The 65,471-nt window shown below is 37.4% G+C and overlaps 6 protein-coding genes across 8 annotated transcripts; 4 read left to right on the top strand and 2 right to left on the bottom strand.

Annotated features, from left to right (window-relative positions):
* The first annotated feature begins 2,460 nt into the window (after positions 1–2,460).
* LOC106138962 (uncharacterized) lies at positions 2,461–7,548 on the top strand. The gene is made up of 3 exons (XM_013340276.2): positions 2,461–2,970; positions 3,844–4,010; positions 4,536–7,548. The coding sequence occupies exons 1-3, from the start codon at positions 2,712–2,714 to the stop codon at positions 5,016–5,018; spliced, it is 909 nt and encodes a 302-aa protein (XP_013195730.2). The 5' UTR covers positions 2,461–2,711; the 3' UTR covers positions 5,019–7,548.
* Positions 7,549–14,318: 6,770 nt separating this feature from the next.
* LOC106138965 (UPF0669 protein C6orf120 homolog) lies at positions 14,319–16,116 on the top strand. The gene is made up of 4 exons (XM_013340280.2): positions 14,319–14,645; positions 14,734–14,825; positions 15,008–15,145; positions 15,837–16,116. Exons 1-4 carry the CDS (start codon positions 14,332–14,334, stop codon positions 15,947–15,949), a joined length of 657 nt encoding a protein of 218 aa, XP_013195734.2. The 5' UTR covers positions 14,319–14,331; the 3' UTR covers positions 15,950–16,116.
* A 2,700-nt stretch (positions 16,117–18,816) lies between these two features.
* LOC106138964 (thioredoxin-related transmembrane protein 2 homolog) lies at positions 18,817–23,009 on the bottom strand. The gene is made up of 4 exons (XM_060953323.1): positions 22,636–23,009; positions 22,060–22,323; positions 21,733–21,867; positions 18,817–20,756 (listed from the first exon to the last, which is right to left on the bottom strand). The coding sequence occupies exons 1-4, from the start codon at positions 22,926–22,928 to the stop codon at positions 20,651–20,653; spliced, it is 798 nt and encodes a 265-aa protein (XP_060809306.1). The 5' UTR covers positions 22,929–23,009; the 3' UTR covers positions 18,817–20,650.
* A 368-nt stretch (positions 23,010–23,377) lies between these two features.
* Positions 23,378–33,315, bottom strand: LOC106138966 (zinc finger protein 311). Of its 3 annotated transcripts, none has more exons than XM_013340283.2 (2): positions 32,986–33,307; positions 23,378–24,641 (listed from the first exon to the last, which is right to left on the bottom strand). In XM_013340283.2, exons 1-2 carry the CDS (start codon positions 33,169–33,171, stop codon positions 23,424–23,426), a joined length of 1,404 nt encoding a protein of 467 aa, XP_013195737.2. In that variant the 5' UTR covers positions 33,172–33,307; the 3' UTR covers positions 23,378–23,423. The 3 variants fall into 3 exon arrangements, with proteins under 3 accessions (XP_013195737.2, XP_013195736.1, XP_060809253.1); XM_013340282.2 differs by lacking the exon at positions 23,378–24,641 and adding an exon at positions 25,797–27,415 and having other exon boundaries at positions 32,986–33,315; XM_060953270.1 differs by lacking the exon at positions 23,378–24,641 and adding an exon at positions 30,792–32,319 and having other exon boundaries at positions 32,986–33,315.
* A 362-nt stretch (positions 33,316–33,677) lies between these two features.
* LOC106138970 (T-complex protein 1 subunit eta) lies at positions 33,678–50,166 on the top strand. Its single transcript, XM_013340291.2, has 14 exons — positions 33,678–33,788; positions 34,980–35,078; positions 35,339–35,434; positions 36,565–36,630; positions 38,465–38,540; positions 39,669–39,780; positions 40,759–40,892; positions 41,709–41,884; positions 43,213–43,367; positions 44,153–44,322; positions 46,112–46,246; positions 46,588–46,776; positions 48,068–48,192; positions 48,652–50,166. Exons 1-14 carry the CDS (start codon positions 33,786–33,788, stop codon positions 48,745–48,747), a joined length of 1,632 nt encoding a protein of 543 aa, XP_013195745.2. The 5' UTR covers positions 33,678–33,785; the 3' UTR covers positions 48,748–50,166.
* A 1,245-nt stretch (positions 50,167–51,411) lies between these two features.
* LOC106138942 (uncharacterized) lies at positions 51,412–58,287 on the top strand. The gene is made up of 6 exons (XM_060953093.1): positions 51,412–51,705; positions 52,124–52,231; positions 52,894–53,193; positions 55,983–56,103; positions 56,990–57,163; positions 57,453–58,287. Exons 1-6 carry the CDS (start codon positions 51,412–51,414, stop codon positions 58,265–58,267), a joined length of 1,812 nt encoding a protein of 603 aa, XP_060809076.1. The 3' UTR covers positions 58,268–58,287.
* Positions 58,288–65,471: the final 7,184 nt, after the last annotated feature.

Below are 65,471 nucleotides of genomic sequence, written 5' to 3'. Positions count from 1 at the left end.
AAGTCAATAAGTTCGCGAACCGTCAGAAGAAGACTCGGGGAAGCAGGCCTAAAAGGGTGCAAAGCCAGGAAGAAGCCTTGGCTGTCAGAAACTAATTAAAAGAAGCGCCTAGAATGGGCTTTACAGTACCAACATTTCACAGAGGAAGATTGGGTTAATGTGGTGTGGTCTGATGAATCTAACTTTAAGGTGAGTCAATTCTAGTAGTTTTCTTATAATTAAGAACGTTTCCTTTTTAGTTCCACTCTAATATTACAAATTATAATTAATTTCCTAATAGGTATTGTTTTTTCCTCAACCAGGTTTTTGTAACACCGGCTGTGACCTTTGTGAGGCGACGTATGGGCGAAGAATATCATGCAGATTGCGTTGTACATATTGGCAAGCACGGCAGAAGTAGCATTATGATCTGGGGTTGCATGACTGCCGATGGCGTTGGTGAAATGTTTGTTTGTGAAGGTCGTATGAACAGTGAAAAGTACATCCAAGTACTCGAAACTGCTCTTATGCCATCGCTAATAAGCATTTACGGTGACACCAACCTAGACGGCGTCATTTTTCAGCAAGACAACGCACCGTGTCATAAGTCAGGGACTGTGATGCGTTGGTTTGTTGAAAATAATATTGAGGTGCTGGATTGGCCGATGCAGTCTCTAGACCTCAACCCAATTGAGCATCTTTGGGGTATTCTAAAGCAGAGGATCAAGGAGCATAGTATTTCATCAAAAAGTGCATTAAAAATGCATTAGTTTAAGAATGGATCAGTATTTCTAGGAATGAGTGTTCAAAGTTAGTACGCAGCGTGCCGGCTCAAATCAGTGCAGTAATAAAATCTAAAGGTGAACCTACTAGATTTTAAGCTTTTCTTGTTTATATTAACCTAATTTTTAAGAAATAAATAAATATAGAAAATAAAAGTAGTTTTACTTCATTATTTTAATAAAAGTTGGGGGTGCCTAATACTTTTGGCCAAGGCTGTATATGTATGTACCTAGAGCCAACTAAAAATAAATTAAGATTCGCTGAGTGACAGGTTATTAGCCCATCGAGTAAAAGGAGAATTCTCAGTTTATAATAATTTCCTTTGATTTGACTTAGTGAAAAGAGGAGTATGTTTATAGTGTCAGACTAGTATCAATTCAACAAGGAAGCACAAGGTGTACTCATTTTATTAAATAAGTTACATAATAAACTATTATTTTATTTCAACCAAACCAAAATCAAACAAAGCTTTTTATAATAAGTGTGCTATTCAACAGAAAAAGAATTTTTCAATTTGAACCAGTAGTTCCTGAGATTAGCGCGTTCAAACAAACAAACTCTTCGGCTTTATAATCTTTACTAATAATATCAAGGAGCGAATAAATAATGGAATATGTAAAAAAAAACGGGGAAAATTATTCATCCTTGAGGGTTTCATTGATGCCCAAAGTAACTATTCTACGCGAACGAAGTCGCGGGCACAGCTAGTACATACATATTACGTAGTATGCCAGTAGTCGTAATTTTTATATTACACAAAACACTTTTCAATTATTATTGCGGTTCGCACGTATCTACGATAAATAATTACGTAAAATTCAGCTGTGCAACCATAACACCTCTGATAAGAAAAACAACTTTTACGCCAAAAGGTTTCTGTTTAACCCCCGACGAAAAGAAGGGGTCTTATAAGCTCGACTAGAGTGCGGATTCCGGCACCAATAGAAAAAAAGAAAAGGACCACTCTATCTCTTTCCCCTGGATGTCGTAAAAGGCGACGCCAAGACAACTGTACCTTAACTAGTTTTGCAATAAACGTGTGTCATTTATAACGGTGTACCTACGCTAATGAGTGTTACACAGTACCTATTTTTCTAAACATATTAACACCTTAAAATAAAACAATAAATTATCTTTAACAATAAAGATCTAAATACTTAATCTTATCAATAATAATAATTATCAAAAATGTTAGCTATGTTCCAAAGTTGATAGGTACACTTTAACAAAACATACTAAACTACTAATATGTACTCTAAGTTCTTCGACATAAAACACAATTTCATTTTAAGATTAGATAGAGACATCTTGTGTCATCATCCACAAATCACTTCATAGAATCTTAGTTACTAGTTTACACAAGCTATGATAGATAGTGCTGTTCTATTTTCATAATAATAGATTAGATTAATACAAAGCTATTTAATTAATTAAATATATTCGAATATATTGATAATAAAAAATATTAGTAATATTTACTCTGCTACCTAATAATTATAACACCGCCGCGCCGCGCCGGTTAGTTTTGATCGAATATCGTATCGGGGACACAAACTGACACGGCAGGCAATGCGCTGTTGCGTCCCTTCATCTACTTTCTCTTTCACTCATAAATACGATGGCATGGGTTAGACAAAGATACAAAGTTAAGCTATTATACACCAACACAAGATCGGCAACGTCGCAAATTTTCGCCCAATGTTATATTCGCGTTACGCGTGGTCCGAGGGCGTTGTTCGTTTAAAATAGCAGGAAAACTAGTCAGTACGCTTAATTTTGTCAACGAGCTAATGTGTATCGCTTTGTAAGTCGCGCTTTTCTGTTATCGGGTGTTATGTTTATAGCTTCGCTGTTTTGTATTATTGTGTATTTTACGTTGGTGGTGTAAATGTACGTAAATTTTGTGAAATAATATCGAACTTACATTTATATTATTTAAAACTAACATAATGCCGCCTAAAAATAGTAAATATTGGGACTATTTTGATAAATCCAAAGATATAGAGAATAAAATTGCAGAATGCCTTTATTGTCAAAAAAACATTTCTTACAAAACTACAATTAGTAATTTAAAACAACATTTGAAAGTTAAACACAAACGGGCATATGCTGATTTTATGGCGCGGAGCTTAGAGCTGGACGGCTCTAACGCTCAGTTGGAGAAGTCAGCTACTAGAGAATCAACAGCAGGAGCCGTAACATCATCAGGTAAGGTGAAACAATTCAACTAACGAAAAGATGCGAGGATTGCCAGGGCTTTGTTATAATTACTACGTCAAGAATAAGAAATTAAAAAATATTTTTATTATTTTTAACGCTTGGCTACTTAAGTATAAATAATTTTCAGTTTTTTTAATTAAAAATGTTTGTAAGATCTGTCAATAGAGTTTTCAAGTTTGTAGGACATCCAAATAGGTTCATTTAGTAAAAAATAAAAGTTTTCGCGAGGTCTTACCAAAGACTATACTTGTAGAAATTAATAATAAGTATGTAATCCTGCGAAGTGAAAAACGTATTCAAAAGCGCGGCACACAGAGAGAATGACATATGTCAGTTTGACGATAGAAAATCGTAATGAAAATGTTGCGTTCACAAATCCTTATACCTACCTACATAGTTAGTAGTTATATTCACGTCTACATCCGTTGCGGAGTACACAGAGCCAGCAGTGTTGAAAAGACTGAAAGGCCACATTTCAAAGTGGTGTGTGTTTCCAGCACTTTAGAATAGGATCACTCCATAATTTTCCCGTGGATGTCGTATAAGGCGACTAAGGGATAAATTTATAAACATGTGATTCTCTTTTAGGCGATGGGCTAGCAACCTGTCACTATTTGAATCTAAATTCTATATAATTAAGCCTATCAGCTGAACGTGGCCTATTAGTCTTCAAGACCGCTGGCTCTGTTTACCCGGCAAGGGAAATAGACATGATTATATGAATGAATTGGCCTACTCATCCATTGCTTCGGGCAAATATACACCCATTTTGACATTTAGACTACACTAGCCAGTTTTTTAATGGACGATAGACCTTAACTCTGTCTACGGCAAAATGAATACATTTCAATTTGTCCACAGATGCTGAATCCGATGACGACACGAAAGTTTTCGAGGTCAGTTCCTTCTTCGACCAGGAGAGTAGTGAATGGGCCATGTGTCGCATTTGTAAAGCCACCGTCTCCAACAGAGAACAAGCCCTGATGAAACATATTGAGAAGCACCCGAAATTATTGAAAGGCGTTCAGGTAGGTCATCATCATATCAGACGACTCTCTCAATGTCTTCCACTTGGGTTGTATTGGAGGCGATCTGCTTAAAAAAAAGCTCTGGTTACCGGCACTTCAAAACAGAATTACTGGATCTTTCCCATGGTTGTCGCAAAAGACGACTAAGGGATAGGCTTATAAACTTGGGGTGCTTTTTGAGACGATGGACTAGCAACCTGTCACTATTTGAATCTCAGTTCTATCATTAAACCAAACAGCTGAACGTTGCCTATCAGTCTTTTCAAGACTGTTGGCTCTGTCTACCCCGCAAAGGATATAGACGTGATTGTATGTGTATGTATGTTCCTCTTGTAGTCGATGGGCTAGCAACCTTCATTCTTCAGCAACAAGTCATATAGCTGAACGTAGCTTGTCTTTTCGAGACTGTGTGCTCTGTCTATCCCACAAAGTATCTAGACGGAACTATATGTATGTAAATAAAAACTTGTATCATTATTAATAGTGAACCCGTTATAGTTTAGTGATAATGGCTTTTTCTTACAGGATTTAGACGCTCAAAATGACGATGAGGAACAAGACACCTATACAGAAGTAGTGTACCTTGATGATTTTGATGTTAAAAGGGATAAGAAGGAGAAATTACAATGGCAAGCCGACAGTCCGAGGACCAGTACGAAACCGAGGAAGAAGAGGCGGAGACGAGTCAGTACTTCTTCAGAAGACGAGCCTGTGGAGAAGAAGAAAAAGGAGGGGAATAATAATAACAAACTCAAGATATTCGGGGAGTATATTATGAGTTTGATGGAGGAATTACCCCCAGACGTTTGCAAGAAATTGCAAATGAACATGATCAATATGGCGATAAACGCGAATCTTGAAAACAGCACTTGTGCCCGCTGCTCGAGTGACAAAACTTCGGAAGTGTCACCTCAGAACCTTCACAACAATACCGCTTCGGAAGTTATTATTGCTGAGAATGGTACCACGCGGGAAATTCTTATTACCGAATGCAATGACAATGCGTAGGGCCTCAGCTAGTGATGTGCCGTTCCCGGAAATATTGGAAACATCACGAATGTTTCTTTGTTTTTAAACATTGGGCAAATTTAGGAAATGTTAGGGAATTTTTCTAAATGGAAATAAAATTTAACACAAATATTTAATTTTTTTTCGGAACTTTCTAAATATTACCGATTTGATCTTATTGATCCCACACATACCCCCTTGAGGATGTCATTTTAGCTACATTTACTTTACTTTTATTTCGTTTCTGCCATACTATGTCCATACCAAACTTTAACTTACTGTTTTTTATACTTGCTCGAAGGCTTTTACCACTATATAAGCTTGAAGCAAGGCATATAAATTCTGTATTCACATTATTTTCAGCAGCCACACTTCTTTCTATATCTCCTTCATACTTACCAAACCTACACTTACATATAATAATTTACATACATAAGTATGACTATAAATAAAAATATAGTGAACATCCAGTCTGTACCTGCTATTCTTTCTGACACAAAAGAATCAGCTGAATCAGTTAACTGCTCAAACCATGCAGAAAAAATATGGCCCTTAACACAATTAATTTAATAATATTAAATGTAGGAATCATTTTCACGATATTGCAGTTAAAAGTGGCCAACATATTAGCACCTTGTGTTAAATTTAAGATCTGTTACAATGGGACTGACATCTTAAAGATAGAAGTCCCTTATTTAAATTTTCGGTCTCAGTGTTGCACGGTTACGTCTTTATTTATTTAAAACTTTATTGCACAACAAAGACATACAAAGGGCGGACTTAATACCGTTTTGCATTCTCTCTACACCAGCTGACCAAACAAAAAAACTTTCAAATTGGTGGTGCGGTAAGCACGTGCATAATGCAAAATACATACATTACAAATTGCATAAATACATACAAGATACATAAAATACATACGAAATGCATTATAAAGTCTTTTACTCATCAAACGAAAATAGTTAAAACTGCCCGAAACTGCCTACTGAGAACAGCTGCGAATCCCTCACGATATATTCAGGCAGGACAAAACAAATATATTAAGACGTGTTATAATGTACTTACTTATAATTGAACTGTGTCCCCGTACATAAATATAATTACGAATTTATCCCTTACGTGATAGACAGGTCCACAAGACAAGAATGGAAAACCGGTGGACATAATACCCAAGGCATTTTCTGTAAGTCGAACATTTGGACTTAATTGAGATGGATGTACGGGTGATGCGGATAACTGTAAATAAATAAATAAGTCTAAAATGAATATAAGGTTACTTAATACACTGACATAATATAGTTAACATACATAAGTGAATATTAATAAAAAAAATATCCTAATAATCCAAAGTTTATTAGAATTTCCTTCCATTACTTTTAAAATCTGCAAGACAATAATGACGAGTCCTAAAAAGAAAATTATCTATTTTCATGGTAGATAAAAACAAGTCAATCTCCAAGGTTTAATCTAGATTTCACGCGTTAGTAGTGAGCGGAGAAAAGCTAGTGGAAAATATTTATTCATTCAGTGTATACTATACACTAAATGAATGTATATTTCTAACCTCTCGTAATAAACAACTGTTCCAATATTCATCTCTCCTCTCAGGAGACTCCTGGAAGAGATTTCTATTGAAATAAGTAGCACCTTTGTACTATCCTTGTCCTTGTATTGGTATATAATTTTCTGTACATATAACAAATAGAAAACTTTGGGAAAGTTACAGAAACATTGGCGATATTCCTGTAAATTTACAATGGGTAATTTCCAATATTCCTAGCGGCACATCACTAGCATAGCCACACTCTGATTTTTGCACAGAAGCGGTTGCACCCTCCACCAAAGTGCTTCGGGGCCTGGGGTCCTTTATCTCAAAATTTCTATGCGCTTAGTATCCCGTAATAACCATAAAACAAAGCCCCGGTGCGCAGCTATTGATCCGTTGTTCGATCCGATCCGAAATGTTTGTTCTATTTCTGTATTATAACATAAAATCACGCCTTTTTCCCGGAGGGATAGGCAGACATCCTTCCACTTGCCACGATCTGTGCATACTTCCTTCGCTTCATCCACATTCATTCAGTGTTATTTTGTGATAATAACCTTACGTGACCTCAAAAAAGCTTGAATGGTAAAATTACATTAATACCTTTTTTAACTCTCAATACCCTCTTCCTTTCTTGCTCTGCCGTCTTGTAATTTCTCACTGAAAAGAAAACATGCTCCACTCGTGAAGAGTGACAAGCTAAGGTTGACCATTGCCAGAAACTTTGAAACATTTGTCGGACTCCGAAGAGCCCTGGGATGGGAAGGATCAAGGATGGGAAAGGGTGGGAAAACTGGGAATGCTGCGGACCACACTCGACGGCTAGCCGCCGCCGCGCATCTTCACTTAAAAGTATACTTTACAAAACTAATATAAAAACTTGTAAATTCACAAATATACTCGTTTTTGTACATCACAGAAGCTCCTACTGTACCGGGCAGAGGCCCGCAGCTGAGATCATATACTATTTTCTCTTTTTCAATATAAACATATATAATTCAATTTTTTTTCAATATTCCACCTATCACTGCGTATCGTTCAAACTCTACTCTACACCCGGGAAACCACCTTGTTCAATTTTTTTAAAGCTCTGGACGGCGAGGTCTGTGCGCTTGGAGTGCGCCAGCTAGTCCCTCTCGCCTGGAGGCTGCCAGCGGGCTTACAAATAAAAATACATTGGTCTCGATAAATAAAACGATACGTCTAGGGGCGGCGCCCCGGCCGCGCGCGCCTCTCCGACCTACAATATAAAATATAATAATAAACGTGTCATTTTTATAAAAGAAATGCAACGTTGGCGCATCGCAACGGCAAGAGTCGGCCTTTGTTTTCAACAATAATAAATTCTGTGGCGACGCCGTGGCGCTCGCGGCAGCCCCGTCCGTAAGTAGAATAAGAGAGAACGGCTTTCAGCCGCGGCAGACGTGGGGGCGGCCGCGGGCGGTGGAGGCTTCACCGGCCGCTTGGCGGTGCGAGGCGAGCCGAATAGGCGCGCGCCGACTTCGGATCTCACAGAACTGCCACCATCCCCGGGTCCCCACATTTTTTTTGGATTTTCTCGTGTTTTACAGGGGGCTCTCGGCGACGACGGCGGCTCTGTGATACCCGGAAACGCTTAACACTAAAATTTTCACAAAATAATACCTAACGCCGGAATTTTGTCAACGCCGGGACGCTGTCGCCTCGTAGTATACGCTGCGGCAGCGCGCCGGTCGCGCGGCGTTCGTACGTCGCGTTACAAAATAAAAACTTAGCACGATAGAGTCGAGAGCGCATCTCGATAGAACGGGTTGCGCCCCTGTAGACTAACACTAAAACTTAGAGTCCGTACGCGTCGGCGGCGGCCTATGCCACATTCAGGAGCAGTTTAAGTGAGATCGCTCGGTCAGGCTCCGGCCAGCAGCGGCCGTCGCGACGCCAGTGCGTAGGCGGTGGCGGTAATGCTGCCGCGGCGGGTGCGTCGCCCCACTTGCTGCCAGCGTAGCGCTCCTCGCGCCGCTCACGGCGACACAGTGCTGGCAGCGGCGTTCGAACCGAGCGACGACGCCGGCCTTGCGCCTGCCCTTGCAGTTGTTGCTGGCAGTTCATGTTGCAGCCTTTCGGCTCGCGACGGTTCACAGATCTTGTAAAATAAAGCTACGGACGACAATTATCAAGTTATCACTTATCGCTTTAGCGGTGGTTACGGAGTCGAGCGCGGCGTTAACAAAATGGTCGCCCGATGGTCACGCGGTGTTGTTCCGCGATCCGCCGAATCCTGCCTCGAACCGCTGTCTATCACACAGATGACACGTCGAAACACTACACTGCTTCACTTTCACGACACACTGTCGGCGGACGCGCTGCTAGCTCCGGTGATAATTGATTTTTAAAACGTAATAAGGACGCCACCTCTCCATTATTCATACCTTCACCTCTCGATTTGGACTACGTGACGTCGGCAACGCTCGAAGTATTTATACGGCAATGGCGGCTGCGCGATAAAGCTGCGCAGTGGGGGAACTAAAGCGGTCTATTCTTGAAGCTTTAAAATAATTGTAAAGCGATTATTCGTGGCGATTTCTCATGTTTAAAAGATAGTAATTACATATATCTTTAATTGAATACATAACTACAAAAACTAACGTGCTGACCCTAAATAATGATGAACACACGTGGGCTACCATGTGGCATGGCATGGTTTTTACGGTTGTATAATGGCGGCGTGGTTTTCGAAAATCTAGATATTTTAGAACAAAAGCGATAATTCAGTTCTTCTTCAAATTCATGTCAATGACTTCAAACCCTAATTATATAGCCCAGAAACAAGTGCCTTTCCTTTCCTTTACCGATGAGTCCGAGGCCGCAGCTATATCACCCTTTTACATGGATAAGGATACATTGATAAATATATTAAACGCATTACAACTAGATAAAATCACTTCTTTATCCCTTAAGAGATAGACAGAATCAACAGTCTTATAAAGACTAAAAGGAAACGGTAAGCTATAAGGTTTGATAATGAAATTGAGATTCATTACTGACAGTCCATGGCTTAAAAGAAGAACCTTAAGTTAATTTACCATTTCCGTGCATGATTGACTTTTACAATATGCCACCCTACACACAGTACCTGACCAGCGTGAAAGCTCGCATTAAATGAATGTATTCTTATTTTCTTTGTTACTTTTTACATGATATCCATAGAAAGATATTGAGTGGGCTTTTTCTAAAATGCCGAGAATCACACGGCACTTAGTATTATCTTTTATATGTATACTCTCTTTTTTAATCGTAGAGAATAGATGCATATTAAGATATGCAGTTAAATATGTCAACGAGATTTCAAATAGGTACTTGATAATGAAAAAAAGACATTAAAACTACTTTAAAAACACTAAAAAGTTAAAAAGAATTAAAAAATTATATTAAGAATATGTCTTACCTCGGCGATTGGTGGGTTGGCCTTAATATTATTATTGTATTATATTTATTGTATTATTATTATATTTGTATTTTAGGGCACTGATTCCAAAAAATTAAAATATGTAATTTATTTTTTAGAGGACTTGGGACGTTAGGTTATGGTAAAAATGTGGAAGATATTCCAGGGAATACCTTAAAAATAAACAGAATAAGTTCTGTTTTTTTATGTATGTTACGACATAGCTTCGGTATTTATAATTCGATATTGAGATTGCGATTGAGTGCGCGAGTATACACAATTTAAATAAATTATAATGGTAGGAAAAAACGTCTCGTGCATGTCCAGCCATTATAACAGGGGCACCAATCGGCAAGCAACGTCGAAAAAAAAACATCGAAAACAAGGAGGTTGAATGCAACCTGACCAAATGAAGTTGGCTGAAAATACAAAGAGTTTGGTCAGGTTCTTATTACTGTGAAACTTGGCTGGATTATACAAAATGGTTTTCATATAGCAAGATGTTTACATGTAGGTATGTTTCAATTTCCAACATGGCCGCTGTTTGTTTTCATCAAAAATAGGTAGGTATATTACGTATTGAAGTTATCACAGGCTATTTATTCGTTTTCATGATATGAACTGCTATTGCGCAGTTAGTGCCTGACAACAATTTTCGATTCAAAACATCTAATAGGCAAGGCAGTTAGGAAAATACCACGAAAACACCATAGACCTTAAGTAGGACGTAGGTTTGGGTAGTTACTACTTTTAAAAGTCACATGAATAGAGTATTGACCCCAATCGAAGGGCTTTCTTCAAGAGAAGAAAGGGACTTATTCACAAAAGGTTAAGATAGGGGAACGTTATAATACAAGTTAATGTTATAAATGCGAAAGTTTATGATTGTTACTCCTTTACGCAATACCTATACGGATTTTGATGAAATATAACCTAACCTAGGTACCTAACTAAGTTAAGTGCTTTTTATACCGAAATTGCCACGGTAGTGAATCCTTCAGTTCTTTAACATAGCTTTACTAAGCCTACCTACCTACTAATTTCGTTAAAACGACAAATCCAGCCATTGAATCCAGCTAAATCTGGTCAGAGTGATTCTTGCGATTATTATTTAAAGAGAAAAGATTTGAATGTTCGTAAAGAATAAACTCAAAAACAAATTGCTACTGGTCTGATTTTCACGAAATTTGGCACAGATATAGAATAGACCTTCGGGAGTAACATAGGCTACTTTTTATCTGAAATCGCGGGTAATAAAGATGTAATAAGACTTTATTGTTTGACCGGGCCCATAATGTAAGATTTGAAGAAACAGCAGTATTGTAGGAATTTTAACAAAAATGAATTGTTAATAATAATTGTAAAAGAAGTTTAAGGGTAAATGTAGATATATTGGTGTTCAAAAGGGTGAGGGACGACAGGATAGGGGACGCCGCAGGTGACTACATTCAGGTCCAGAAGGGTGGCTCGGAGCCATGGGCGTAGCGAGATACAAGCAGGGGGAAGCAGCTGCCCTCCCCAGAAAAGATTTCGGCCGCTGTTATAATAATAAGTTCCAATGCATAGTTGTATCGTCAACAGGAATAATACCGAAATAAGCTGTATTTTGTCTATTGTTCTATTTGCTATATATTTATGTAAGTACATCAAGGAAAATAAGAATAAAACTAAAATAAAGAGAAATTCAGTACAAGGGCACTACTTATTTCTAGAGAAATATCTTCCAGCAGACCCACGACAGTTTTGTTTTGTTTGTATTGGTTTTTATGTTTTTACATATTTTGTAACTACTGTGTTCTTTAATTTGACAAGTAAAGTTTATTCTATTTTTCCACTTTCCCAAAACCTCAACACATTGAGCATACCATCGTATATAACTTAGTCTTATCTTTAACAAAAAGATATCGTTCTTAATTCTTGTTGCAATGAATTTAAGTTGTTCATCTGAACGTGTCCTCCAGACAATAGGCTTTGTCTACCCCGTAAGGGTTAAAAGCGTGACGTTAGTACGTCTGTAATTATTGTAAAATAAAATAATACATGATATATAAATAATAAAATATAAAAAACTTAAAATATAGAAATGCAATAACTCAGAGCGGAATGTGATACGGTGTGAGATGGGGGGATGCTATTATCTCCGCCCCTCGATGCAGATCCTAGCTACGCCCTTGCTCGGAGCTCGAAAACACTCATACAAATATAAGTGGGTATTTACAGTATTGCGTATGTATGTGGGTGAAAATCGATACGATAACAGTTTAGGTAAAAACAGTCCATAGATACAAATTTAGGTACATAACTATGTATTGCTGTGGAAAATCACGCTGTATTAAAAACTACATAGGTACCATATTTTTTGGAATCATCTAAGGGATAATGTAAATGTGGATGGTGGCAAGTGGAAACGTTTAGCCTCTGCCTACCCCTCAGGAAGAGGCCTGGTTTTATGTAACATAAGTAAGTACATATGTATATACTTATGTATTAAAAAAAAAAGACATGGGTCGAAATTTTCGTTTTCTGTAACTTATGCAGGTTTTACATTATACCTACCTATTGAGTTTTACAATTTAGTTTCTGACTTTGCAATACTTTGCATACATCCTTTTTGGTGATCCCGAAGTCCCAAAAAAAATTCCAATAAGAATTCCACCCCACAGCTGTCTGTGTGTCTGAGGAACCTGTATTCAAGAAAAAAACAAGAAACAGCTGACGGGATGGGCGCGGCCCGCCACCATGTTTTGTTTGCGTGCTGTCTTTTTCTATAACACGCGAGTGAATGAGAGGTCCGAGGATATGACTGGAGGCTGTTAGTCCGTCCGAGGGAAGCTGTTTGTAAACGGGACACGATCAGGAATTTCGAAAAAAAAAAGCTGAGTGTTCTATTCAAACGATTTTCGTAGAGAGTTTATACATTACCTATATTTATGTAGGTATAATCACGCCTAATATCCTTTACGGGTAGACAGGGCCAACCGTCTCGTAAAAACTTAATTGTGACAGCTAGCCCATCGCCTTAAAGAAGAGTCCTAAGTTTATAAGCCCATCCCTTAGTAACGTTTACGAATTCTATAGGAGAGATAGAGTGATCCTATTCGTTTTTCTATCGGTTCTGGTAACCACATATCACAATGTAAATTTAGAAATATATTTACTAGCAACCGACCACGATTTCGCTCGTGGTACGGTCCGGGTTTGACAAACTTACCATACCACCCTCTCCTTATAAACACCATAAGATTTTGCCTATCTAAATATTAGTACCATTATAAAGCCAAACAGCTGAACGTGGCCTTTCAGTCTTTTTAAGACTGTTGGCTCTGTCTACCCCGCAAGGGATATAGACGTGATTATTTATGTTTGTGTGTAATTTACGTTACTTCTATGTGGCCGCAAATGTGACGATTCGTAGGGCCGTCGTACGCCGTAAGGGTGTAATACGCCTTAGTAAACTATGAAGTACTTTATCTCAGTTCAGTACTTAGGTAGTAGGTATGTGTAATGTATTCCTTTTTTGTAATTTCGTGTCAGTTTTTTCTTTTATTTTTTTAAGGTAGCCTACGTACCATATAAGTGTCAAACGTCAGCGCGGACACCCCTGGAAGATCAGCGCAGGTTGTTTACAGCCAGCTATCATGCTGGGCGGTACCTTTTCGGGAACACCATTCTTTTTACAATTTTGTACTGTATTCACATTTTTTATTTTTGTTTTCTTTTTGTTGGTGTTACCTGAATAAATATTTCTTTACTACCCTACCTACCCCTCTGGTCCATAACGAGAAACAGTAATGTCGAATATTTTTTTTAGTTTCAGACAAGGATATTTTAAAAACGTAAATGTCTTTGGACAATCTAGGACCATGCATCAATCAGAGTTGGTTTTCCAGTATGTACTATAGAATACAACTTAAATCTTAATATTTTTTTATCTCGTGAGAGGAGGGCTGGTAATTATCTGGCTCAGAGAGTCAATTATCATTCACAATGCCAATGGTGCATGCCTTCTGGGCACACTCCCGCATATTGATGCTATGCAGGGACTGTACTTTATAAATTTAATTTTAGTTTCTAGTCTAGTATCTCTTTTTGTTACTAGTAGTTTTAGTTTGTAACTTTGTAAACATTAAGTACTAATACTTAAAATAAATTAATGCTGCATTTATTTATTATTTTTATTTTGCAATCCATCGTGTATAATATTTTTATTTTTCTTAAGCGCAGTTACTAATTATAATTAAATCTATACTGTAAGGAAATAACTTTGTTGTCATGGGATGACTTTCATGACATAAAACATTGCCTTAAATAATTATGTCAGTGAGTGTCAGTTTTGTTAGTCAATGTCAAAAACGTCCAACAGTAAAACAAAAAATACATACCTATATTTTATTTTCATCAACAAAGTTACCAATTTTAAAGTGATGCGTAGGGAATTCATCATAGTTTTCCTAGGAATAATTTGTATATCGACATTGTCGTCATTATTGAATGGTTATACACAAATCGAGACCGACAAAGTGCTACTAGATACCGTAGTAGGCGCAGTGGGAGCGGGAAATTTTTCTTATTGGCAATTAGGGCACACGGGCCCTCTTCTGGTTGAGCTCACGTCTCTATCTGGTGATGCAGACCTTTACGTATCAGATACTGTGAGGTTTGTACAAATATACTCAGTGGTTTTTGTTATATACCCTTTTATGTGAAGTGAGGTTATGATGTTAATTGAAGGTTTTTCTTTTAAGACCTAGCTTTGAGACGGACAAGAACAACTTCAGTTCGGCGACATGTGGACCTGATATGGTGAATATACCTGTTGACTTCCCAAGGCCAGTTGGTAAGTGTTTGTTTTCAAAGAACAGCTTTGGATGTCACATACATACCTATAATCACGTCTTTATTCCTTACGGGGTAGACAGAACCAACAGTAACTTTAAGGCTATGTTCAGATGTGTGGCTTAATGATGAAATTGAGGATCAGATAATGATAATCATATTTATTGATTCATGATTTTTCAGGTATTGGTGTCTTTGGCCACTGGTCACATATACTGTCAGAGTACAGCATCCAGGTGTTTCTGGACACCACAGCGGTGCTGAGCGAGGAGCAGGTCCTAGCTATAGAGCGGGCTCATATGAACAGTGCTGAGAGACCTGGTATGTAAGAATATACCATAAACATAATACATATAACATACTAGCTGCTAGACTCCGTCTGCGTGGAATAGTTATTTTGGGCATCATTGAAGCCCTCAAGGATGAATATTTCTCCCTGATTTTTTTCACATTTTCCATTATTTCTTGACTCCTTATAGTTGCAGGGTGATGTTATATAGCCTAAAGCCTTCCTCGATAAACGGTCTATTAAACACAAATATTCTTTTTCAATTCAAACCAGCTGTTCCTGGGATTAGCGTGTTCAAACAAACAAACATATATCTATGCTTATATTATAAAGCTGATGAGTTTGTTGCATCTTCGTCCGCGTGGAATAGTAATTTTGAGCATCATTGAAGCCCTCAAGGATGAATAATTTTCGCCATTTTTTCACTTTGAAATTGGATTAATAATTTTCCCCATTTTTTTTCTGTTTGTTTGAACGCGCTAATCTCAGGAACTGCTGGTTTGAATTGAAAAAATATTTTTGTGTTGAGTAGACCATTTATAGAGGAAGGCTTAAGGCTATATAACATCACGCTACAACTATTATTATAATGGAAATGTGAAAAAAAAAAACGGGGAAAATTATTCATCCTTGAGGGCTTCAATGATGCTCAAAATTACTATTCCACGCAGACGAAGTCGCGGGCACAGCTTGTCATAAATATTTTTCCAATTTTTTTTTCAGATTCAGACAAGAGAAGAGAGAAAGCCGTGCCAAAAAAAGCAGATGAAGACAAACCGAGATTTTTAAAGTTGTTGAACATTCTGGACATGATATTCGAAGCTTTTGTCCTGTGATAAACGTCTAACAAATAGCAAACATTTTGATGACATCAGCCAATTTTTATGTCATGATCTTCCAAGCCCCCTTATAAAAAGGCAGTAAGACCTACCACTCCAGTTAGTTTCAAAGTTAGAAAGAAATTTTATGTCATATTGCCTATTAAACGTTCATGAATAAGTCTCCAGATTAGTAAACATACATATAAATAATCACGTCTATATCCCTTGCGGGGAAGACAGAGCCAACAGTCTTGAAAATCCCTTAGTCGCCTTTTACGACATCCATGGAAATGAGATTGAGTGGTCCTACTCTTTTATTTATAAGCGCCGGGAGCCACACGGAAAAATATTATTTTGTATGTACATATGTATGTAACGTGATAACTATCAAACTGCCTGATTTATATGAAATTTTGAATGTATGTGGGATTCGTTAACTGAATTTTTAAATTCGTTTGATATCAAAATAGGTTAAGTGATTTTTGATGTATTCACAATTTTATTAACGTAATCGTTGTCGAGGCTAGTTCAATCTGTGTAATCTGTCACGTTTTATATTTATTTATCTTTATAAGTATCACTAAAATATATAAAATAGAAAAACACTCACACACTGTGTGAAGTGTAAAAAACTTCTGAGCTAAAGAACATGAAATTTGGCAGGAAATTTGATAGATTGTAACGTAGGAAGTACGCTAAGGAAGAATTTTCAAATTCCCGCGGAAACGGGAGATACGAGATTTTTAGTTTCACACTGGCGGAGCCGCGGGCGCTCTCTTGTTTATTTTAGGTAAAATTAACTTACTTTGAGGCTAACCCCAATCTCTGTAATATCGTTATTTATTTAATAAATGGCAATTTTCGTAGATATTTTTTTTGGGTTTCACGACATGGTAAAAAAAGTTTGCTATTAATGGTATTTATAAGAAAACAGTCCCCTTAGCATGACACGCGCGACGACATTTTTACGCGCGAGAAACTATCGATAAAAACGTTCGCGTTTTTTATTATGACGTGAAACGGGAAAACCGTAGCTTTCGCGCCAAAAAACGGGGGCAGTATAGTACAGTACTGCTCCCGTTTTTTATACAGCATTATAGTTGCAGCAGGTACCTCCTGCAACTATAATGCTATGATATAATTTAAAAAGAAAAAAATAAATATTATGTACCAGTGTAAAATGTTTAATCATCTAGTCAATATTATACTATTAAGTTTTCAGTTTGGTTTTATTTCATCAGCAGATTTTACACAATCACAAGTGCTGTGCCGTGTGGTTCCTGGTAACAACAGAAAAAATAATAGGAACACTCTTTGCCATGGATGTCGTAAAAAGATATAAGGGATAGACATAAAAACTTGGGATTCTTTAAGACGATGGGCTGTCAACCTGTCACTATTTGAATCTCAAGCCAAACAGCGGAACGTGGCCTATGAGTCTTGTCAGGACTGTTGGCCCTGTCTACCACGCAAGGGGTTTAGACGTGATTATATGTAGGTATGTACATTTATGAGGACAGACCACAAGGTAACCTTATGTTGCACAAGATCATTGCCTACTTTAGTCGCCTCTTACGATATACAAGAAAAACAGATTTTATTTCGTCGACAGATCATCACATTACTTATACCAATGACTATTTTTGAAGTTATGTACATTAGTTTGGATACTAACCGATGCTCTTACGGTGAGGGAAAACATCGTGAGGAAATCTGCACAGTCAGGCAAGTGGATTTGTAACCAAGATCCAAAATGGGTTAAGGTTTTCCCTGCAAACAGTCGCGGAGACAGTCAGGAGTGGCTTTGTGTCGAATCAGACTTACAATATCCATGGTCAAAAGCGCACCCCGGGCTCCTCTCCAAGAAGATAAGGATGTTTTTGGGGGCGGAAAAAGTTGTTTACATCATATGCATAGCCACGTGTTTATATCTTAATCTCTCAGTGGGTAGACAGAGTCAATAGTCACAAGCTTAAAAATATATGACACAAGACTAGATGGATGGGTGAACGTGACCGCTACTTAGATCATTTAGTCTTTTAGGTCCGCTAACATATGTGAAAATTAGAATAATAATCAGGCACACTGTAACTTCATTAAATGAAGTCTGCGTCAGATAATTAACACATAGGTTCTTATTTGACTTGTTACTGTTTGACAGCCTCTGTGGCGCAGCGGTAGTGCGCTTGTCTGTGTTACCGGAGGTAACGGGTTCGAATCTCGGCCAGGGCATGATGAGAAAAGAACTTTTTCTGATTTGCCTGAGTCTTGGATGTTTATCTATATAAGTATTTATTATAAAATATAGTATCGTTGAGTTGGTATCTCGTAACACAAGTCTCGGACTTACTTCGAGACTAACTCAATCTGTTTTTTTTGTCCCGTATATATTTATTTATTTTATTTACTAGGACGCGCAATGTGGCCACTGTTCGTGGATAATAGGTCTTCTTCCTCACGGCTTTAGTCCCAGTTGCATCCTCACCACTCTGGAGAGGAGAGCGGGGTATGTCTTTGACCATGGATCCTGGATTGGGTGAGTCAGGTTTTTACACCAAGCGACCCCCATCCGAGTTCCGCAACCTATTCTTTTCAATTCTAAGCTTAGGTAGATATAAAAATGTTTTTATCTTTCTTCTATCTTCAACTCATACGTTAACGGTGAACACTTAAAATAGTACTTACATTAAACTTGGGATTCTTCTTTTAGGCGATGGGCTAGCAACCTGTCACTATTTGAATCACAAAACTATCATTAAGCCAAACAGCTGAAGGTGGCCTATCAGTCTTTTTAAGACTGATGGCTTTGTCTACCCCCCAAGAGTGATTTCGTAGGGTGATATGTATCTATGTAATAAAACAAAATAAAATTTTAACTCTATTTTATTCGCATAATAAATAATTAAAATACAAATAATGTTGGACACAAAATAAAGTGCTGTTTATTGCGCATTTTCTTAATACCTACGATATAGGTAACTACTACCAAGTTACCAAGATTAAATACATCATGTCGTTAATTCAAATTTCACGTTAAAATCCTAATTAAATAAACATACAACTCTTTGGTATCGTTTAGTTACCGCTGTTATTTCTGATACATGCAGCCTAATCCTGTGACCAGGATGGATCGTTGATGAGTAAGTCAAGTTTTTACACGAAACGACTTCCTTCTGACCTCCGTAACTTTTTCAGGGGAACTTGGCTTATATTGGATCAGGGTTTCATATCCAGTTGTCTGAATGTCTCTTACCGTAGCGTCAGTAACTTTTCAAGGTTAAGAAGCGTAGATGGTCGATAAGGTATGGTATTGACATAATTTGTAAAGTATTATATTATCAATAACTATTTGCTATAATATTCACATTGAAATCATTAGTTTTACACTCATTCACATTTTTTTAATGTAAGTAGACAATGTGACGATTTAGATTTAAGAGATCTATATTTGTAAATTGGCATCCGGTGAAAATGCTGCAGTGTTGTTTGTTCTGCCGCTTCTTCTACACATGCGCTTTGGAACCGGTAGTAGATATAATTAGATTTAAGTGTTGTGACGTCAATAAGTGATACCTTGTATCCAATTTTGAAAATAAATCTATTCTACTTAATACACATACATACTTATATAGGCACAGCTTCAAATCCCACCTCGTCCATTTGTGTACCAATGACATTTTATGAGTTATGTATATTAGTTTGAGTGGTAACTGACGCTCTTACGGTGAGGGCAAAACATCGTGAGGAAACCTGCACATTCAGGCAACTGAATGAGTGACCATGATCCAATACTGGTTAGGTTCCCTTGAAAAAGTTGCTGAGGTCATATGAGGGAATCGCTTCGTGTATAAACCCGACACAACCAATCCTGGTTCATGGTCAAAACGGCGCACCCGTGCTCCTCCTAAGAGTTGAGGATATAACCAGGAGGAAGAGGATTAATTAAAAGCGTTTTCGTTTTTCAATCAAATATAAACAAAAAATATGGCAACAATTTATCATAATCCTAATCTAAAAAATACATAATTCAGATCATCAATAAAGAAAAATATTCTAGGTGAACGTTTTAGTTTTTCAAGACTTTTGGCTCTGTCTACCCCGTAAGGAATAAAGACATGACTATATATCATGTACTTTAGATGCTTTATATCGCCTTAATGCAAGTATCTAAGTTTATTTTAGAAGTAATTAAAGTCAAATAACTAGTGGTTCTCAGTTAGACCTGTATGTATGATTGTCGGCGATTATCTCGCGCTCCGTTGAACCGATTTTGATGCGGTGTTCGGGTTTGTGTTTGTTACACTTGGGCGATGTTACACTTAGGAGATGGTTTTATTAATTTAACCGATTTCAAAAACGAAGGATATCGATCGGAGTCGGTTCTCATTTTAACAAAATCTATCATTACTATTACATATTTTCATGGGTGGAAAAAGAAAAGTAGGAAAGCGAATCTGATATTTTAAGTATGTATGTATATTTTTAATGTAAGTATGTATTTTTCACCAACTTAAAGTTTATCTGTTCGGTCAGCTGGTTGACTGGTAGATAATGCCATTAGGTCCGCCTTTTGTAGGTACATATTTTTGTTATGCAATAAAGTTTTAAATAAATAAAGCGGATCCCGGGCCCCCAAGCATTGTGGCGGAGACTGCAACTGTGGACACGTGAAGATGAGAGAGAGAGAGAGAGACTCACACACAAAAAGGAGGGTGTTTAATCTGTCTTCTTGTTTTTGGACGTAGCCAGCTTCTCCTTACACTTCTGGTATATGCCGTCAATGTCAAAAGCGGCTTTTACGTTGTCCTTTGAGAAGAGGAACCTGAAACCATAGAGAGATTTTAATAAAGCAAGAAATGACTTTATTATTATTAATAGGGAATTATGTAAGTGGTTCCTGGCACCAATAGGGGAAAAAATAGAACCACTGCATATCTTTATCATGGATGTCGTAAAAGGCGACTAAAGGATAGGCTTGGGATGGGCTAGCAACCTGTCAATATTTGAATCTCAATTCTATCATCAAGCTGAACAACCAAACGAGGTCTATCAGTATTTTTATCAGATTTTTAAGACCGTTGGCTCTGTCTATCCGGCAAAGGATAATATAGACATGATTATAGTATGTATGTATTAATGGGGAATTAGATACAAAGATTCAAAAAAAAATACATATAACGCCTACTATGGCGCAATGGTAACGCGTTTGTCTGTCCCGGGTTTGAATCCCGGGCAAGGGATGAGGAGAAACGAACTTCCTCTGATTGGCCTGGTTTTTGGATGTTTATCTATACAAATAATTATTATAAAATATAGTATCGTTGAGTAAGTAACTCGTAACACAAGATTCGAACTAACTTCAAGGCTAACTCAATCTCTGTAAACCTGTCCTTTTTTTTTAAATCAAAATCAAACAATAATCACAAACCTGAGTGTCAATGAATGTGAAAAATCAAATCTATAATAATAATATTCAATCTATCTATTGTAATCGGCAGTGCCGTGTGGTTCCCGGCACCATTAAAAAAAAGAATAGGACCACTCCATCTCTTTCCCATGGATGTCGTAAAAGGCGACTGAGGAATAGGCTTATAAACTTGGGATTCTTCTTTTAAGCGAAGGGCTAGCAACCTGTCACTATTTGAATCTCAATTCCATCACTAAGCCAAACAGCTTAGCGTGGCCTTTCAGTCTTCAAGACTGTTAGCTCTACCCCGCAAGGGATATAGACGTGACAATATGTATGTATGTATGTAAGAAAAGACAATGAATGTGAAAAATTTATAGCTATCACAAACTTTTGCAGCTTCCCAGTATTGTCCGGCTGGGGTCGCCTCATCTCCTCCTGTCCCTCCGTGAAGAGCAACAGCGTGGGCAGCTGGCGGCTCGTGGGGCCGTCCTGAATCCTGAACTTGGCTGCGACATCTGGATACCTGAAAATGTCAAAGTGCAATTTAATTTTTTTTTTTTATTTATTCTTCTTGTGCCTTGCAATGCCGTATGGTTTTCGGCACTTGAGAATCGAAGATCGTCGATCTTGAGATCGTAGTGGATGTCGTAAAAGGCGACTAAGGGCTATGCTTATTATTTTGGGATAAAGAACATATGACATCCTATTACCTTACCTCCCAACATCGAGCTTCCCAAACTTGAAGTTGTCCAAGCTGTAACTCGCGGAAAGCTCAGCGAAAACCGGAGCAAAGTTTACACAAGCAGGGTGCCACGCCGCGTACAAACAGACGAGCCACGTCGTGCCCTTGTGGTGTTTCAGTTCCTCGTCAAGTGTTTGCAGTCCTCGGAAGTAGGTCACGTGTTCAGGGCCGATGTACGTCGGCTCGGGGAGTGTGAGCGCACACAAGATGACCAGAGCCCCGTACGGGAGGCCGTATCTGCGGGTTGTTAATTAAATTAAAAAGAATCTAGTTGTTAGCTTTAGTTTTAACCTAAATGACTGGTGTTTTGTAGTGAATAATTATTTTCTATATATTTCTATACAAACAACCAATTGAGCTGGCTGCTTTTGGTCTCATTTCAAACCATTGGTATTTTGTAATGATTTATTTTCTGTTCTTAACAAACATGAATCAATTCTAGTTTTTTAAATGGCTAATTAATTTTGAAGCTATGTGATAATTCTGTATGTATTTTTTTTCTAACCTGAGACCAACAACCTGGCTGATAGAAACTGAGATATTACTCACCTTATATCTGCATAAAACCAAAGGATCAGGTTGGCAATCTTTGTGTAAACGAATGAGGCCGACAGATAATTGACCATCGTCACACTTCCCGCCTTTCTCGTCCTCAACATCACGACGATAATCAGGAAAAACAATATTTCCGTTTCACGACTGTCCAATTCACAATCGGTGTTCGGGAACAAAAAATTGCATATTACAGCTGTACGCTTGCAGGTAACGTACGAAATGCTCAAGAGTATATTAATCCAGTAATATGGCTTTAGTAACTGACGAAAATCTTTGATGAAACTCATTGTTGAATATTAAAATTTTATTTTTTCATAACGAAACTGTATTAAACCTTGCAGAACTACTTCAATCAAATGTAAACTGACAGTGACGGTCTGACATGATATTTGCCCTGATATGACATTGATTGACGATCACATTTTTATAATAATCATTTATATTGCTCTAGATATAAGTGTTTTGAAACTTATACCACATGCCGCAGTAATTAGGATAGGAGAACAATGTTGCGTAACTTAGGTTCTCCTGTAGTGTCGCAGTCGTAAGGGAACGGTTTGGACTGGCTTATTCGCTACAGAAGTATGATCGGGCTCATTTCTAGAGAAGAGATTTATACCTGGACGTCAGACGGTCATTACGACATGAAAAACTCTCTTGTACCTACTAAGCGATGATTAAATTTTAACAGGAGAATAATGATGATGAATTACTTAATTTATAATGAAAGAAAATATTCAAAAAATTATTTTATTGAAAATGTCAAATATAAAAAAACAAGATCACCCTTCGACCGCTACCATATAATTTTGTGGCGCGCTGTGATATTTAGCAACATGTTTCCGTAGCTCACAATTTCTGACGAAATTGGCTGGGCATTGCGAACACTGATGCCTTTCTCCTTTCCCGTGTCTTCGTTTGGCATGTTCTAATCTTCGCGAAGCAGATAAAAACTTTTCACCACAATCTTTACATTCGTAAGGCTTTTCTCCTGTATGCCTTCGCCTATGGTACACGGCGGCCATTTTGGAAACTAATTTCGCGCCACAAATATCACATTCGAAATTTCTTTCGCGGGTGTGCACGACACTGTGTTCAGCTCTTCTTGCCGAAGTATAGAATCTCTTATCACAATAAGTGCACTGGTAAGGTCGGACATTCATATGTATCCAAAGTATGTGATTCTTCAGTTGTGGTCGGGATGTGTAAACTTTTGCACAATAATCACAAACGAAGTACGCCGGATCTCTCACGTTGCCGCGTTTATTTCGTGGTATAGATTTTATGTCTGGTTTTGCATTTGGCTCGCATTTAGACCTGTGCTCCCTATAACACGCTCTATTTGTGAACTGCGTTCCACACGCTCGACAAGTCCTCACCGTGTGCATTTGAGAATGAGCTTCAAAAGACGCTTTTCTCGGAAAAGACCTCCCGCAATCCCCACAAGTTAAACAACCATCTCTGTGTGCACTCTTCACATGTTTCTTCATTTCTAATACACTGTTGAAAATTTGTGGACAGTGTTTACACAGTATACAATTTTGTCCGTGCGCCTCAGTCATATGATCAATCATGTGTTTCCCTCTCAAAATCACTTGTCCACAAATGGAGCACACTTCTTTTTGGCCGCTATTACTTAAATGCATACCGAGGTAATGTGGACTGAGGAAGTTCTTTCCACAATCTGGACAAAAACAGGGTGGACCCGTACGTACCACGCGTTTTTTCTTAGTTATACGACTTTTTATTTTATTCAACACCGTCTTAGAATCACCTCCAGTATAATTTTTATAAGTATGTAAAGTTAACGTGTCAGGTTTGATAAATGCGCAAAGGGTTTTGACTGGAGGAGACGCTTCTGGAAGGTCATTGAGGGAATTTAGGGCTTTGGACCATATTTTTTGGGAATTTTTCACGAAAATCCTGAACTCTTGGACTGCGAGGGCGCTGGAGACACAAGTAATGCAGATGCAGAGTGGACAAAGTGGCTCGTCGTGTACCTGGAACAAAAACGATGAATTTGTTATTTTAGTTTTAGCTAGTAGCCGAGGGTCGGCTATTCGCAAAACATCATACCTACTGCGCTTTTCAATGACACACACAAGAGGTCCGGGTTCGAATCCTGGCTAGGGCATGATGGGAAATTAACTTTTTCTGATTGGCCTGGTATTCTTAGAGGTTAATCTATATGTGAAATAATTATAAGGTATAGTTTTGTTGAGTAAGTATCACATTTAAAAATGTCTCAAACTTACTTTGAGTTATTTAGTTACAAGGTACAATAAATGAAATTAGTATAAACTAGAGGCCGCCCGCGACTTCGTCCGCATGGAAACCCTATCAATCCCGCGGGAACTCTGGGATAAAAAGTAGTATGTGTTATTCTGGGTCTTCAGCTACCTACATACCAAATTTCATGGTAATCGGTTCAGTAGTTTTTGCGTGAAAGAGTAACAAACATCCATACATCCATACAAACTTTCGCCTTTATAATAGTAGTAGGATTTAGGAGTACACAAATAGTGGTGATTTATTACATACATATATCATATATTTATCCTTTACGGGATAAGCAGAGCCAAGTCTTGAAAGGCCACGTTTAGCTGTAAGGCTTAATGATGGGATTGAAAACCAGATGCGAGATAGTTTGCTAACATATCGTATTTTAAGATTCCCAAATCGTTCTCGTGTGCGTGTCATTGCCATTAGCTAGCTGGGCTGGGATACGCACGATCAGTCGGGTATACACGTGCGCGTATGGGTAGCTAGGTATGGTTTTCACTCCCCTTTAAAAATTAACAAGATGTTGCCGGTCTTCCTCTGCCTTATCACTACATATTATGAAGTCCTCTTATTTCCTCTGTCTTAATGTTAGCGCTAATCTTAAAAATGTTGAAAAGAGAGTTTTCTTAGGAAGGTTTATATCTACAATTCATTGCGAATGAAGTCGCGGACAACAGTTTGTATCTTTATAAATTTAAACGTATTTTGTCGTTCCAATGTCTAAGCTAAACTACTGCAAAATTTCATGAAAATCGATTCAATAGGTTTTGCGTAAGTGTTACAAAAATGCAACAAATAAACAAGATTCATTATTTGTATTAAACCTTTTAAGGTTAGGAATAGGGTGTCCAAATGTCAAGAATAAAACTAAAACAAATTCCTCCATTATGTAAGTAGATATAATGGTTTTTCAATTTCATATCATTAATTACTTATTGGGTGTTCACGCCTTTCCCTTGGCCAACATTCCAATCGGCAGGGGAAGAGGATAGCAGCTGGCAAACTATTTTGTCTTTGCCTTTAATACCAGCATGAAAGCTCGCACTAGATGCAAGTGCTAATCGCCTTAGTCGCCTTATACGACATCCATGAAAAGATGCGAGTGATCCGATGCGACTGTGCGGTTTATTATTCAAATACAACTAGTTTTGTTCAGGCATTATATAATTTTTATTTTATGTACAAAACGACTTTCGTTTTACTGTTTTGTTTTATGATAGATGACAATTTTCCACAAAACTACAAACAAATGACCATTTCAAACAGAAGATTTTACTCTAATATGCTGTCTCCTTCTAACCGCTCTGGGAGCAGGTGCCACGTCAATACATGCGTAATGCACACTCAAATAATGCTTTTTCAGTTCAAAAGGTCTGACAAATCTCGCGTGACATTTGTCACACCCATGCGGCATCTCTTGTGTACTCCTATGCCTGCGTTTTATGTGATCCAGCCTCCGCGAAGCAGATAGAAACTTATCTCCACACTCCTCGCATTCGTAAGGTTTCTCCCCGGTATGAATGCGTTGGTGCATCTGGTAACCCACTTCTGTCCGCAACCTCGCGCCGCAATAACATTCGTATATCTTTCTCTTTTGCGTGTGAATAGCTTCGTGCGAACGCAAGTGGCCGATGGTAGAAGTTCGTTTCCCACATAGCTCGCACACGTACGGCAGGACATTCAAATGTTTATGAATTATGTGAACACGCAGTGAAGGTTTCTTGTCGTAAGACAAGCCACAGTAATCGCAGGTGTACTTGATATTGTCATGTGTTTTAACAACTTTGGCAGACGAACATTTCTCTTGATGGTACGAGAAGCATTTAAGATTTTCAAAGCTCTTAGAGCAGTTTTTACAGTGGAACAAAGAATGGGAATACGTATGCCCATTTAAAGACCTTGCTGAATCGAAACCCATTTTGCACGTATCACAGTGGATACTTTTATTATCGTGGCATTTCAAATAATGTTCTGTCACTCTATTCTCCTCGTCGAACAGTTTATGACATATATTGCAATCAAAGACTTCAATATCGTGATATTTCGACATGTGTTGCGCCAATTTGGATTTCGGCATTAACTTGCCACACCTGTTGCAAATTCTCTTCAGAGTATTCTTCAGATGTTTATTTAGAAGTAATGGTTTCGTGAATTTTTTACCGCAATCGGGACAAGAGCAGTCGAACGTCATCTTTTTGACCCTTTTAGGTTTTTTGTCCCTGAATTCAACGAGCCTTAGCAATGCTTCGTCCGTATTCTTGACGCTTTTCGCCTGATCCTTGATTATTGTAGTTGATTTGCAATCTGGTGTGTAGAAGACGTAAAAAGCCTTGTCCTCCTTCGTCGCATTGTGGAGTTCGGTGAGCGATGACGCGATATTGTCCCAGTGTCCGGCGGAGTCATGGACGAGGCGCCTGAAGCTAATTGCAACCATGGCGTCATGCACGCAAGTCTTGCAAATCCCATTTGGCGCTCCGCATTGCTCGTCCACCTGAAACGAGTTTGGAATCAGTCCGTTCCTCTTGGCGTAGATTTTTTAAGGCTGTGATTTTGCAACACTCGTATCTTTTGTTTATACAACCAGAATAACGTTTTAATCAATGGTTTCAATAAGGTTCTGGGTTGACGATCTTTTATTCTCATCTGCGTTTACAGAAGTAAAACACGTGTTTGCAGTACATGAAATAGATTTATTAAGTACTCCTTCCCAACAGTTATACCAACAACATTTTATTAGTTTGATTGAAAGTGAGTGTGCTTGTTTTTAATAATATTGTGTGAGACATAGTTTTTTTTTTGTAATGGGGTTTACGTTTTTGGTTTATTATTTGGAAAATGCGAAAGAGAAATAGAACCATAACAACAAATTCATTAATTCACTGTTAAGTTCTTCCATGAGCTTCCATGCTTGTCTAGAAGCGAAATGAAAAAAACATAAGTGTGTGTCTTGGGAATCTTTTAGGCGATGGGCTAGCAACATGTCACTAATTGAATCTAAATTCCATCATCAAACAGCTGAACGTGGTCTTAGTTTTTTCAAGTTTAGTGTACATTTAACATGACCTCTCACAGCCAACCAGAGAGTATATATATACTCGTAAGAAAGGACAAATAATTTAAATGTCTGGATACGTCAATAAAATGTATTCAAAATAGTTATCTTTACAATGGTAAAATTAACAGTTACAAATGCTTTCAATCTTTAGGCCGTTAAAGCTAATGTCGAAACTTTTTTACACGAGATTAGTTTTAATTTTTCACGGCGTCTCCAAGACCAATTTTGTGTCTCGTACTCATATGCTGATGCAACCTTTTCTTGTATGAGAAAGTTTTGTAACATACCGAACATTGCAACTTGCGGTCATATCTTCCTGGTACCTCTGCAGGTACATCTGCTTGTATCTTGCCATCAGTAGACATATATGGGACGTGGTGGCCTTTATTCATCAGATGTTTTTGGTAGCCGCGTCTAGTACTATACTTCGCATTACATACGTCACAAACGAATCTATCGTTGACTTTTTTATGAGTGTTTTTATGCTCCTCCAAACTTTGACGACTGGAAAATTTCTTCTCACAGGATTCACATTGATATTTACGACCGGACATATGATTATGGATTATATGCATTTTCAATACAGATTTATTAAAATATTCTTTCGAGCAACAATCGCATTTATATTTTTGAGCAAGATACGTTGATTTCGAACCTGATTTTTTGCAATGTCTTACATGATATTCGAAGCACGCTTTGTTTGAAAATATTGTACCACAACCCGAGCAAGTTTTAGATTTGTGTATTGGGATATGATGAATTAGTTGTTCCGCAGACGAAAAGGAATAACAACAGTCGATGCATGAATGCGAAAGTTTCTTGCAGCGTTTCTTATGATTTAAATACCTATCGAAATTCTCGAATGTTCCATGACATATTTGGCATGATGACAAAATAACTCCATGGGTCTTCACATGTTCTTCATATTCTTTACTGGTGCATATTTTTTTGCAATAACTACACATTTTTTTATTGACAACTCTCATATGAATATTCAGCTTGTATATCTTTGTGAATAATTTATCACACTCGGGGCATCTCACCACAGCATTAAAGCATTTATTTCCTTTCGTATTCGATCTGTTTAGGCTCTTTTTCAAATTTTTCAGTTTCTGCTGCGGAGACGCTTCTTTGTACCGCAAACTCACGTGAGTTTGCATTTCGTCACCTATTTTGACGTACACACTCTTCCTTTTCTTTAGATCTCTTTTAGAATTTGTTTTTTCTAATGTGAAAAGATAGTCTGTTATTTGGTTCCAACGTATAGAAGACGCTTTGGCAAGTTGCATAAAGGGTATAATGCAAGTAGCACATTTAGCGCATCCTGAACAGAGCTGATTTGGCAGCGTGTGTGTGACCGCCATCTGGAATAAGTAGGCTCTGGTCAGGACTTAGCTCAATGTGTCATTAAAAATTTTGATATGTATGCTTCCTCGGTACAGGCTTGCCTAGTGAGGAAACCTTAGATAGTACAGAGTAGATGTCCTACGATCATTAATGTATTATATCTGCTATGCCGAGTTGTGATTTGTATGTTGTAGTCGTTAAATAATTTTCATTTTCATGTCTACAGGCTGATACCGTTATTCGACTACCGACGCTCTTTTAGACCCCAAAGATCATCAACAGAAAATGAATTTTAAATTGATGTTGATTTTCGAATTCTCCGGTACATATTGTAACCAAAGAGCCGAAAGGTTTTGCTTTCAAAGTTCACACTATTGTTTATTTTTAGGGCAGACAGCCGACTGTACGAACTTTGGCAAATCTTTTCATAGCATCAGTAACTGCAAGCCAACAGCTGGGCAATGCATTCGGAAATACGTAACGAAAAGTTCTGCAGGGTTAACATGCCCCGCGCGACGACATTTTCATCTTGCGATAAACTATAGCTGTCCCGTTCCACGACATAATAAAAAGCGAAACAGCGACATTGGAAAATGGCAGATTTATAATCTGGAAATTCTGGAATACCAACAAACGCTCATACAGTGTTCTATTCAAGCAATTGCGGCTATGCGATGTGTAACCATGATAGAAGTTGGATAAGGTATCCCTTTGAGGTTTTGGGTTAGGACAGGAACAGCTTTTTGTAAAAGTTTAATTATTCCCTCTAGGTTCACGGTCACAGGTGGAACCTGGAATCGAAGCCGGGACTACCGCTAAGTTTGTAATAATGACACCTAAACGCTTTGAACTATTACTAAGTACAATATCAAAATGTAAGTTGTATTATGTTAATTCACTACTTAGGTAATTATTGAAATCTTTTCCAGGTTAAAAATGTAGGAAAGCGTCAGAGATTTTAGTGGTTAAGTTATAATTAATTATCTGATAAAATCACAATTCATTGGTGATATAATATTTAATTATAACGCATTTCAATAAACGAATTTAAAATGGCGGTCAAAATCATGACCTCTCTTCTAGCACACAGCGGTATGTACTGCAAGATTTACTATAATATTGTAGATGTTTGTTTCGTATAATTTATGTGTGGTGTGGTGATGTGGAAGAATTTAAAAAAAATTGTGAGGTTTTTTTTTTTCATATTCTTCCTCTACCACGCTTATGTACTCCATCGCATACTTTTTTAATATGTATTTTAATCTTCCTCCTGGCTTTAGTCTGGAGAGGAGTTCGGGGTATGCCTTTTACCATGGATCCTGGATTAGGAATTTGTATTATTCAATGTACAGAAATTTCTTTTTTACTTTTTTTTATAATGTACTGAAAAAAAAAACCACTTTTTTTGCTAACCCTACTATCTGTCAGTGCAAGTACTTGACTCCATTTTAGACTATTTCTTTATTGAAACGGATTATACCTATGTGAGTAGTAGTTTGTTGATTGGTACAATAACTAAAACATATATTTTTTTTATTTACAATAATTTTATTCACATTGTGTAAATCATGCAGTTTTTAAATGACACTATCTAGAACCAGTCCAATATTTTCATGGGTTACTTCTGTAGCATTATTCATAGCAACTTTTTGATGTTTCCTGCTATGATGCAGCAAGCCTCTGCAGCTACTGAATTTTTCATGGCATACATTGCATTCAAAGAGTATCAATGACTCATCTTGGTTGTGCACAGTTGTCATATGCCTCCGTAATTTATACGGCAAACGAAATTTCGCTGGGCAAAGCTGACAGGCATGATTCAGAATAACATCCATTGAATGAATCTTTCGTATATGCTCAGATCTTCGCGACGATGCAGAGAACTTTTCACCACAATGTTTACAAGCATATGGCTTCTCACCTGTATGTAATCTGAGATGCTGAATATAACCCAATTTGCTTTTGAGAATGAAAGCGCAATATTCACACTTGTACGAGCGGTCTGATAAGTGAATTTTCACATGTTCCGTCATGTGAGCAGCGGCAAGTAGCTTGCCACAGTAAATACAAGGCTTGTGCGTGTTCTTCAGGTGAACAATTTTTATATGAGCACCCACAAACTTCTTCCCAGCAAATTTTTTGCCACAATAATCGCAGACACATTGCGTATCAGCACTACCTCTCATACCGACTCTGATTTTTCGTTTACTCATCTTATTTTTAACTTCAACTGTAACTTTATGCTTTGTATGATAAGTGTCATTTCTATTTTTATCTAAATTGCAACATCTTTTCACATGGTGCAAATAGCAGGAGTGGTTGCGGAATGGGCTATCGCAGCCTGGACAAGTTTTCAATATGTGGACAGTGAGATGAGCATTGTATGCCTGGTTTGAAGGGAAACTGCGTCCACAGTCCCCACATGTACATACACCTCCCGAATGAGCTCGCTTTTGATGTTTTTCAAATTGGCTATATGTCCGAAATAGAGCCGGACATTTGTCGCAATCATACGCTTCACGATCATGTACATCGACCAGATGCCTGACTAGCTCGTCCCTAGACATGATTCCTGCACAAATATGACAAGCCCGTTGCATATTGGATGATTCTTTTAAATGTAGAAACAAGCTCCTGGCATAGTGAAACTTTTTACCACAATTGGGACATTCACAAGTCTGGCTTTTGGCATATTCCTCTTTTTGTCTAACAACTTTAACTTTATCCTTTGCTAATTGTTCTGTCAGTCTCTTCACTGCTGTTTTGGTGGTCTTTGGTTTGTTTTCTATAAATAAAATCTTATCTTCATCTAATAGAACTGCCAAAGTTTGTTTGCATAAATTTCTTTTTGGGAGTATATTTTGGATTTTAGCAGTGATGTTTTCCCAAAGACTGACAGAGTCCCGACACAATGTTGTGAAGCTAGCTATTTCGATGGCTGAGTGTGAGCACTTTGAGCACAGAACAGGAGGCAGGCCGCTCAGCTGCTGTACCTGCAACCACCGTACTGGTCATTCCGCCACACATATTGCCATTGACTTATAAACAGCAATGAAAGCTTGTCATAGTAATTCAACACTTATAAATACTTTATTATTTAATCTTCATGGCCAAAAAAATGCTAATAAATATTTAATAGTAGTGTTATTAACACTATCTCCAAACTGATTAAACCTGTTCTTACATGACAGTATGTCGGCAGCATATTCTGTATTTTTGTCTTCAGGCATTTTTCCTATGGGATCTAGTATGATCCCTTTATGATATTCGAGAAAGTCAATCATATTAAAATATATTTTTTTGATTAAAATTATAAAAATTGAGATGGGATTATGAATTCTTACAGTAAATATATGAACATAAGACATTATAGTCAGAATAAATAAAATATAGCCTCATTAATTGAAATAAAAGGTGTCAATGAGTACAGGTTTTTTTTATATGTTTATTGGTATGCTACAAGCAGCTCTGCATTCAATTTATTTGTCTTAGTTTCCTCGTTACTGTCGGGATTTGATAAGCATTGACCCCTGGAAATACATAAAATGACGGGTCGGACGGCCATCTTGCTTGACAGAAAGGTGACGCGTTTCATTTTGCGCAAAAATTTAACCCACCCATCCTATGTGGAAGACCACTGAAGAAGTTCATAAACTCACCTCAACTCCTGTTATGATTTCTAGCAGCTCCGATAAGGTCACCGGCCTTTCGCCATCGGTCATAACCGTGTCTCCAAGGTGCACTTGCCCCTCGGTTGTATCACCCATGCATATTCTGCATTTGTCCATTCCATTGCCAAGAACAATGTGCGATACCAAAGCTTTTACATCTATTTCTCTTGGCATTTTTGACCTATTAATTATTCTTATTGCAAAAAGTATCAAAACTTTGTGATGAACATAAAATAAAACGCGTAAAAGGAAAACCGCCGCTCTTTCACTGTAGTTCACTGACGTTTTTGAAAATTTGACATTGCTAGTGACGTGACGTAAATGAAGCCCTGATTACTGTGTTGATTGCGACTTATCTTTATTCTGAATTACACTCTAATCACTCAATCTACACCACAGATAACGAGAGATAAGAATGTGAATGAAGCGAAAAAAGTATGTAAAGATCTTGTCAAGTAGAAAGATGTACTCTCTGCCCATCGGCCTCAGGAAAAAGAAGTAAGGAAAAGAGAAGATTATAATATTTATATGAAAAAGTACATAAGAAACGTCTACTCTCTCAGATTATACATAAATGACTAAGAATATAACTGTGAAAACAAAGTAGGTACATATGATTCCATTCTATATGATACTCGATTTAAACATTTAAAGAAACATATCATTACAATCTCTTCACTCACATGTCCAAAACTGTCAAAGTCATCTGTCAAGCTAAATTCTGTTCTTTTTTTGTAGATTTAATTGAAGGAAAGTAAGGAAATAAATAAAATTTAAACCAAATCAAAATGGTAAATAATTTGCAAATTTCTTCGTAATCTTTTATTTAATGTCGGTCTAGATCATCTATATCTAAAGTTAAAAGTGTAAAATATAATTTCGTGTGCTTATTTTTTGCGGCGAATGTGTATTTATTGTGATAAAACTATATTAAAAATTTGAGGTTTATCTCGAGAAATAGTCTGTTTTTATCTATTTTTATTGTGTACACTTGTGAAGATGATTGGTAAATAGTATATCATGAACGATTCTTCGCCAAAATTACTTAAATAAAATAGTAATTAAATAAGTTACACCGACATAGTTTATGCCGACTTCGCAACTGTTTTTGGTTTCGCTTTTGTTCACTTAAAAACCCGTCACGTGATGAATTTTATGGGATGAATAAGTGTTGTATGAAAGGAATTTACTATTTCTTTTACTATTACATGTCATTAACCGATCCAATATTAATCTAATTGGTTATTGAATCCAGATGGTGTCTGATTCATCATCACTCAATTATTGAACTGGGGAGCATTTATTATTACATTATGCCCACTTAATTTGTTTTTTTTTCCACTCTGTGAAAACTTAAGGTTATCTGAATATCCAAATAAAATGGTCCTTTTCACTTCCAAGTTATATTTATACCAAATGTCACCTTCCGAATTCAGTCAGCTCAGCTCAGTCAGTTTCAGCTTTATAAATGTTGTTAACAAAAGATAAATTAACTGGGTGATTGATTATAAAGATTTAATAAAAAATTCATAACTTTCCATCTTGACCATTTGGAAACAGCTGCTTATTTTGAACTGCATGTTGGTCGAGTATATTCACATTTGAATTGTTTTTCTTATTCATTTAATATTTGTGTAACATTTAATACCTTATATAGTATTTTTACTTTTTTGGGGCAATAAAGTGTTCAACCGTCTTAATAAAAGGAGTTTCTCAATTTAACCTATGTATTTATGTAGATACGCTTGTATGTTTGTTTTATTATCTCATGTTGTGCTGAACCAATATTGTTACAACATTCAGTGTATGTTACACTTAGGTCAGATTCTAAGTTCTCTTGATTGTTGACAAAATTCCATTACAAGAAGCATGTTGTTGAAGTACTTTTGATAAAACTGACGAATCACATTATTGTTAATGAGATGTCAATTTTCTTTTTAAATTAATTCTTATTTTTTTTATACATATATATTTCTTTGCAGCAACCACAAATCCTAGTTCTGAAGGAGGGCACGGATCAGTCCCAGGGCAAGCCCCAGCTGATCTCCAACATAAATGCGTGCCAAATCGTTGTGGATGCTGTAAGTAATTATAAAGACTACTAGCTGGGGTCAAAAAGACTGAGCCCACATCCAGCTGGCTTAATGATAGAATTGAGATTCAAATAGTGACAGGTTGCTAGCCTATCACCTAAAAGGAGAATCCCACATTTATAAGCCATAGTTGCCTTTAACTATGCCCACGGGAAAGAGATGGAGTGGCCCTGTTCTTTATTTTTATTATTAACTCTTACACAATTTATTTAAGAACCTCTTTCTTTAAGTTTGTTCTAATCTTCCAGGTGCGGACCACCCTGGGTCCCCGTGGCATGGACAAGCTGATTGTGGACCACGCCGGCAAAGCTGTTATATCCAATGATGGAGCTACGATTATGAAGGTGGAATATTTTTCTCCAATTTTCCCCCATACTGCTATAAAATAATTTATTAACAGTAATATTTTTCACATTTGAAAGATGTATGCCAGGTGGTGAATTGGACTACTCTGTCCTTATCTAATAGATGTCGTAAAACGTGACTAAGGGAATTGGCGTACCTTCATCTAGCGTAAGCTTAACTGTTTTGGTAATGCAGAAAAAACATAATGTATGCCAGTTTGTATTCTTTCCATGTAAAATGTAGAAGCCAATAGAATAGAATACATTTATTTTCAAAATTGGATACTAGGAATCGCTTATTGACGTCACATCATTTAAATCGAATTATAACTACTACCGCTTCCAAAGCGCATGTGTAGAAGAAGCGGCGGAACAAACTACACTGCAGCAGCAATCAAGGGAAAGGCTATTAAACTGAAGATTCTTTTTCTAGATGATGGTCTAGCAATCTGTCACTGTTTAAATCTCAATTCTACCATTAAGCCACTTTGCTGAACATGGTATTTTAGTCTTTAGCTGAAAAGCCAAACTAGACAACAGTCTAGTTTGGCTTTTCAGCTAAAGACTAACAGGCTCTGACAGGGTAGACAGAGCCAACAGGCTCTGTCTACCCTGTCAGTATGTAGTATTTGAAAGAAACACTTGCACCCTGTATTAAAATTTTTTGTGGAATATTAAGTTTGATTGTACTGGTGTTTCTCCAAAACAGGGCAGGGTAGCCAACACCATTTATTTATTTTTAGCAATCAATAATGCATACATGTAATCACGTCTTTATCCCTTGCGGGGAAGACAGAGCCAAACAGTTTTAAAAGATCATGTTCAGCTGTATGGCTATTATGGTATTGAGATGCAAATTGTGTACAAGAAGTGTTATACAAGATGAATCCCAAGTTTAATAGCCTTTCCCTTAATCGCCTTTAACGACATCCATGGGGGAAGATATGGAGTGGTTCTATTGTAAAATGAGAACCGGGAACCACACGGCACCAATGATTATAATATCTTTAAACTCCTGAACATCCAATGTGGGTGATCGATAGTAGAAATGAGGTCATATGTTTGTTCTATAACATACAAACAATACATACATGACCTGTGTATTAATTATATGTTATATTTCATTTCAGCTTCTGGATATTGTACACCCAGCTGCGAAGACCCTGGTCGATATAGCCAAGTCCCAGGATGCTGAGGTAAGTGTAGCGACATCTTTACGCCTAAAGTCACAAAAACAAAATCACGCGACGCTAACAGTAAAAAAACAGCGAAAAGTCTAAATCGCGCAAGCAAAGATTTCACGGATTGGGAGAATTTATACGACCTCCGGATCGACATCGTGTGTCGCGCGGTTCCCCAGGCGTTACACCAGCTTACAGGAAGATCTACCCTTTGGTGGCGGTCCAGCCCGATTATTAATTTTGTCATACAGTAATACCTCGGACTTACGCGATAGGTGGGACTGAGCGCTATCCGCGTAAGTCGAATTCGCGTAAGTCGGGGTACAATTTTGCATATAAAGACATACAAAGTATATTTAATTGGGACTGGAGACTAAATAAAACAATAATTTAGGAAATAATTAGTATCTAATTTTAGATAATATGACAAACTATATTAATAGAGTGTATAAACACAATCCGAAGTTATTTTGATGTAGAAGGTTTCATAAATTGTAACAAAGTCGTCTGACGAGTCAATGATTTTTTCTTCTCCCGTAATATCTCTTCGTAGCATCCTAGTAATTTTTTTATTCTATGTTTTGTAACAAAAATGCGCTCTTCATTGGAGTCTATGTTTTCCAAAATTGTTAACCCTTTTTCAATCGAACTGAGGGCTTCTGTCAAGTTTCCAACTGTCATTTGATCTTCTAATTGAACTGTATCCAAAGAATCATGTTTATCAATTTCTTCCTCTTGTTCACGCATTGTCATGAGCTCATCAATTGTAAGCTCCTCATTGTATGAATCCAACAGCTCTTGAACATCATCACTATCCACTTCTAAATTTATTTTTCTACCAAGTGAAAAGAGTCGGTTCTACTTCGTTTGGATGCCATAGTACTTAGTAAATATCTCAGGTCGTCGCACAACGCACAAAAAAACACAAAATCGTAACTTATGTACCTACGCGCCGATTCCGCACTACACGTCTGTGCCTGTTGTTAACTGAACGAATAATAATGCAGGCGGGAGGAGTCAGAAACAAACGCCGACGCTTTACCTTGACTACGCGACGTTCAAACAGAAAACGAATAGACGAGAAAATTAAATCGCGTAACTCCGAATTCGCGTAAGTCGAGGTAGCGTAAGTCGGGGTATTACTGTATTTTTTTTCCTAATTATTCATTAATTCTTACATCAAAACTTTAAACTAGTAACTTATAAATATATCATTGGACAAGTAATCAGCATACCCGCTATTAATCTAGGAATGGGCGTCTATCTCCATATCCTGTAGTAATAAATATTAAAAGTGGTAAATGTATGTTATGGAGAAAAAACATTATCTTACGACATTCATGGGAAAGAAATGGAGTGGTCTAATTCGTTTTTGTATTGGTGCCGGGAACCACAGGCGACTTAGGTATAGGCTTACAAATTTGGGATTCTTTTTTTAGGCGATGGGCTAGTAACCTGTCACTATTTGAATCTCAATTCTAACCTTAAGCCAAATAGCTGAACGTGGCCATTTAGTCTTTTCAAAACTGTTGGCTTTGTCCATCTTCAAACTTTAGATACAGATACAGAGAAATTTATTACAAGGGCACTGCTTATTTCTAGAGAAATTTCTTCCAGTTAGCCCGCGACAGGAAAATGCAAAGGAGAAAATGCAAAGAAAGGCATGCATATGTGTACTATTACGTTATTGAGACATTTTAAATTATCCATAACCTATGATTAAACAAACGGATCCAATTTCCGAATGGCCATTGCGGACAACATACAATTATGAGCGACAAATAATTTGCATTATATACTTAGCTACAAAAGCTACTAAGCAGGAGTTAATACAATAATAATGTTACAGGTTGGAGACGGTACAACTTCAGTGGTAATACTGGCTGGTGAGCTGCTGAAAAGGTTGAAACCTTTCGTGGAAGAGGGTGAGCCAATTTTACATACATATTATCACGTCGTATTATGCAGAGATCATGGCAAGTGGAAAGAGGTAATCTCTGCCTACCCCTCCGGGAAAGAGGCGTGATTTTATGTATGTATGTATGTTATCAAGTCTATATCCCTTGCGTGGTAGACAGAGCTAACAGTCTTGGAAAGACTTGTAGGCCACGTTCAGCTGTTTGGCTAAATGATAGAATTGAGTTTCAAATTGTGACAGGTTGCTAGCCCATCGCCTAAAAAAGAATCCCAAGTTTATAAGCATATCCCTTAGTCGCCTTTTACGACATGCATGGGAAAGAGTGTATTATTTTTTATATTTGTGTCGTAAACCACACGGCATAAATTTAGTTTTGTAAGACTTATTTTGTCACTGTTTGTTATTACGAAATAATATTTTAAAAGTCATTGAACAGATAATCCGTGAGTTTTTGCAAACATAATATGTCCTGTATGCACACGTGACCTGATTCGTAGTGGTTTGACGATGACCAATGATTAAAAACACGGATCCAATTACTGAATTTATTATGTGGATCATATATGTAAATATATGAGGTCTAAGTTGAACCCACGCGGCTTTTCAATCATAAAAATACAAGTTGGACAATAAGATAGTAGTCATATAAAATAATTATTAATTATTATTGTTATATTCATCATTAGCTGTGCCCGCAACTTCGTCCGCGTGGTATAGTTATTTTGGGCATCATTTGAAGCACTCAAAGAGGAATAATTTTCCCCGTTTTTTTTCACATATTCCCTTTTTTCTTTGCTATTTATAGTTGCAGCTGATGTTTATTTATTTATTTTATTTATTTATTATGTATTATATGTTATATAGCCTAAAGCCTTCCTCGATAAATGGTCTATTCAACACGAAAAGAATTTTTCAATTTCTTCAACCAGAAGTTCCTGAGATTAGCGCGTTCAAACAAACAAACTCTTCAACTTTATAATATTAGTATACTTAATAATATGATCACGTCTATATCCCTAGCGGGGTAGACAGAGCCACCAGTCTATATAAAGTAATAATAGTCAGTCAATATTAGTATATTATATATATATATATAATATATATATATATATATATATATGTATGCATGTTTCAGGTGTACATCCCCGTATAATCGTGCGGGCCGTACGCACAGCTGCCAGGATAGCCGTTGAGAAGGTCAAGGAGTTGGCCGTCCAGATTGATAACAAATCGCCCGAGGAGAAGAAGTGAGTCCCAGTCTAGTCTTAAAATTTAAGCGATGCAAATATAACTTTTGTAAAAAGACAACCGCCTCCGATCGATATCCTCCTTTTTTGAAGTCGGTTAAATTTCTTAAACCTAATCTAATAAGTGTAATAAACACTGCTGAAAGCCTGATCAAAATCGGTTCAGCGAAACACGAGATGATAGCGCGGAAAACGAAAAGAGCCATCTTTTTTTTTAAAGCGGTTATTAAATTATGTTTTTTTTTAAAAATGGCTAATTGAATCATTTAGGAATTTTGACTATACATACATACATAAAGTAAAATCACGCCTTTTTCCCGGAGGGGTAGGCAGAGGCTACATCTTTCCATTTGTCACGATACCTGTATACTTATTTCGCTTCATTCACATTCATAACTCTTTTCATGCAATACATATAATCATGTCTATATTTCTTGCGGGATAGACGGATCCAAAAAGTCTTGAAAAGACTGATAGGCCACATTCAGCTGTTTGGCTTAATGATAGAATTGAGATTCAAATAGTGACAGGTTGCTAGCCCATCGCCTTAAAGTAGAATCCCAAGTTTATAAGCCTTTAATTATCTTTTAGTCGCCTACTACGACAGCCATGAGAGCGAGATGGAGTGGTACTATTCTTTTTTTTATTAGTGCCGGGAACCACACGGCACCGACAAAAACTATTATAATTTGCAAACTTTCGCTTCGTCTATGTTTGCAAAGTGACGATTTCTTTCCGTGTGGTTCCTGGCACCAATACAAAAAAGAATAGGAGTAAAAGGCGACTAAGGGACTTACAAACTTGAGATTCTTTTTTAGGCGATGGGCTAGCAACCTGTCACTATTTAAATCTCAATTCTATCATTAAGCCTGGCTGAACGTGGCCATTCAGTCCTTTCAAGACTGTTGGCTCTGTCTACCCCGCAAGGGATATAGACGTGAACATATGTATGTATGTATGTACGATTTCTTTCACCAGGGATCTCCTGCAGAAATGTGCCTCTACGGCCATGTCGTCCAAACTCATCCACCAGCAGAGGGGCCACTTCTCCAAGATGGTGGTTGATGCTGTACTGTCCCTGGACGCTCCGCTGCTGCCTTTGGACATGATCGGTGAGTTATGTTTCACACACACACACACACTGTTGACGTTGTTGAAGAAAATGCTGCAGTGCAGTTTGTTACCGCTTCTTCTGCACTGACGCCTTGGAAGCGGCGGTAGCGGTAAGTTAGCCAATGTTGTGAAACCAAAAGTTTTGACAATTATTAAGCAATATGAAGTATATTAAAAATCGCGTCAAATTAAGAAAGTTAAAAATCGCGTCAAATTAAAAAAAAAAAACCTAAAAACTGGTAATGATATGTCTTATATGAATGAATTTTAAAAATACATAAATATAGTCACGTCTATATCACTTACGGGCTAGACAGAGCAAACTGTCTTAAAAAGACTGATTGACCACGCTCAGCTTTTTGACTTGATGACAGAATTGAGATTCAAATAGTGACAGGTTGCTAACCCATCGCCTAAAAGAAGAATCTCAAGTGTAAAAGCCTATCCCTTAATCGTCTTATACGACATCCATGGGAAAGAGAAGGAGTGGACATATTCTTTAATTTTTTTAATTGGTGCCACACTGCACATGTTAAATATTTCAATAGTTAACATTGAAAATCCAATTGCAAACATTGACTAACTTCAGGTAAGTCCTGGATATGGTCAGGTTTAGAATCTCCTAAATTGTTAAAATTAATTATTGCTAAATTGTTAAGTCTAGTTTTAAGAACTTTTATCTCTTTTGTTCTCATGTAAGTGGATTTTGTAATCTTTTTTGAGAATAAATTCTTTAAACCCAACCTAAAGAGATTGTTAAATGTGGATGATGATGCCTGAAGTGTATGAATTCAATACGACCTTTTTTCATTCAGGTATCAAAAAGGTGTCCGGCGGAGCCCTAGAAGACTCGTTCCTGGTCGCGGGCGTGGCGTTCAAGAAGACCTTCTCCTACGCCGGTTTCGAGATGCAGCCGAAGAGTTACGACAATTGCAAGATCGCTCTGCTGAACATCGAGCTGGAGCTCAAAGCGGAGAGGGACAATGCTGAGGTGGGCCTTCTTACCGTTCTTCTCTTCTCTTCTTCTTGCCGTGTGGTTCCCGGCACCATTACAAAAAAGAATAGGACCACTCCATCTCTTTCCCATGGATGTCGTAAAAGGCGACTAAGGGATAGGTTTATAAACTAAGGATTCCTCTTTTAGGCGATGGGCCAGCAACCTGTCACTATTTGAATCTCAGTTCTATCATTAAGGCAAAAAGCTGAACGTGGCCATTCAGTCTTTTCAAGACTGTTGGCTCTGTCTACCCGGCAAGGGATATAGACGTGACTATATGTATGTATGTATGTTCTTTTCTCCCACTTCTGATATGACTATGTTGTGTAGCCAGTAACACATTCACTCAATTACAACTTCTGAACCCGTTCACTAGAATAGAATAGGTTTATTTTCAAAATTGCATACAAGGTATCAGTTATTGACGTCACATCACTTAAATCTAATTGTAACTACATACTACCGCTTCCAAAGCGCATGTGTAGAAGAAGCTGCGGAACTAACTACACTGCAGCATTTTTCATCGGATTTCACTCGTTTCGCACTCCTGCCCAGCATGCAGCAAGGCACGCGCGGCGCTTCGTTCTCGTTCTTCCTACTTCTGATTACCCCATTCTTTTACTTCCCACTTCTGATTACCCGATTCACTTCCTTGCCACTTCTGTATACCCCATTCTTTTACTTCCCACTTCTGATTACCCCATCCTCTCTCTTCCCACTTCTGATTACCCCCATCTTCTCTCTTCCCACTTCTGATTAACCCCATCCTCTCTCTTCCCACTTCTGATTATGCCTATCCTTGCTTCCCGCCTCTGATTACCCCCATTCTCTTGCTTCCCACTTCTGATTACCCCATTCTTTCACTTCCCACTTCTGATTACCCCGTTCTTTCACTTCCCACTTCTGATTACCCCATTCTCTCGCTTCCCACTTCTGATTACCCCATTCTATCGCTTATCTCTTCTGTGCCAATGATTATAAAACACGGATCCAATTACTGATTCGTTTATGAGGATCAATTGTTATTATGAGGCACTAAAAAGTATTTTAAAACTTAGATCAAACGTCGGGCTGGTCCCAAGGGAATATGTAATCCGCTGATCGCTTGCTTGATAACTATTTGATATATATATGTTCAAAGAAGTTTGAAATGTTATACAAACTCTTTCTTGTTATGTTCTTGTTTATCTGTGGCGTGGCGTCCCATGCGCGCGCATCTTAAAAATACATGGCGTTCGTGTCCAAGCTATCCTTTGGTTTTATTGCATAATTATTTATAATATCAATAAATATATCACTATTGTATTGTTCCCTCATTTCAGGTGCGCGTGGACAACGTGACTGAGTACCAGAAGGTGGTGGACGCCGAATGGCAGATACTGTACGAGAAGTTGGCGGCGCTCCACGCGAGCGGTGCGCAGGTTGTGCTCAGCAAACTGCCCATTGGAGACGTGGCCACGCAGTACTTCGCTGACCGGTGATTTGTTTGTTACCTTGATAATTGGAATCAGTTGTTACTTTCATGCCGTGTGGTTCCCGGTGCCAATAAAAAAAAGAATAGGACCACTCCATCTCGTTCCCACGGATGTCGTAGAAGGCGACTAAGGGTTAGGCTTATAAACTTGGGATTCTTCTTTTAGATGTTGGCCGATTCTCAGACCTACTCAATATGCCCACAAAATTGCATGAGGATCGGTCAAGCCGTTTCGGAGGAGTACGGGAATGAACATTGTGACACGAGAATTTTATATATAAGATAATTTTTAAAGTATATGTATTATTATTTTTTACTTGGCCGATGATTATAAAAAACGGATCCAATTTCTGAAATTTTGTGAGGATCGCATAAATATATGAGGCCAATTACTCATATTACTATTAAACATAAATACATCAAAGCTACTCCTAAAAAGGCACACTTGGCAGAACTCTCCTTTTACAAAAGTTATACTTAAAACTTATCCATATACATACATATGGTCACGTCTATTTCCTTTGTGGGCTAGACAGAGCCAACAGTCTTGAAGACTGAATGGCCATGTTCAGCTATTTGGCTTAATGATAGAATTGAGATTCAAATAGTGATAGGCTGCTAGCCTATCGCCTAAAAAAAAGAATCCCAAGTTTGTAAGCCTATCCCTTAGTCGCCTTTTACGACATCCATGAAAAAGAGATGGAGTGGTCCTATTTTTTTTTTGTATTAGTGCCGGCAACCACACGGCACCTTATCCATACACTTATTTCTATTTCTTTGTCACACAGCGATATGTTCTGCGCCGGCCGAGTGCCGGAGGAGGATCTGCGGCGCACGCAGCGCGCGTGCGGCGGCGCCATCTTGTCGTCGGTGAGGGACCTCAAGCCTGAAGCTTTGGGTACTTGCAAGCATTTCACTGAGAGGCAGGTGGGCGGGGAGCGGTATAACATCTTTACTGGTGAGTGTGAAACCTCTGAAGGGACTTACAATACAATACAATACAATACAAATTATCTTTATTGTCCATAAAAAAAACTTGGACTTGACCGTTTCACTGATAGCTATCTATACTAATATTGTAAAGCTGATGAGTTTGTTTGTTTGAACGCGCTAATTCCAATTGAAAAATTATTTTTGTGTTGAATAGACCATTTATCGAGGAAGGCTTTAGGCTGTATAACATCACGCTGCAACTGTTAGGAGCGAAGAAATATGTGAAAAAAACGGGGAAAATTATTTGTCCTTGAGGACTTCGATGATGCCCAAAATAACTATTGCACGCCGACGAAGTCGCGGGCACAGCTAGTAAAATATGTAACCGCTCTTTCAGATCTGAAAGTAATATCGGAAAGATCGATTTCACCCCTCTCAGGGTTGACAGAGCCGACAGGCTGAAAGGTCACGTTCAGCTGTATGTCCAAATGATGAAAATTGAGATACAAATAGTGACAGGTTGCTAGCTTATCGCCTACAAGAAGAATCTCAAGTTTATAAGCGTATCCCTTTGTCGTTCTTTACGAGATCCAAGGTTAAGAGATGGAGCGGTCCTATTCCAAAGTTCCGGAGACCACACGGCATGGAAAGATTGTATATGTTCTATTTATAGTTTCTCGCCGAAGAACCAGTTATAAAATACACCCCTGTTAAAATAAATACATTTTAGAGGTTAACTCAAATGGCGCTTTATATTTATTGGTTGATCTCGATCGCTTTAGCAGCAAATGTCGAGCCGGTGTTACCACATTCATAAAATTTGCTAAATATTGGGGAAATTATTAAAATTTTTGAGATTATCAAATAAAAATTTTTTACTTGTACTATTATTTAATTTCAACATTTCTTTGCATAGGTTATAATAAAGAAGAAGCACCTCCTGGTGAGATAATTAAGACATTTGACACTAGTTAATTTATTTTTCAAAGTTTAAGACTGGTCGCTTTTAAAGGGACAATCTTTAATAGTTTTTAGATAGTTAATCCATTCATTGTTCAGTGACTCATTGAATATGTTAAAAGTGTTTTTTAGGCTTTGTTAGTTCTCTTAAGAAATAGATCAAGTAAGAAAAAGAAGTTTTTGAGTATATATTATAAGTAGTTTTTATATTTTATGCATACATATAGTGAGTTCTTGGTAGTATCTAGCTAGCTGTTCACTCTCACACAGCTTCAGATTAATTCTGAAATAGACTACCGTCTTGATGTAGTGGTACTTTTATTTACATTTAATTTTTCATTTATTTCATAGTACATATAATTTAATAGAATCGGATCTGGGTCGAGTTCCACAGAATGTGTTTACCACAAAGAGTAAATAGGGGAAGAGTTAACATTACTTCTATGCATAAAAATTCATTTACAATTAAAATAAATAAAACAATTGCTACATAATCTATACTAATATTATAAAGCTGAAGAGTTTGTATGTTTGAACGCGCTAATCTCAGGTACTACTGGTTCGAACTGAAAAAATATTTTTACTTTAAATAGACCATTTATCGAGGAAGGCTTTAGGCTATATAACATCACGCTGCAACTACAAGGAGCGAAGAAATAATGGAAAATGTAAAAAAAACGGGGAAAATTATTCATCCTTGAGGGCTTCAATGATGCTAAAAAAAACTATTCCACGCGGACGAAGTCGCGGGCACAGCTAGTAAACTATATACATAGCTTGATACCATAATAAGAAAAGTGAGTAAATTATGTTTTTAAAATTATTAACATCAACCTTCTTTCATCAACGCCCAGGTTGCCCGGCCGCCAAGACCTGCACCCTGATACTCCGCGGAGGCGCCGAACAGTTCCTGGAGGAGACTGAGAGGTCTTTACACGACGCCATCATGATCGTGCGACGCACTATTAGAAACGACGCGGTCGTCGCTGGTACGTGAAACGTAGATAGATATTATCACGTCTATATCCCTTGCGGGGTAGACAGAGCCAACGGTCTTGAAAAGACTGACAGGCCACCTTCAGCTATTTGAATCTCAATTCTATCATTAAGTCAAACAGCTGAACGTGGCCTATAAAACAACTGCATCCTTTTAAACATAGACTATATCCATGCTTCTGAGCCCTTTTTTTATTTAAATTAAACGTCATCATTTTCACATTTAAGACTGATAGGCCACGTTCAGCTGTTTGACTATCCAATTTTTTAGGCTTGATGACGAATGAAATATACTTTTATTAATTTTAATATAATTTTTTTTATCTATAACCAGGCGGCGGCGCGATAGACATGGAGCTGTCTAAACACCTCCGCGAGTATTCCAAGACGGTGGCGGGCAAGGAGCAGCTGCTGCTGGGGGCGGCGGCGCGCGCGCTGGAGGCTATACCGCGGCAGCTGTGCGACAACGCCGGCTTCGACGCCACCACGCTGCTGAACAAGCTGCGGCAGAAGCATCATCAGGGTATGATGTTAAAAAAATTTAAAATTTTTATTCATTATTTATTAAATAGGATACTTCATATCGCTTAATAATTGTCAAAAACTTTTGGTTTCACAACGTTGGTTGACGTCAAATTATAATTACTTAAAAACTAAGTTTACTGCCGTTTCCGAGGCGTCAGTGCAGAAGAAGCGGTAACAAACTGCACTGCAGCACTTTTTTTTTGACAACGTCAACTTCACAAATATCCAAACTTAGAATAGAATGTGGACGAGAGAATACATTACATTGTTCTGATTAATATATTTATATAAGATTTATTTATTATACATACATACATAAAATCACGCCTCTTTCCCGGAGGGGTAGGCAGAGACTACTTCTTTCCACTTGCCACTATCGCTTTGCTTCGCTTTATCCACATTCATAAATCTCTTCGTGCAAGCTCGGCGGTTTCGGGTGCTCAGGGTATGACAGTGGATATTGTATGGATAGAGCGTAGAGAAAGAGGCGGACGGTGTTTTAGTACAGGGCAAAATGAAGCACCATTAGTGTGATGGCCCATTGTATAAATATATATATACACGCCTCATGCACACATTCTCACTTATAGTGTGTCAGTCGACCGCCATTAAGTCATAGATTATGACATGCAAATATTAATCGTTAAAAAAAACATTTGGCATTTATGCTACTTGGGAAGTATAGGAGAATACTGACAGAGGATATTCTCAAATTACCGCGGGAACAGGGAAATAATATCATTTTACGCGAGCGGAGCTGCGGTCATAGTGTAGTAGATTATTTTTAGGTAAAATGCCGCGATTGAAAAGACAAAAGTTGCTTACGGTAGATGTCGCTGAAGTCACACAAAGCGAGCCAACAAAGTTGCAAGTAACTGACGCTAGTGGCGCTGAACTCTTGCATGGAAATGTCAAAGCAACTTCGAGAATATTCCAAGGCGGTTGCGGGTAATGAACAAGTGTTACCGCCTTTTCTGCACTGACGCCTTGGAAGCGGCGGTAAACTTAGTTTTAAGTTATTTATTTGACGTCAACCAATGTTGTGAAACCAAAAGATATGTCGAATCATTAAGTGATATGAAGTGTCCTATAATGTAAATGAATAAAAGTTTTGAATTTAAGTTTGTTACTAGGAGCCATAGCGCGAGCACTGAAGGCAAGGAAACACATATATGTGAACACTGACCGATGATATGAGATTTAACGCGAATGAATCTGGTGTTATTTCGACCGCCATTTTAGTTCAACTTATGAGTCGGGTAATAATATATCTCTTATTTATTCGGCAGGTGAGGTGTGGTACGGCGTTGACATTCAGAAGGAGGATATAGCTGATAACTTCGCTAGCTGCGTTTGGGAGCCGGCCATTATCAAAATCAATGCTATAACCGCCGCTTGCGAGGCGGCCGCTCAGGTAAGGAAGTGCAAAACGTACCTTAAATCACGTCTTTATCCCTTACGGGGTAGGCAGAGATTACATCTTTCCACTTGCCACGATCCCTGCATACTTGGCTCGCTTTATCCACATTCATAATTATAAAAATAAATAAATAAAAATAGCCTTTATTGCTGTTTTACAAAGGTTTGGTTTATATCACGCAATTCGTTCCTTTCACAACAGCTTGTCTTTAGACAAAGGCCTCCTCCATTACTTACTTTCCTGTCCCTTGGCACCCACCCTGTTCAAATAAGGAACAGGTCATTTGAGGTCATTTTTCTATATGATTTCTTTGAGGTCACATTCATAACTATCTTTTTGCAAGCTCGGCGGTTTCGGGTATTCTTGACGTCCTTAATTTGATCAAAGCACGTAATTGTAGGCTTTCCCATTCGTTTCTATCCGACAAATACAAAATGTCTATTTAAATTTCAGATCCTGTCAGTTGATGAGACTATTAAGAATGCGAAGAGTGGAGACGCACAGCCGATGGCAGGCGGCCGCGGTATGGGCAGACCTATGATGGGATAATTCGCTAAGACGACTTTATTAACCCTAGGCATTTAAATCTTGAAATGTTCTATTTATGTTTTAGTGTTTTATGAAGGATTTTTTTATGGTTTCCGTTTTTTTTGAGGGCATTATTCATAACCATTGACTTATTTAGAGAGGCCCTTAGTGTCTGTACAAACTAATATCAGAAATGCGAAAGTAAGTTTTTTTTTGTAACTTCACTTTAGATCCACTATAATTCGTAAATTTTAAATTATCAAAATAAATAGTGAAATTAATTACATAAATTAAATAAACATCTTTGATTACTCGTTATTTTAAAAAATGGTTAATATTTTTGAAAATTCTTCATAAATCATTGAAAAATAATAGGGATTTTTATTTTTCTGTCACAGAAGAAAATATAGGTTATAAAAAAATTGCCTTAGCCTTATGCTAGCTAGGTACACTATTGTATTAACCCGTTCAGTCTCGTATATGTATTATGTTGTGGTCTTATAAACCGCTTTACGTGTCGTACAGTCAACCGTATATCAAGTTACCATGTATGGAACTCGTATGACGCGGTAAAAGAGGCGAATTCGCAGTGAACTTTTGTAATATCTAACTACCCGAATACACTTGCAAATTCTCAGCTGTTGACTGAGCATTTTGAAATTTTACTTGTGATTGTAACTCAATCGAGCCGTCACAATAACGCTACTAGTTATTCAAATGAAGAAATTTCAGAGATAAATAGGTTTTGTACTGCAAGTTTTTATAAACAATTTGTATGATGCTAATTTCATCTCAATACTTCATATTGTTTAGTATTCACTATTATAATTGAATGCAACAATGCATTTTATTGTATTATTTTGTAAATAAAATGGGGTCCGCATCTGTCGAAGTGGCGCTAGTGTAACATGTTCCCATAACTGATTTTATATCAAACTATTTAATAGGTTATGAATGATCTTAGCTATTTTATAACAGTCTAGTTTTCTTGCGAGGAAACAATGAACAAGCAAAAAAAAATCACAGGGGAACAAGCTACAATAGCGCCATCTTCAAATATTTTTCACCGGCCGGCCCTATTAAACTTCTTGTTATTGAAATTAAATACAATTATTTTAAGGTTAGAATAACTAAATGATTAACAGGAAATGTTGGTATATTTAATTATTTACTGACTCAATCCTAAAGTAATTGTACATGATTTGAGCAAATCTTCGATGTTTAACTGTGTTTATTATCCATTATAGCATTGATTGGAATGTTTACAATAATCACAAGGTCTTTAAAATCGTTTCATGTGAGAAATGATAACTACATGACCTACTGAATTATGGTCAATGTTGAATGAATGGAATATGTTCGCCTTAACGCCTTCACAAACGCTAGTGCTAAGTTATTTTAGACGATATAATAATTTAGTAATAAAATACTAAACACCGTGTTATGTCTTTTATTGCTTACTGTATAGATTTTATTAGATTTTTTGGATTCCGTAGCCAAATAACAAAAATTGAGTACTTATTTTGCTTAACATGCTGTTGCCCGCGACGTAGTTCGCCGTAAAAGTCAATCTACAAAAAATCTGATCAGCTGTATGAGGCGTGGGGTATTTTTTATACTAGATCAGAATACCAGTTATTAAGTTGGATTGAAGCCTAACACATTTGAGAAAACTGCATTCAAATCGGAAATGTTATGGCGTCAAACATGCAGAAGGACAAAAATTCTAAGACATTTTTGGGTTCTGTTAGTCGAAAATAGATATTGGATATATATTTTTAACTACAGACATCAGTTAGTTATTACTATTTTATTATATATGTGGATATGTACCTACTATAGTTTGGCAATACCTACCCAACGTCTGATGGTCTTCGACCCAAGATAAAATAATCGTGCGAACTTAGCCTGCAAATTTTCTTATAAACAATGCAATGATTGGGGGTCATTCATGGCTTCTAGGACATAGTAGTTTTTCACATCTAAACACTTCTCAAATGTAATGGTATTTCACTGGATAAGAATCGCAACAATGTTTTTTATATTGAATTTCTTCGTAAATTTGTATAACTTCGTCAGTTGCTAATGGAATTGAAATTAATTATAAGTATTTAATAATAATTATTATTAAATACTTACCAACTGTTTGACTGTTAAAGTTTAGAAGTTGGTACCTATATAAAGTTATATTTAGGTAGGTACCTAACACGACGAAATGTCATGAAAACCTTAGATATAAATACCTAATAAATAACAATATAAATATGCTTACATTGCGAAACTACTAAAAATCACGGCTTTAACTTTCTATTATTAAATACCTACTTACCGTAATAAAATTTATAAAAGCAGTGTTTATAGGACTGTTTAATAATTACATCATTAGCGATAGCGAATCTTGTTGAAAGGAAACTATAGGTTTACCTAACCTCATTAATAGACAATGCACGGGCGCGGGAAACTAATAATTACCTATGCAAAAAAATTGAACATCCGATCCGAACGTTTCTTAATTTCCACCTCCCAGTTGTATTGTTGATACGTGAGTTTAAACACGTATTTTGTTAAAAAAATAATAACATTTTATTTTTAGAAATTGTATCAACGTAAAATGTGCGTCGTCGTTAACTTTCTGTAAATAAAATATTATTTTTAAATCAGAAAAGGCAGTGCTCTCACTTTCAAATGGCTTCCGGAAAAACTATTTACCTTGCATTATTGGCGGTTGCAGCGACGGAAGTGACATCATGGACCATAGACTTGCCTTACGCGCGAAAATTGTTTTTCAGTCAGAACAGGGACGAAAATGCTATTCAGATATCTAACGACACGAAGTATTATAATAACGTTGAACCGAATAGTTTCCATAATGCTGATGATTATTATTACAATAAATATGTGAATGAAAATAAAGATGACGATTTTGACAACCGGGGCTATGCGGAGGCTTACAAACATGAAGGTTACATGGAAAAGAAAGTAAGTACATAGTCCGTCAATTAATTCTATTGTAGACATACATAGATTTGTAGAATGCCTGTGATGCCTCGAATTTAGGTTTACTTTCACAACCTTCTAACAAAATGAAACTGAAAAATATATATAAATAAACTTCTTTATACATTTATCATCCACTGCTGAACATAGGCCTCCCCCAATGACATCCACCTCACTCTGTGGAGGAGGAGGCGACCTGCATCCAACGTTTCTCCGCAGACTTCACCAAATCATCGGTCCATCTCGCGGATGCCGTCCTACACTGCGCTTTTCGGTACGCGGTCCATTCGAGAACTTTTTGCCCACATTGACCATCAGTTCTTGTCTTGTTTGAGTCTTGAATGTACAAAATTAATAAAAATGTAATCGTTTCGTTCTCAAACAATCGTTTTAATCGTAGGTTCACGATATAGTGCGCAAAGGCAGCATTTATCTGGACGGCTTGAAGCGCTCACTTGAACGTTATGCTGAAGTCTTGAAGAATTGCAGCCGAATGGGCTTTAACGAGGTAAGTTTTTAACTTAAACTCCACTTATTAATTCAGAATAAAGCTAAGAATTTAAAAAGTAGAAGGAATACTAGTTAGCAAAAGAAAACTGCCGAAGTGTGGATTACAAGTTGAACCAAATTAATTGGCTGTGATGTGCTAAGATTTGGTGAAACTGGATCGTTTAATTAACGTGGTGGTACCTACGAATTTGCGATGCAGATCAGTTAAGGCCCTAAACTGGCTCGCATTTAAAGATGATAGTACCTAAGCCTGCAGGTTCTGTAAAATCTTTGTCACTTTTTTTTGTGTTCCTAATTGCACCTTCTACCCTTAAGCTTCGGGCCTGCGGTCCGCTTGTTCTATAGCATCCTCTTTGCATATCAGCATTCAGCGTTCTATACCATATAATATAATAAACACAAACATACATAGATAACTACGCCGTTATCACTTACGAGGTAGACAAATCAATTAATCTCAAAAAGATAAATATTATGCAAATACAGGTAGATTACGAGGTAGCTCCTAGTCTTAAAACGAATCCAACCAGATTTATAATTAATACTCGAAAGTCTTTTATATTTATAGAATTCTTTAAATCTGCGAGAGGAGAGAGTAGATCTTACAAATCGCAGGTACGTACAAAAGGCAAATCATAATGTTCCTAATCATTTCCACAGACGAGAAACTCAACCAACCTGTCTTCCAGAGGCCGCGCTCCCCCCTCCCCATTCCCCTCCTCCAACTTCACCCAAACCAGCGACTTCCAAACGTCCAATTACTCCCCATCAGACGTGCCCCAATTCAATTTCACTTCGACTAACTTCTCCGAGTTGAACCCTGGGTTCTCTAACCGGGACTCCATGGAAATGTGCGCAAGGGCCACTAAGAGACGAGAGCATGTGAGAAGGCTGACGGATTTGGCGTTATGGGCGACGAAGAGACTGGAGGATAACGTATACGATGCTAAATATAATAAGGTACATACATACATATGGTCACGTCTATATCCCTTGCGGGGTAGACAGAGCCAGTAGTTTTGAAAATACTGAATGGCCACGTTCAGCTATTTGGCTTAAGGCGCTACATTCAGATGACATGTACCTCGATGCGGGCGAGAGGCTCACCCCGCGCGGGGCTCACCCCCGACCAGCTTGCCCCGCTAGATCGCCGCCGCACCGTAGCCGCTGGCGCGCGACCTCACGTAACCCGAATAAAGTTTGCGAATGCAATGGAGTCCGCATCAGAATATTTTATTGTTTTTGATACAATAAAATAATTTTACAAAAAAACATACATATATTAAATTACATTATAAGCAATGATATAGATGCGGATGTGTGGTTCCCGGCATTGCCGTGTGGTTCCCGGCACCAATAGAAAAAAGAATAGGACCACTCCATCTCTTTCCCATGGATGTCGTAAAAGGCGACTAAGGGATAGGCTTACAAACTTGGGATTCTTTTTTAGGCGACAGGCTAGCAACCTGTCACTATTTGAATCTCAATTCTATCATTAAGCCAAATAGCTGAACGTGGCCTTTCAGTCTTTTCAAGACTGTTGGCTCTGTCTACCCCGTAAGGGATATAGACGTGATGATATGTATGTATGTATGTATGCAAAAATTTTGTATAAAATGAATAAGTTTGTAATGTTTTTAAAAAAACTACTCGTAATTACTTATTCGATTTCGTTCAATCAAAGGTAATTTACATAGTAATGTATATCATATATTTTTAGGGTTCCGTAGCCAAATGGCTACGGAACCTATGGTTTTCTATATATGGTTTTCTATCTTGGGTTGTCGTTGATGTCGGCGTCGGAATAATGCCATGACTATCTAAGTCCATAATATCAACTGTCGACTCCACACCATCCGCACTTCTCTGTTCGGACATTGTCAACGACGATATCGGAGACAATTTATTTTTCCTAAAAATTAATAACAATCAAATAATGGGATAATGATTGTGATCGTGCCAAATGAAGAAAGCGAAGAAAAGTAAACCCTGCGACGTCTTGCAGCTGAGGAGGTACCCTGAATAATACAGTTACCTAGGAGTAAGTACCAAGCAAGTACAATCATCCAGTAAAAAGTACTGTTTCCGTAAGCAAAGACCAGGGCAACAACTAGTGACAGTATAACCGACGGCGGCGGAGCTGTTGTTTGTTGTTGTTTTATCTATCTATCTACCTACTGCCGCCCCGCCACAAGCCGGTATTAAATGAAATATTTTTCACCTTCAGTGTTTGCGGAGAAAATCTCAGTAGGCATCTATATGTCTATCTATTAGTAAGTGTAATTAGTACCCACCATCTAAATTGTCCCATATGGGAAGCTCTTCCATGTTTTTTTTTAACATGCTAACATGACGTAAAATTATACACCTATTTACACTAAACGAAACAAATAAACTGTATTAAAAACTAACCTAAACTATCTATAATATATTTCAGAAAGTACCAAAAAAAAAAAGTATCAAAATCCACGATCCTAAATACCTACGTAATATCACCCCGGCCGACGGAAAAGCGACGCGTAAGATTCAGAGATCAACGACACAATTCATTAACCTGAGCTGACAATTATGTACAGAAATAAATTCAAACAAAATGAATGTGGGAAATTAAATACTTCGCAGAATATTTTTCAACGACGCTCGGAGCGACTGGCACAGGTCCTGCGTCCGAGAATGTGATCCGCGGAGTGAAGGCACGCTTACAAAGGACAGCGCTTTATCCGTGTAGGAATGAGACAGAGATAAAGTGTCAACACTCTACTGTCCAGTACTATTGTCGCAACAATTTTAATTCCTGTTTTCATATATTTAGTTTAATGACGTCTAAACAAAACATCCAATCGAAATTTCATCTTCCAGAAGTTATTATTTTTTAATGATCTTCAATTTGGTACAAAATTCAAATTTTAAATCCTTATAGTTTGAGATAAATAATCGAAATCTAGACTTGTGTTCCTGAATTTTTTTGATCGAGGATTTTTGTTCCAATCGTGTTTTCATCTTCCACAAATATAATTGAATATATTAACTTTCATATCCTAAAATATTGAAACGATGCAAGTTATATTTTATGAGAAAAAACCAAGTGAAAATGACCCAAAATCTATGATGTATCGCCTTAATGATAGAATTGAGATTCAAATAGTGACAGGTTGCAATGCAAGGTTAACAATGTGACCTCGATCCTTCGTGTTTTAAGCCGTTGGAGGAGGATAAGTAGAAATATTTAACAAACATACATACTAAAACACGTCTATATCCCTTGCGTAGACAGAGCCAACGGTCTTGAAAAGACTGCAAGGTCACGTTCAGAAGAATTACAAGATTATAAGCCTATCCCTTAGTCGTCTTATACGACATTCATGATGAAGTAGTCTATTTTTTTTTTCTATTTGGGCCGGGAAAAACACGGTACCTCACACAATGTTAACATAACAATATTTAACGCCCTCCATAGAAGACAGTTAATGTCAACCAGTGACCTTGCGGCTGTCATCTAGACGATTATTCACTTAAGAAGACATACATACATATAGTCACGTCTATATCCCTTGCGGGGTAGACAGAGCCAACAGTCTTGAAAAGACTGAATGGCCACGTTCAGCTATTTGGCTTAATGATAGAATTGAGATTCAAATAGTGACAGGTTGCTAGCCCATCGCCTGAAAAAGAATCCCAAGTTTGTTAGTCGCCTTTTACGACATCCATGGGAATGAAGAAGACACCAAGCATAATATCCTCTATTTCAGTATTACGAGCAAGAAGAAAACGAGTTGCTGTTGAAGCTAGCGTGGTTTCTGGACAGACTGGCTCATTACACGGGCTATGAGCCAAATGTACAAGAGTTCGTCGACCAGACTACTACTGCCAGTGAGTGAAAATACAGAGTGATATTTAAAACAACTGCATCCTTTTAAACGTAGACTATACCCATGCTTCTGAGCCGTTTGAGCCTATTTTTATTTAAATTAAACGTCATCATTTTCACATTTAAAAAACTCTCAAAAACTACGTCACACGCTTTATTGAAGACCAATACTACAAAAAGAAATTAATTAAAGTCGTTGACCTCTGAATCTTACGCGTCGCTTTTCCGCCGGCCGGGGTGATATGACGTGATCGTGGATTTTGATACCTTTATTTTTTTTCGTACTTTGTGAAATATGAACCGATATTTTTCTTTTAACGTTTTTAAATATCCTTTAGATGAGTACACTTAACAGTTAAATTTATGCAGTTGAATTAAAAGTCACCCTGTATATCAAAACTAGCTGCGCCCCGGGGTCTCGCTCTCGTGGGAATGTCGGGATAAAAAGTTTAATTTAATTGATATACAAGTTAAAATTTACCCTATAATTTCATCAAAATACGAATATTTTGCTTGAAAAGGTAATAACAGACATACATCTACATATCATAACAAACTTTCGCAAATAATATTCTAGAGGCCGCCCGCGACTGTCGTCCGCATGGAAACCCTATCAATCCCGCGGGAACTCCGGGATAAAAAGTAGCCTATATGTTATTCTGGGTCTTCAGCTACCAACATAACAAATTTCATCGAAATCGGTTCAGTAGTTTTGTAGCGTGAAAGAGTAACATACATCCATACTGGCATACAAACTTTCGCATTTATAATATTAGTTATAGCACCTTTATATTCCGAATCATGTGACATGATCCATGTAGGTACATCAAGCATTGCAAAGACGCAAGATTGCATGATTGATTGGATATACTAAATTCTTTTTAACAGAACCCCCCACAAACCTGCTCCCATCAATTCAACTACCATTCGACAACGTACCTCGTGACGTGGTGCAAAGGATGATGGATTGCATGAAGTCAAACTCTTCGGAGCCAGCCACGGAGAGGTGCCGGTACCCGCTGCCGCTGCCCGAGTTGGTCCAACGAGCGTATGAGAGCAGAGGTAATGGATCTTCCATCGTAGCATATTCTTCCATTCCAGCTGTTGGTCCAATGCTGAGATCTAAACTCCTATTTATATGATGAAGTTTTGTGGAAAGCTTTGCGTTCTGCTGTTTTAACGGATCTCTTTGATTACATGAGCAGAAGAGTCAGGTGTTCTCTGAAATTCGTGGTCACGGTTAGGTATATTTTAATTTTCCTGAAAGTACAAGTTTCATCATCTTGTTTTTCTTACTTACTCGTTTTTAGAAGCGAGCAATAATGATGGCCATAATCGCAATTTATTACAGATCCCAGTTTTGCTAACAGCAGACCTCAAGATCCTACCTTGAGGGTGATATCACCGCCCAATTCTGATTCTCTCCCAGAATCTTCATCGTTGGAACTTCTTTTGACAGCCGATACGGCTGCCGCCAAAAATTTCGCGCCAAAATCTGAAATGCCAGGTGTCAATATAAAAACCGTCAGGAAACGGTCTATAGACGAGGAGAGTCCGCTTTTGAAACTAATGAAATATTACGGAAAACACAAAGTCTGGGTTAATTCAAATCCTTTGGATGCGACTGAGATTAATAGCAACCGGAATTTCGAAGTTCCTAATCAATTACCAGTAAAATCCGTCCAGAAACGATCTTTGTTCAAAAAACATATTCATTTAAGAATACCCGAAAAACCGTTTCACGCTTTACGAGATCACATGAAGAAAGAAGCCGGAATCCATTACGAGAAAAACAAAGAGCAAATAAAACTAATTAAAGGGACTTTAGAGAAAATGCGGCACACAGCTTCTTTGACTGTCAAACATAACCTCAAAAAATTTGATCACGTCGTGAAGAAAATACATAAAAGGTCTGTTGGATATGGTAGAAAGTTTCTTCCGAGGATTTCAGAAAATCCGTATCAGGATTTGAGTTATTACTCGAAGAATGCGAAAGGTGTGGAATATAATTATGACCCAGCACAAGCGGCCTTGGTGAGACTTGGCTTAGAGCAGATATTTCAGACTGGTAACATTGAGGTGGTTAGACGTTACGGGTCCAATTTCAACCCATTAGATCCAAATCCCTTCTTCTCCGGACTTATTAGAGCCAGCTTGGATGTTTAGTGAAGTTTCAGTGATTCGTATATAGGAATTATAATGGAATTTAATCGCAATAAACGTTTGATCAACTTGTTTTCGTTTCAATTATGATCTTTCATCATCAATCCTAAATATAATAAAACAGTAAAAAAAAATTGTACATTGAGTAGGTACCTACCTATATATTCGAAAAATTACTTCGAAGAACTACTGAACGGATTTGAATCAAACTCTTAACTTAATTGTCAATAGGCAACTGGAACTTGTTCTCTCTGTGCTAGAGGAAACCGAAATGAGATCACGTTCATGCATTCTCTTAATTCATGGTTTCATTGGCAGTAAAAATGAGAATCTTGTTGAAGATGTCAGAAAAATATGCTGTGACAAGCTCCTGATCCCCATTACTCCCAGCTCCATATCAGCATGTTGGCGCATGGGCAAAGCTCGTTCACCTGATAAGCCACGTCCGATTTTCATTCGCTTTATTGACACTAACACTCGGAATGCTGTTTGGGCCGCAAAGAAGAACTTAAAGGGCAGTGGCTTGACCCTTTCGGAGTTTTTAACTGCTTCACGGCATGCTGTGTTTCTGGAGGCACGGAAGACCTTGGGAGTCAAGGGCTGCTGGACGAATAACGGCAAGATTGTAGTTGTGGACTCTAAAGGTGCTTATAGTAAATTAACGACGATGAGAGAATTAAATTCTATCCTGGAGGAAAGAGCCGCTGGTAATTTCAAAGTGACAGCGGGTACTGGCTCGGCTGACGTTACTACTGCAACATTCCCTGTGGCGCAGCGGGCTCAAGCTGGTGATTTTCTCGGTCGTTCACAGCCCAAGGAGGTCCGCAGCTGTAGAACCCAAAAGGCCACAAAAAAGTGACTTGGTTTCGTCAAAGTTAATAAATGATTTGATGTTCCTAATTCATGCGTTGTTTGAACTTTTGTGGGGTAGATAAATTTCGCATTATTATTTCTTTATTTTTCTGTTACACTTCTGTTTTGCTTGTTTATCACAATTAATTTTATTTTACTAGATCTACCTCACAAAACAAAGCGAACTATTTGCATTACCTACTACTTCCAAAACGACTCCGATCTGTCATTGCATGCGTCAATGTCATTGTCACTTGTCATGTCACTAGTTAAAATATTTTTTTTTTTATTATTTTTTTTTTTAAGATTGCCCTGTCGTTGGCATATGCATAATTTTAAATAAGACTGTCATTTCTTTTTTGTATCGAATTTTACTGAATGTTATGTAGGTATATCCTGCAACTGTTTGTTTTTCTTTTTTTAATTATTCATTATTATTTTTTATTTTGATCAATCTGGAAGGTATCTGCAAGTTTGAAATCTGTGTTTTACGTTTTAATTACGTTACAAACACACAGTGATTATAATATTATTTTATTTTATTTTATTTATTATACATACTTGTGTAGCTCAATGTCGGATGTATTAGATGATAATTCGGACTTGGAATATTTTTCCTTTTCCTCTTCTTCTGGGAGTTTTTTAAGCGTAGAAGAGGATGACTTTAGCTCTTTGGAAAATAACCTTAATTATACCTTCTCGACCTTAGCTAAAAATTTCAATGTTGTGCACATTAATGCCCAAAGTATTCCTGAACACTATAACGCCCTTTTAGCTTCCTTTTGTTCTTCTCCTATTCATGCCATTCTAGTTTCCGAGAGTTTTCTTAAACCTTCACTTCCTTCTACTATGTTTCCTCTTCCTGGATTTAGGCTTATAAGAAATGATAGGACATACACTATTGTTAAAAATGGAATGTCAAAAACGGTCAGATGTGGGGGTGTGGCAATTTACCTTCGCGGTGACATACCTTGTCAGATCATATCACAGTCTCCGTCTGTTTTTCAGACGCCGGAGCACCTCTTTCTTGAAATCTCTCTTAATTTTACAAAAATACTTTTGGGTGTTTATTACAGCCCTTCCCTACATATCAATTATTTCAACTCATTTGAGTCACTTCTTTCACTTTATCGTAATCAATATGATCATTTACTCATAATGGGAGATTTCAATACCTGTCTTCTCAAGAAAGACTCTCGCTCTGAATCTCTTTTGTACCTTCTTCGCTCGTTGGATTTACACACCCTTCCCCTTAATGCCACTCACTTCCCTCATAATGGTCAGCCTTCTCTCCTTGACCTAATTATAACCTCCTCCCCTAATATTGTTGCGAGGCATGGTCAATTCAATGCTCCTTGTTTTTCTGCCCATGATCTTATCTACGGTTCCTTTAAATTTCGCACTCGTAAACGTAAGCACAGGGTCATGTTGCTACGGAACTTCTCAGCCATTGATCATGACCTCCTAGCATCAGATGTTGCTGCAATTGACTGGGATGACCTTCTTTCTTCTCAGGACATGGATGCCAGGGTTTCTGCCTTCAATAAAGCCATCTTGGCTATATACGATAGGCATGCTCCCCTGCATCCGGTTCGGGTCAAGCATCATCCTGCTCCTTGGCTTTCTTCATATATTAAATCTTTGATGACAAGGAGAGATAGGGCTAAACTTAAATTGCGCCAATGTCCTTCGGAGCAAAACCGCGATATGTATGTTGATCTGCGCAATCGTTGCAATAAAAAGTGTCGTGAAGCCAAACGTAATTTTATCCATTCCAACATAAAGAACTGCCCTCCTAATAAACTTTGGAATTTCCTTAAGCGCCTGGGCGTGGGGAAGCAAAGGCTTGAGGGAGACTTATCATTTGATATAAATGTGTTGAATAAATTCTTCGGTAATCCTTCTTCAAACTACTCTTATATTGCGAAACAGGAAACTTTAACATCTCTTTCTCTCAAACCTCTTCCTGATATTCCTTCCTTTAACTTCTCTGATATTTCCTGTGAAGAAGTAGTTACTTATTTAAAATCTTTAAACACGAAGGCTGTAGGTAATGACGGCATATCAGTGGATATGATTAAACCAATAGCTGAACTGATTGCACCGGCCATTGCTAAAATTGTGAACAGTTCACTTTCTACAGGGGTTTTCCCTTCAGAGTGGAAATACAGCATTGTTATTCCTCTTCCAAAAAAACCTAATCCGGTATCTCCTTCTCAGCTCCGTCCGATTTCAATTCTTCCATTCCTTTCCAAAATTCCTGAGCTTCATGTTCTTCAGCAAGTCACATCCTACCTTTTCCAACATAATTTACTAAGTCCCTATCAATCAGGTTTTCGTAAAGGACATAGCACAACGACGGCCTTGGTGAAAATAACGGATGATATTCGTGCTAATATTGATAACAAAGAACTTACGGTTCTTGTTCTCCTGGATTTCACTAATGCTTTCAACACGATCGACTTCGATATTCTGCTTGCTGTTATGCGATCTCTTAATTTCTCTTCAGTTCCTCTTTCGTGGTTTCATTCATATCTTTCAGGTCGCCGTCAATCTGTTAAAGTCGACAATGTTAGTTCTGATTGGTGTGATGTAAGCTCCGGTGTTCCGCAAGGCGGTATCCTTTCTCCTATTCTATTCTCCATATATATTGATGGCATTACTAAAAATCTCTCTTCTTCTTTTCATCTCTACGCTGATGATCTCCAAATTTATTCCGCAGCACCCCTTCAAAATCTCAATTCTGCAATACACAAAATCAATTCTGACCTAACCAAGATTGCTGAGTGGTCTCGAAATTTTGGACTAATGGTGAATGCTGCTAAATCTCAGGCTATTATAATTGGTAGTTCATATTATATTTCCAGATTTGATTGCACGTTGGTACCCAAGTTAATGCTCAACAATGATGTTATTCCTTTCTCCTCTTCTGTGACTAATTTGGGTATCATTGTTGATCAATGTTTGTCTTGGGGTCCCCAAACAAATGAGATTAGTAGGAAATTATATGTAAGTCTGCACTCGCTGAGACGTCTCCAAAATTTTCTTCCCACTAGTACTAAAGTTCTTCTGGCTCAATCTCTTTTATTGTCTCTCCTTGACTATGCAGACGTGGCATATTTAGATCTCAACGAGGGACTACTTGACAGGCTGGAAAGGTTGCAGAATCAGTGCATCAGATTTATCTTTGGATTGCGCAAATTTGACCATGTTTCTGAGTTTCGTAACAAGCTTAATTGGCTTCCAATCAGACTTCGCCGCAACTGCCATGTCCTTTACCTTCTATTTAATGTCCTATATAATCCCCATTGTCCACCGTACTTATTCCAGAAGTTTAAGCTTCGTGTCCTTGATAATCGTTTCCGTGCTTGTAATATTCCTTTTTTGTCAATTCCTGCTTATTCCTCGCATTCCTATTCCAAATCTTTCTCCGTCCTCGCTGCTAGGTTGTGGAATAAACTGCCTGCGGTCGTAAGAACGGCTACTTCTCTTGACTCCTTTAAACTCCAAGTCAAAAAAATATTTTTCGATCGTGTAACGCATTGAGTTGTTATATGTATGTGTATATTATGTATGTATAAGTATGTATATTGTTTTATTATTTAAGTATGTTTATATTTAATTATTTTTATTTTATTTTTATTTTTTATTTTTTTTTTACCTTTTCTTTTTGTCATTGTACCTAGCTGCAGCTACTATCCCTTTACATAATATATTTCTTTGAAATACCTGGTTGACTGGAAGAAATCCCTCACAGGGATAAGTCCGCCCTTGTACGTCGTTATTTTTAATGTTTTTATGTATTACCTATAATTTGTTATGTACAATAAAGAATTTACAAACAAACAAACAAACAAACTCTTTTTGTTGTATACTTGTATAGCTCTTATGCTTTGGCAACATATTTATATAATTTGTTTTGAAACAGCTGATGTCTAAACATAACAACTCAACTAAACTATAGGAAATATCGAAAAAAGACCAGCTGAATCATCCGAATTATGGTAAAGACGTCTTAACAAAAGTTGCTCAACCTGATGAGCATTTTCTGTTAGCGTATAAAAATCGAAGATCTGGAAAATCTGATGGAAATCCATTATAGACCAGCTAAATCATGAGCATTTTCTATTGGCGAAATATGTAAAATCTGGATTATGTGACTAGGAATCCAAAGGGACCGCAGCTACTATTTCCAATAACACGCAAACGGAGTTGTGAGAAACGGCTAGTTATTTATAAAGTTATGGAGGCCGTTTTCTGAATTTTCCCCAAAATTCAGAAAACTCACTCTTCCGCAGCTAACATTACAAATTCTGAACCTGGGCATGAGTTGGGCCCCAGACTTATCATTGCATGTTCCCAATTGTAACCCCTTCCAAGCATTACTGCGACTGCGCCCGCGGCATGGACTGACATGACGCCATTAGCGGTTTTATTTAACCAAAATTTAGCCTATTATAAAATAAAAAAAATTTAAATGAAAAAACTTCCTTTTCAGAAAGACAAAAACATTTTATATGTAGTAAATTTTAGAGAAATCGAAAATACAAGACTATAGTTAAATAAAACAAGACGCCGGTTAGTATAATACAATAGATACAGAATGAGATTATTATAAGTGTTTAAAATCAAGGTAAAGATCCGAGATAGCATAGGAAATCAGCACAAGGTGAACACTAAAATAACCGAACGAATCTTTGAATATTTTGCCATATACAGACTTAAACGAATAATTCCCAGATTTGTGTACTCACATTACTTGTCTTCCAAGCTAGGGTAAGACGAATTTTCTAAAGATTTGTCAAAAATGTGTAGAAGTGGTAGGTAAGGCTTTCAGATTCTATTATAATAAATAATAGTTTAAAAAAAACTAAAAAACTACGCTTTTATTGCTAATCAAACTAAAAAATAGAAAATAAAAATTAATGACAAAGGAATTATAAAACAGTAGTAGCAAGTCGAACAATCAGTTATAGTCAGTTGTAGTAGTAATTACCTCGGATTAAAATTATAACAAAATTAAATTTATAAACAAAACAATTTAAATCAGAGTAAAAAGCGTGGGGTGCCTGATGTAGTAAATATTAAAATCATTCTATTAGCATATATTTATGACAAGAGAGTTATGAAAATGAAGTAAAATGCACCCCACGCTTTTTACTCTGATTTAAATTGTTTTGTTTATAAATTTAATTTTGTTATAATTTTAATCCGAGGTAATTACTACTACAACTGACTATAACTGATTGTTCGACTTGCTACTACTGTTTTATAATTCCTTTGTCATTAATTTTTATTTTCTATTTTTTAGTTTGATTAGCAATAAAAGCGTAGTTTTTTAGTTTTTTTTAAACTATTATTTATTTTCTATTTTTTAGTTCGATTAGCAATAAAACGCATAGTTTTTTAGTTTTTTTATACAATTATTTTTTGGAAGTTAACACTTCTAGTATAACTATCATACTAGAAAAGACTTTTGCAACCAAGCGCCCATCGCCGGAGGTTTTCACAACTAACTTTCTTAAAGTTATATGTGGCCTGATTGGATTAAATCTCATAATATTCTCATAATGATGATTCTTTTTTAGGCGATGGGCTTGCAACCTGTCACTATTTGAATCTCAATTCTATCTTAAAGCCAAATAGCTGAACGTGGCCTATCAGTCTTTACAAGACTGTTGGCTCTGTCTACCCCGCAAGGGATATAGACGTGATTATATGTATGTATGATGATTGTTAAACCCAGTTGAAAAGAATTTTATAGTGATAAGTAAATCACTGTTAATAATATTTTTGACTATCCAGCAAACATAATAATTTTCGATTGTGGCCTTGCCAGGAATCAAACCACAAGATTAAGAGGCAGATTGATACAGGAACAAAAATATTTCAAACATACCTCCACTGCCTTTACAACCAGGAACGCAACAATGTTTATCTGAAGACATCGTGGCACTTTCGTTGTAAAACTGTCTTTCACAAAAACAAACACAAACTTGGGACTCCTATCTCAAATAATCAGGTACTTTTTACAGGAGTCCTATCTAAAAAATATCTGCACAACACAGTGAACACAGTCAGAGTCCAATCTCAGATGATAAAATCACACGAATATCCGGAAGAACAAAGCTCGACTCAACGGAAGATTCCAAACTACAAATAACGACAAGTTATCAGCACAAAACAAAGTGCAAATAGGTAAATACACAGGCACCGGTATAAAAAAAACAGAAAGAAAGTTTACAGGTTTTCTAATCGAATTCAAAACAAAACTTACTGCAAAACTTATTTGACATAAAAAACTGTCACTCATGTCTTAAACGAGTATTACAGTGTTGCTATTATAAATAGGCAA

This window comes from Amyelois transitella, chromosome 31, assembly GCF_032362555.1.
Source record: "Amyelois transitella isolate CPQ chromosome 31, ilAmyTran1.1, whole genome shotgun sequence".
NCBI classification, from domain to species: Eukaryota; Metazoa; Arthropoda; class Insecta; order Lepidoptera; family Pyralidae; genus Amyelois; species Amyelois transitella.
This window is presented reverse-complemented; position numbering and strand designations above follow the sequence as displayed.

Bases quoted from the DNA above. Each gene is read 5' to 3' on its own strand.
- LOC106138962 (XM_013340276.2), top strand. From the start codon at position 2,712: ATGCCGCCTAAAAATAGTAAATATTGGGACTATTTTGATAAATCCAAA. The intron at 2,971-3,843 runs GTAAGGTGAAAC...ATTTGTCCACAG, and splicing joins AGGAGCCGTAACATCATCAG to ATGCTGAATCCGATGACGAC. The intron at 4,011-4,535 runs GTAGGTCATCAT...TTTTTCTTACAG, and splicing joins AATTATTGAAAGGCGTTCAG to GATTTAGACGCTCAAAATGA.
- LOC106138965 (XM_013340280.2), top strand. From the start codon at position 14,332: ATGTCAAAAACGTCCAACAGTAAAACAAAAAATACATACCTATATTTT. The intron at 14,646-14,733 runs GTTTGTACAAAT...TTTTCTTTTAAG, and splicing joins TACGTATCAGATACTGTGAG to ACCTAGCTTTGAGACGGACA. The intron at 14,826-15,007 runs GTAAGTGTTTGT...ATGATTTTTCAG, and splicing joins TGACTTCCCAAGGCCAGTTG to GTATTGGTGTCTTTGGCCAC.
- LOC106138964 (XM_060953323.1), bottom strand. From the start codon at position 22,928: ATGAGTTTCATCAAAGATTTTCGTCAGTTACTAAAGCCATATTACTGG. The intron at 22,324-22,635 runs GTGAGTAATATC...AACAACCCGCAG, and splicing joins TGGTTTTATGCAGATATAAG to ATACGGCCTCCCGTACGGGG. The intron at 21,868-22,059 runs GTAAGGTAATAG...TGACATTTTCAG, and splicing joins GGGAAGCTCGATGTTGGGAG to GTATCCAGATGTCGCAGCCA.
- LOC106138966 (XM_060953270.1), bottom strand. From the start codon at position 33,171: ATGCCAAGAGAAATAGATGTAAAAGCTTTGGTATCGCACATTGTTCTT. The intron at 32,320-32,985 runs GTGAGTTTATGA...CGGTGGTTGCAG, and splicing joins AAATCATAACAGGAGTTGAG to GTACAGCAGCTGAGCGGCCT.
- LOC106138970 (XM_013340291.2), top strand. The intron at 43,368-44,152 runs GTGATTTGTTTG...TTTGTCACACAG, and splicing joins ACGCAGTACTTCGCTGACCG to CGATATGTTCTGCGCCGGCC. The intron at 46,247-46,587 runs GTACGTGAAACG...ATCTATAACCAG, and splicing joins AAACGACGCGGTCGTCGCTG to GCGGCGGCGCGATAGACATG.
- LOC106138942 (XM_060953093.1), top strand. From the start codon at position 51,412: ATGGCTTCCGGAAAAACTATTTACCTTGCATTATTGGCGGTTGCAGCG. The intron at 52,232-52,893 runs GTAAGTTTTTAA...TCATTTCCACAG, and splicing joins GCCGAATGGGCTTTAACGAG to ACGAGAAACTCAACCAACCT. The intron at 53,194-55,982 runs GTACATACATAC...CCTCTATTTCAG, and splicing joins ACGATGCTAAATATAATAAG to TATTACGAGCAAGAAGAAAA.